This window comes from Argopecten irradians, chromosome 16, assembly GCF_041381155.1.
Source record: "Argopecten irradians isolate NY chromosome 16, Ai_NY, whole genome shotgun sequence".
Lineage (NCBI taxonomy): Eukaryota > Metazoa > Mollusca > Bivalvia > Pectinida > Pectinidae > Argopecten > Argopecten irradians.
The window spans coordinates 16650465-16722246 of NC_091149.1; the positions used below are offsets into that span (position 1 = coordinate 16650465).

Sequence of the window (71782 nt, forward strand, 5' to 3'; positions counted from 1 at the left end):
ATCTTCAAAAACATGCACAATGTCCTGATCTAATATTATACTGAATAATTATATTTTTTATATAAACATAGTAGTAACATTTTTATTCTTTGTTATCTAAACTCCAAATACCGAACCATTGCCTTGGGGTAAGGTCATCTAGTAAGAAAGAGACCGAATTAGATCAACTAAAGTACATGTACTTGTAGTACCGCAAATATAAAACATTCTGAATATAAAACTGTCGGCGAAACGTGTTATAAATATTTCTTCAGTTCGACGTTGAGCACGAATCAACGCTACAAGTACGATCCGTGACAAAGGAACGCATAATCGGTCAGTGGTTCATAGACAATAATAATCGCATAAGGGTATCATTATTGTTATCCTTAACAATAATAATCGCATAAGGGTATCATTATTGTTATCCTTAACCCGGCTAAGTCAATTTTTTTTATAATATTTTCTTTGAATAACCAAAAACACGTCGGAACCATAATTTCCTTTACGTGATATACTGTATATGTGGACATACTGTATGGCACAAATCTTTACTTAACTCCAACAACAACTGACACACTGCTATATAGGACGCACGATAATCTTGGTGCTCAGCAATGGTTTAACCGTTATGACGTTTAATGTGGCCTATGGAATGTGATATTACATTGTAGATTAGATTGCCAATTTTATATTCAGGTCAATTTCAACGTTTTAAAGATGCTCCACCGCTGACAAATGGTATTTTTTCACTATCAAAAATAGGAGCAGACGATTTAGTATTTTTCTTCAGTTATAAAAGTTACTTACTTTACACCATTACCACCATTGAAAAGTTTGAGCTTCTAATTTTACCTCAAGTTTAAAATATGAAAAATAATTAATTGCATCCCGAAAAAATTCAGTGGCACTATATTTTATATGGAATGAAGTAATGATTGCGCATGCACCATAGGCGAAATAAATTATTTGATGTTATTTTTTTTGTTAATTAGGCATACATATACACGATTAAACCCCAATTATTGTTCAAATGATGAAAATCATTTATGCTCTGTCGGCGGTGGAGCATCTTTAAGGAAAAGGTAAACGTTTTAAGTGGTTACTTGTTCACGCGCATGTTTTGGGAGGCTGTATATAATTTAGGAATGAGAGGGGGCAGGGCAAGAGTTTTCATGCAATGATAAGATAGTGTTTCTCTGTCCCAAATTGAAGGATAATAATACTATCCTGCCATACCATGAATCATCAACAAAAATCAAAGAAGAGAATATGACAATATCACAAGAGAGACTTTGCAGTAAAATCAAAACGTATCACTTCCAACTGATAAATAGATGAAATCACGATATCTCAGAAGATCTACGTTTCTGTTCGCGCATTGAATATGATATAAGTACCTCTTAATTATACCTTATTATGGTCCCGTCTTATCTAATTGAGGACACTTCAAGATTTGCATTTATGGTTATAAATCTAGGTGTATGACTAATGCATGATTAATTACCATCATAATTAGCGTAAATACAAAAACGTATTGTTTGTTACTACCTGTTTATACAGTAAGATACTGTTGTTGAATTACTACGATGTTAATGAAGGTCGGTATAATAACAATTGTAGCATTATAAATATAACAATTGTTATGGCTATTGTGTGCTTGTTTGGTATCTCTGGTAGCATGCTTTAGTGAAAAAAGGACAAAATTTTCATTGTTACAAGAAGTCACAATACAAACATACCACAACCTCCCAAAACACCCCCGCACTCCGTGTCATTCAACACTTTGTTTAAGCGTGCGTCCCTGTGAGATAGGCTCTTGGTTCTGTCCCCTGGTCGAGCCACACCAGTCTATAAAGTAGTAGCTTTTACTGCTTAGCGTTCAGCAGTGGAGTGGGACGACTGGTTCGCCCGTTGTCAGTATAATATAATCGGACGGGGTTTTTTTGTTTGGTGTCTTCGGCAGCATGCTTCAGTGATGTAGCACTATATTAAAAGGATACCTAACACAAAGATACCGCATCAACTGAACAAATAGTCACCCACACAGGATTCTGACAGTTATAAGGGCGTTATCAAAAGTTCTTTTTTCGTATTGTTTTTTTTTCTATTTTAGTTTGTTTAAAGGATATATTTATAAGGTAACTGAGAGAAAAAAATAACATTTTTGAAATTTTTCGAACATCAGGCTCAACTGCCGCAATAAAAGAAGAACAGGAATAACACAGCACCCTGGTGAAAAACATTTCACGAAATAAAATACAATTTTGAATAAAAAATATGTTGATGTGAAAAACGGTGTCGTGCACGGTGTTCTTTTGACCCATATTTAATTTGATGCTAACTGGTCCTTTTGTGGTCTCCATGTTACATAAAGTTGATTTGGGGATTTAACAATGATACAATTACATCTGTATTTATTTGTATTTAGATAATCCGTGTTTTAATCTAAGAACAACTTTCTTACGTAACACTATAATAAGGACAAAAGTTCCTCATTTACAAGGAGACAACACGAATATAACACAGTCTCCCAAAACAGACATCCACACACCGCCACACATTGCACAAATGAGAGACCGTCCTTAATTGCCTGGCTGTTAATGGATATTTATCTAAAACACCAAATCAAACTAGGTACTGAGCAGTGGTATCTTTATTGACAATAACGGAAATGTGTAACAGTTTCTGTATCATATTTGCTATTTTTCATTTGCTTTAAACATTCCGTTTCCTAGTTTAGTATGACATATTAAAAACTATTTCATTTAACGATGAAATGCATTCACAGCAGACAGATTGTTTCACAGTTACATCGTAATTCTACCAAATACATGTTATACCGTCAGTTATGATATCACAATGATGTGTAAACGAAATATGTGAGTAATGTACATGCCATTGTATATTTCAATAGAACCGATTTTAATTTCATGATTTTGAGTAAAATACTCCCAATGTTTTGACAGTAATGATAACAAGTATATTGTAAAATATTAATGAGCATTTGAAAGGTTTAAAGATGCTATACTGCCGACAGCATACATAATATTTATCATTTGGACAAGAATTTATTTTGAATTGTGTGTATAAATATTTAGTTAACACTTGTATATAGATATAAAATATACGGTTAGTTTTACTTTTGTTTGCTGTGCAAACATTACCATATTCCATATAGGGCATAATGTCATGGATTTTTTTCGAGATGCAATTAATTATTATTAATACTTTTATATTGAAGAAATAAAAGAAACTCAATTTGTTTTCAGTGATTTAAGCATTGATGTCACTATTTTTTAACTTCATCGGGGTATGAAAGAAATTTTGTTCGCAAACTGTGAATTCTCTCAAAAGTTTGCAAACACAATTTATTTCATAACCCGATGAAGTTAAAACTTCATGACATCAATACTTATAATTAATTTTGCAGACTACTTGATTGTATAAAATATGTTTAAACGTACGATTCCCTTGATTTTCCAATGGATTATTTTTTTACTAAATCAATACGCAATATCGACGTCTCTATTGTGGCGTCAGATAACGTCGGGTTTTCGCGCCATTCTCAGATTTTTTCTTCATAGTATATTAAGAAAAAGTATCAGCCAATCAGCAAGTCGGATTTAGTATGAAAACAAATAAAAATTAGTTATAGTAATATGAAGTAACTTTTTTACTGAAAAAAAAATACTAATTCACCTACTGCTGTTTTTGATAGATACAACTTCGTCGTCGGTGTAGCATCATTAAAAGCATATTTCTAAGCATTTAACTATGAACAAAGTGATATTGAGAAACAACTTATATTAAGTAGATGAACGCAGTACTACTGCCAATGGTCAAATGGTCACTGCTGTGCACAGGTAGATGGATAGGTACGTAAAAGTTACCTGTCCGGACAATCTAACTGGACATCTGACAGGTGTGTGTAGACGATATGAGTGATGTATGTTTTAACTGTGTAACAATAGACTGTAGGTAACTATAGGTATACCATATCTCGTGTGTTCTAGCTTGTTATACAGCCCACGTCCCAGGTGACATTTCAGAAATCGCATGTCGGGTTATAAGACGTGCAGAAGGCGTTGGAGTATTAAAGCCGTGAGGGCAGTGGACAAGGTAACGTCGTTGGTGTTCGTATAAGGAGAAGAGTGCATTAGAAGTAACCAGGCATCCCTTGGGAGTACATTCTGCACGGATTTTAAATGTGAAAAGCGCACAATATTATACGGAAATTTTTCCAGACGTATTAATGATTCATTAAGCAGGATTCGTGGATATTTTGCTGAGATTTAAAAAACTAATACCTAATTGCAGAAGTTGCTTTTCCGAGCTTTGCATTGCCAGCTGAACACCTTAAATATTATCTGGAGTTAAACATTTCAATAATACGGCTCGAATCGTGGAGTATTTAGGATTCAAAACGGTTGAGATTTATCTTCCGACTACTGTGATTTCGAATTTACTGTTTGGAAGTCTCTAAAACATGAATTATTAATTGTATGTTGCGTTGTTGACACAACTTTCAAGTGAACGTTTTATACATAGCTAAAGACGTCATATGACGAATCTAATGGATCACGTATTATAACCAAACACCTTCCATATACTGATTTAATATAAACATATTCTTGTATCTGGCTACCATATAAGGCTTTATCGATGTTAGCGACAATGTCAGTGATTGTAGCCAAGCCGATGTCAAGGTCATATGCCTTAGCTTCAGCGGCAGGGATAACCGAGTCTGAACTTAACACCAGAGACGCTAACGGGCGGACTGTTTTATTTTATGCTTCAAGGAATGGCAAAACGCAGGTTGTGAAAAATTTACTTAATGCTGGAAGTGATCCGAACATTCCCGATGTAGAAGGCAGCACCCCGTTACACGAGGCAACAGAAAGATGCCATCTTGACATCGTAAAAATTCTTCTGAAAAATGGTAGGTTACAGAAGTCTTCTTGTTATTATTATATGCATTATAGAAATAAAGTATCTTTCTGGTGTAGGTTCTATCGAATAATTAAGTTGAGTAGGGTATCGATATTTGGAATGGACCGCCGCGAAACGGTTCATTCGCGTGACATACTCAGTCTATCGAGAAATAAAGTTGATAAGCCTTTGCTTGACATCAACGGGGTTTATACATCAATTCACCACTAACTGTAGATTTATACTTTATAATGTAACAAAACACTTTTGTTTATAAATACACATATTTGCTATATTGGTATACAGTAAGAGTTGTTGGTCATCACAGATCTGGTTAACCTAAGAATTAAGAGCACCTCACTATGAAGACCACTTTTACTCAGACCTCTGGGTGGTCTAAATATAGAGGTTTTACTGTTAAGTATTAGTAGTAAGTCGTCATTGTACTTTGAATAATGGTTGCCCTCTAGCATTGCGCTGTAGGCAATGTGTCGATGTGTAATCACTTTATTCTTCTGTAATATTTCAATCTAGCGATCATCTTCAAGGCCCCGATTTCTCGAAACAAACGTGCAGACTTAAGTCAAAACTTAACTTTTTCTCCTTATGTAACTTATATGGAAATTTATGACAATTTGCTTTTTGACTTCAGTTTGTTTCGAGAAATCGGGGCCTGGTCTCTATTGCATGTAGTTTGGACTGTGTTAGTCCCACCTTGGATTTGATTACTGTTTTTAATGTAAAGAGTCTGTTCTGTATATTGACATGGTTCAATGTATGCTCGTGTTCTCAGATGTTCACGAATCTCATTGATGTTTGAAGAGTCAATGTTTGAAATTGCACAAATGTGATCGCGTGAAACACAATAAGACTATTGGGTATTTTGCTTCTAGTTTGTTTTTATTTTTTTATAATCGACCGATTTTGTTTTTGGTACCGGTTCCGTAATTTGATCCATAGCCTCACTGGTAATATTTCGAAGGATAGCAATGTAAGTTTTTTACTTTCGTCCAAGCTTTTCCAAACGTCAATATTTTTTAAAAGTCTGCCCGACCACAATGAGCTTTCGGAGATATCCTCGAAAGCCAATAGGGCATTGTTTCAAAACTGCGTATGATAATAGCTAAAATATATCTTATATATTCTTCTCTATTTATAGATCGAATCGTAAGATAAAGTTTTTACAGCATATAATGTACTGGTTACGTAAATGTTTTGTTGATTCAATGTCGAATGCATTCCTTGTTTTTGTTAATCTATAAGCAAATATTTCTGTCATTGAATATTCTTGTTGCTAGGACTAAATCTAATCCAAATTTATTATTACTTTGACCATAAACATATCTTTTGTCTGTGCAAAAACAATGGAATTATTAATGGAACCTTCTCCATTTAAAATGTTATTTTTTACAAGTTACGACATAGATAAATATAGTGAAATCGACTTTAAGAGGGGTCTTGACCAGGAGCCAGAACCCAAAGCCTTCCTGTGAGGTCAGGAATGCTTTTGAGTTCTGTCAACTGGCCGAGACACATCAAGGGGTATAAAAGTGCTTATGCTCCTGCTTAGTGCTCAGCATACAGGGAGTAGGATGACAGCTGGTTCGCCCGTTGTCAGTATAATGTGACCGAGTGGGATGTGTTGCTTGGTGTCTTTGGCGGCATGCTTCAGTGATATAGCACTATAAAAGGGCAACAGTTCCACTATACAAGAAGACACAACACGAACATACCGCAGTCTCCCAAAACACGCACCTCGCACTACATACACGCTACACACAGCAAACATGGGAGGCCGTCCGTACATGACCCTGGCTGTTAATAGGACGTTAATTTAATCAAACAATCAAATAAAGATGGGCAGGGGCTGAAAAATTCAATCTTATATTACTGAGTTAGAATTGGGAATAGAATACTGCAAGTCCTCCCTGCAAGATGAAGCAACGAATCCACTTGAGTTGGATTTGTTTACATGTGTATATACTATTAATACAGATATTAGATTAATAATTACAACAGTGAGACGGTGTATCTCTCTCTATCCTTTTTTTCAGAAACGTGTTTCAACTAAGTATGATATTTGCTAACTCAGCTTTTATCATGTTGTGTATCTCGACTTTCAATTAAAACTAGACTTAAATTATTCCATTATGCCTTTACTTCCTTAAAATCTAAGCAATTTAAAGCCTATTCTGAATATATTATTAGATAATTTGAACACAGAAACAACAACATGACAATTTATCAAATTGCCAATGAAATGAATCAATTACCCCAATTATTAATTAATATTACATTTTCCTCAATATCAGATATTTATTAATAATAGACAATACATTAATCTTTTCCTTAATTAAATTTTGGCATTTGCTAATGGTTTAATTTCATTTTAACCAAACAGCATCCAACAAATAAATATGAATGTATTACGCAATTAAATTTGAGGGAAAAAATCCAGCAATTTCGTGAAAACATCAAACGAAGAATGTGATTATATGCGACAGTTGTAACATTCATTTCAACAGGCGGAAATGTTGCTTGTGAAATAGGTAAACACGGCTGTCAATTAAAGCATAACAATGCAGTTTAATACATTTACGTACACTGTCCAAGGTCGTAATATTCATCACAATACTGTTATGATTCTCCTCAATGTCAAAATAAAATTTCATAATCAGCGATTTACAGAATTTCAATACCTTAATTGATGATTTCGTAATTTCAATAAATCATTTCATATAAAAAGTGCAAAAAGTGAATTCTGGATAAAAATTAACTCGTTATGTTTTGGATGAATAACACCTGTTAATCGGACGTTAATTCCAAACATGCCTCCCCCACCCCAACCCCCGCTCTATTTAATCTGTACATTTTTTACAATTAGCATTTATTGTATGGTAAAAACGTACTTGGACATTTTGGATGAGATTTTCTTTTTACCAAAGGTGTTTGTTATTCGAATATATATGATTTCATGCCGAAAGGAAACTCGACCTGCAAAATTAATGTAATTAATGAAACAACTTATCTACAAGATTATAACATATGTCTTAATAGTGTATTGGAAACACAAAAAAATACATTGTACGTTCGCTTTTATTCGTTGTCATATTTCGTAAAACTATGAAAATAAATTTTACCCTGTTTCCCTTATATTCATACATATCATGACATACGTGTTACACTTTCCAACACTTTGTCTCATGTCATCTAATTATGAATGAATCACTCGTATATGCAATAAACACAAGTTTGTTGACAGTTTCTATGACCTAAATTTAATTAAAATGTCATATTAAAAAAACCTTCTGACACCTTGAATGGCGCATTTTACCTGCCAAATATATTAATTAAATTGTTTGCTTCGTGTCAAGTGCATATCATGTCCAAACAAGTCACGTGCTCTCACAGCCTTGGTAAATTATCATTTTGCATTCATCAATCATCAGACTACGTCATCAACAATGGGACAGTGTGTTTACAAACAGATGGATGGTATAATAATCACCTGTCCGTTCCCGGTAATTTATTTCCGGAATTATGTGCAGAAGTTATCAATCTCTTGTCTGTTTGAAGTGGCCGGCCAAGCAATTACATATGTAGTATATAATTTTCCTGTGGATGTACACATGTTTAAACACATCTCACAGTATATAGAGGAAGGATGAATTAGAGTTGTTTTTTGTCTTTCTGTGCATTAAGATTTTAGGATATTTATAAAGTTTATAGAAAGTGAATATTGCAATTATCGCTGCTAAAAGTATACATGTTCAATATATGGCGTTCTATTATTATTATCATTTTAGTCATTTAGAATTGTTAACTAAGATACTGCACCAATGCTTTGGTTACACAGTGATTGCCCCCTATATAATCCTGCATTGTCTAAAAGGTTCTGTATAACGCCATGTTGTCAAACTGAAACTTGAAACTTTAATTGATAATAACTAGAAAATTACGGTGTTGTCATTTTTTTTTCTTATTTCCTTTCAGATAAAACTGAAATTAATGCCAAAAACAGAAACGGACAGACAGCACTGATGAAATCTGTTCTATATGATGACGTAGAGGCACTCAAAATCTTACACAAAGCTGGTAAGTACACGACAAACAGTGGTGTAGAACGGTCAAACAGCTTGCGAGTACACAGCAACTTATGACGTAGAACACATAAGACATATTATTCAAGCCTAGTCAATGCACGACATATAATTCCCATCAAATGATGATGGAATCTCCCTTTTACTGCCAAAGAACCGTTGATTTAATTACATCAAAATAGAATGTATGTACGTTTTTGTGTTCGACCCTTTATGACGTCGTTTTGTCGAGTTGATATTGATTAACGTCCTATTAACAGGCAGGGTTATTTAGGGACTTATCAGTTTTAGGGGTAAAAGAGGCGGAGAACCCGGAGAAAAGACCACCGACTTACAGGCAGTATATATGGCAACTCTCCCATTGTGGTTTTCGAAATTCTAGCCAAGAGTTTGGGGGAGGGTGGTAATATGTTGGAACACCGCCACTACACTCGGCCTTACGGATTGCGTGTGACCCTATTCCGTCTTTGCATATTATAGAGTTGTCTGCCCTTGTAGGTATGTATACATTCTGGCGTCATCCCTATGTGAACGAAGTTTACGTCGTTTTATCTGACAAAAATGTGACATTACTCTCACAATCAAACAATACGGAACAACTACCTTCACGCAAAGGCAGATAACTCTGTAATTTGCAAATGTAGAATCTACAATAATTGAAACAAGACGTGACCTGAAAGTTTATGTCAGCGTAAGGTCAAAGTTCAGCCTGTGATGTAATTAACCTGACGACAAGAAGCCATTATCTCTTAATTATTGCTGACAGAAATATAATTAAGTTAATGTTCATTTAGCCTTTAATAAACAAAACTGTTTATCATTGCTCATTTCACTGGAAATGTAAACCATTTCAGAGACAGATAATACGTATTATTTTTTGTTTTTATATTCTCTAATGTCGCTGAGGGTAAATATGATAGATGGTGATTTTCTTCGGGAGAAGTGTAATACACATTTTGTTACTCGTAAAAACAAAAGGTACATGTACATTGTACACTGACTTGTCCGACAATGACACTTCCCCGTACTTACAGGCCCAACGCTTCGTGACATGAAAGTCTATTTTTATCTCCTCTGTTCGGACCTTTGTCGTATAAAACCGTTACATCATAAGTTACTGAAATAGAGGCGGTAGCACGTGTTACTATCTATAGGACAATGATAGAATGCATTTGTACATGTTAGTGATAATATTATCTCTGCGCCCAGAAACATTATGCTGATTTTACCACCATAAATTTTGCTTTTGAAGATTCAATAAAAGAACTTTCTGTGCGCCGAGGTATCACAATTATGATGATTCTATTGTTCCATTTCTGGTTCATCTATAGGAAATTTTAATTTACTTACAACGTACTCAAATATTCCTTACATCTTGCAGCATTGTGTCGATTTGTATTTTAACCTTTTTTTTAAAGATGCTCAACCGCCGACAGAGCATAAATGATACTCATCATTTTACCAATAATTGGTGTTTAATCGTGTGTATATATGTCTAATTAAAACAAAAAAATAATATAATATACATAATTTATTATGCTTTTGGTGCATACGCAATCAGTGCTTCTTTCCATATAGGACATAGTGCCAAGGCATTTTTTCGGGATGGAATTTTTTTTTAATATTTTTATCTTGAAGTAAAATTAGAAGCTCAAACTTTTCAATGGGTGGTGGTAATGGTGTAAAGTAATAAACGTTTGAACTGAATATAAATACTAAATCGTCTGCTCCAGTTATTGATAGCGGCGGAGCATCTTAAAGAAAATATACATGTACCGCGAAACAATCGGTGTTCTGTTTATAAAATGCAAAATGCATATATTTGATTTCTCTCTTATTTCTTAATTAGTACTAATAACTAAATGCATAACTATATGCATTTGCATAAATAATTGCCCTTCACATCACAAGGTAAATATTTGTTTGTTCTTGAAATATATTTTAAAAATGAAACATCTAGCCGCAAATAAGGCTCGATTTAATGTTAAAATGATTTATCAATTTTCACGTTATTATCACATTTCACACATATTTCTGTGAGTCACGGCACGCGTCGATGACGTTATAACACACGTGGCACAATCTCGTGACCATGACAGGCAAACAGATCTCAGGTAAACCTGATCAGGTCGACCATAAAGAGTTAAAATGCACACGGGTCCTGCTAGGATGATACATACATTCATGTTGCTCAAGGTCAGATCGAGACAACAAAGTATATATGTTATATAATTAATTGACCTTGTACTTTGCGATGACGTTGAGACGATCGCCGAGGGCGTTAGTCTTCGCGACGCCTGTATGATGTCCCTGTCCAAAATCCTTATTAAAGGTATAATCTGGGGTCATATAATTGCATTAAGGAAGGATACCGGGGGCACGTGAGGTCAGGGATACTGAAGTTTGAATTTATGAATAAATTATTTTATTAGTTTAAAAAAGAACAATTCTAATTATCCCATTAACCTTATATTGCTATTTTATGATATATATATATTGATAAAACATTGTTATTCATTTTAAAACTAAAAGTATTGACATCTAGATTATATTGCCACACGTGCATTTAAGGAAAAAATGAAGGTTTTATGGTGCTAAAAATGCTCTATTTGGAAACATTGTGGTTCAATTTTCTTGAAAATTGACTGAATAAAAGCAACTATGTCACTTTTTAGTCTATTACTTTTCTAAAAAAATTGAACTTCAAAAATTTTGACCTATTCTTATTTTTGTGAGAATGTTTTAGGTAATTTACATGCATCTTTTTTACCTAATTTTCCACCAAAAATTATCACTAAAAATTAATTATGACGAGAAGTAAAGCATTTTTTCTTGAAAAAGCATTGAGATATATCATATCAATTAAGCAATACATATATCATAGAAACATTTTGTTAAAGATTTCTATTTGCGGGGCGGATTTAGTGCAGACTAATGCTGTTATTTCATGTTTAGAAACTACTCAAAAAAGACAAATTTGAATATTGATTTAGAAAAAAATGGATGGTTCAATTTCTTCGAAACTTTGACAGAAGATGCATAACAACATATTTACTTTCATAAAACAAATATAAAAAATATTGAACTACGGGAAAATTTTGGGGGGTTGTGAGACTACCACCTTAAAAGGTGTGTTTTTTTAAATGCTACGACATAATCCAGGGGCGGACACGTGATGTATATATCACAGGGTTCTGAAAATTAATTACAGTTATGTTAAATATATTTAGACACACCAGAGATATCATGCAACAGTTTAGATTTTAGTAATCTAGATAAAAGATCGGCTGATTTCATATTCTGCGTGGTAAAGTTGAGAAATGTTGCAAAAGAAAATAAAACGATCCCAGAAAAATCATTAAATGCAAACAATGCAACCTTGACACTTGACAAAAAACTCACGTGATTCAATGTATTATTAAAATTATTCACAAACGCATTCCTTTTAACCCGAGGCTAGTAAATTGTGAAAAAAATGTTAAACTCATGAAATAAATCTTAAATATGACATGCAAACACAGTGTTATGTCACCTATTCTTTAAAAAAAATATTTGACCCCGTGGGCAATGAACATGATACATTCACAGTATGTAGGAAATTTAGGTATTTACATCACTGTCTCGCCTAAATCGACGTCCTCGGTATGAATAATTCACGAAGACTCATTTGTATATGGTGACTTTAATGTGATCATTAATTTTAATCATCGTTAACCTTTGACTCTCACTGTATAATTCTAAATGCTTAATGGTACTTATGGTCACTTCGCGAGATTTATTTTGTTACTTTCTAATGTATTTCAAAAAAGATGGATTTCAAATTATTATTCTATGCTTGACGGATTTCCAACCATCCGTTCCTAATTGAATAAAAAAAAATCATGAATATTATTCATCAATTGTAAAATGATTACAATAACGTATATTTTTTATAAATAAAATGTTGGTTTCGCTATAGTTGATGTATTAAGGAGAAGAAGAGTTTTCAGCAAATTTTAACGAAAAATTCCACTTCCTGTGACACTTGACTACAGTAGCTTTATCAAATGTTTCATGATTAAACTTATATTTGTTTTTAGTTATTAAGGAGAAGAAATGTTTTAAGCAAATTTCTGGCATAAATGTGTCCACTTTTTTGGATCCCTCCGTCCGGCGGACGACGTTTTAATAGATAAGTACATAAACAAAGGATGATGGTCTCTGGTAGTGTTATATAAAGATCTATAGTTCAAAGATGAAAATTATTCTATATCAATATAACTGTCTAGTGAAACCTTCCTAGAATTAGTCTCCCTTTGTTTTCTCCTGGGATTGGTTTTTTCCCGGAAACATTGCAATCTTTTGTTATGTTTTATAGGACCATCATGTACATTCATTTGTCACAAATGTTTTACCATGCCTGTGGTATATATAGTATGCCACATGACACATCTTTGTACCGAATTTTGTCTTCACGACGGCCGTGGGGGATGGGCTTGTTTTGTTTTCTGTGGCTACTGTATATGTAGTTACATGGGGAAGGATCCCATTTTTTAGGTTAGGTTTGTACAATACACAAGCATTTCCCCCACACAAACAAGGCAATAAACACAGCAGAATGCTAATTTATAGATATCATTTATCGACTTTTATTAGCCTGATCAATCAATGTCGAGTCTTGACGGCATTCTGTCCGGCGAGCCCGTTTGTCATTTACATACTACCATTACACTCTGTAAACATCGATAATGTTATCAATATCTATATACATCTTAACAAACAGGTAATGATAGTCTTCCCGTTATCTCAAAACGTCTATTATCAAAAATTTACTCCTAAAATGTGCAGTAATTGTGTGTACCACATACAGATGCCACAACCATTTTTCAATATGTTGAATGTTACGGTAGACCCTGAAGGGTGAGTTTCATTTTCTTTTATTTTCAAAAGGATTTTAAAGTTTTTTTATCGCGTAGTGCAAAAACGTTTTTCAAATGGGTCATTTCAAAAGAAGTTTTTGATTAATTAGTTCTCAATAAAACATGATATTCAGAAACAACCATCGTTGATGGAGAAATGTGACATACATATTGCATGTACGATAAGCTCTGAATTTCAAACTTTTGTCATTGCATTGGCTATAAGGCACATAGTGACACGAAAGTGTATGTGGTTTTTTAGCAAATCTGTTTTCCATTTTTCCTTCGAGATAAAATTACTAATATAGTGGACGTCACAACCTGGTTGATATTATGCGTGTGAACTGCTCAAATTACCACGATGATTTCCCCAGGTGACGCTCATCAGGTCAGCGTATTTCTAGTTATTGATTTTCGTATCAAGACTTGATTCAAGTGAGGAGCGGTTATATCAAACAAATGTCGTGTCAATATTTGTAAAATATTGACGTTGAAGTAATTACGTTACATTGTCGTGTTTTATGAAGTGACGTCGTTTTCATTGTGACGTCATAAGCAAGTTACGCTCGGAACTGCATTTCATGCATCAGTGATTAATTTCAGTGGTAATATGCAATCAAAAGAGCGTTCGTGGGTGTACAATCAGCATTGCATTGAGAGCATAAGAAATACGCTACATGAATTTAAAACAAGTTCGCCTATCTATGGTTGGGATGGAGGGGGGGGGGGGTGGACCGAGTCGATTAAGATGTATCTCCATCATTCATTAACACCGAGGCCCTCCTATCTCTCGGCTCGCGAGTTCGATAATTACCTGTTAGGCATGTTGCCAGGTACTGACCGTTTTGCCCGGGGTTTTCTCGCTCGGATATTACTGACGCTCTCCTCCAAGGCATGACATGAACCTTGGCACCCAAAAAAAACGTCCTTTACATGACCCGGGTTGGTAGAGTCAGGCTGTTATAACTAATATAAACCCATAACCCACTTGGTTTAGGGACAGGAAAGTAACAGAATTGGAAGTGTTATAATTAATTCGCGGTCGGCCTATGCAGAATTGTTGTCCTATATGTCCTTTTACTTTGTGTATTACTTTTCATGGATGAGACAGTAACCCATTCGCGGCGTATTTATGATACAATTAGTGGGTAAAGTTAAGGTAAATGTTGCTTTGTTAAGCATGAAAACAACAGCCCGGCTAGCTCAGTCGGTAGAGCACGAGACTCTTAATCTCGGGGTCGTGGGTTCGAGCCCCACGTTGGGCGTTTATTTTTGCCCCCTGTAAACGTGTTACTTCTGATGTTCTACTGTGTTGTTCACATCTTACAACAAATCCTTCTATATTATATTCAACAACTGTGCGACTTTAATCCACAATCTTCAACTTAAAGAATTTGTTTATTATCAATTTTTTTTATACCAATTCCTTTATGTTATGTGTTTATTATGTTTATTATGTTTTCTTAGCCCGAAACAAAAAAAACAAATATTTGTGTTCTTTTCATTAGACGAGTTAGGTACTAATAATTGGTGCTTAAAATGTCTAATTTAAAATAGAAAATGTTGAGAAAATAAAACAATCCCGCGAGCCGGAGTCGAACCAGCGACCTAAGGACTAGCTCTGAGTTTAACCACTACAGTCCTCCGCTCTCTACCAACTGAGCTACACGGGTTATGTTTTGTTTCGTCAATACCAACGATATCTATTACCGTTCTTCGTCGTCTCCAAGATGCCTCGGGAACGAACTGTAACTGTTGCGAATCAGGAAGTTTCAATTTGGACGTCTTCCTTTGGAAATCAGTTTACATAACTCTTTTCTGGCAGAGTAAATGAATATAATGTGAACATTTACACTAATTGTTATCTAATTAACAAATGAGATCATGTATTTGATAACATATCACAATGATGCTGGTTGTTGATATGCATATCAACTTCGGTGTTTTCAATGTTCATTCGTTTCCAGTTTTAGAGTCATTATTGTAATTGTGACGTAACCACTGGACTAATACTCCGCTTTGTAAACTCATATTTGTCCGAACGTTTGGGTTCATCAGGGTGGTGCCTATGGTCATTGCGTTTTTCTTGTAAATAACATGCATGTCAAATGGATGCTAATGTCATCTTTTTCCTCACGTCAAACTTATAAATATTTAGATTTTTTTGTTCGGTATTAACCGGAACAAAGAATCAGTTGATACGTATATATTTCACCATCATGAACGTTTTTCTATTTCATGTGAATAACAGCGTCGTGGTGTAACGGTTAGCATGGTTGCCTTCCAAGCAGTCGATCCGGTTCGACTCCCGGCCGACGCACCTTATTTTTTTTCGTGGTAATCAATTAAGTAAAATGAATCTTCGAGTAGCTTACGCTGAATTCCCTTCTGAGTTTGATATTGATATTTAGTTACATTTTGTTAGCAACTTTAAGTTAAATATTAAAGATGGCGCCGCCGCTGACAAATGGTAATTTTTTCACTATCAAAAACAAGGAGCAGACGATTTAGTATTTGTCTTCACTTACTTACATACACCATTACCACCACTGAAAAGTTAAAGCTTCTAATTTAACTTCAGTTAAAAATATATAACAAAAATAATTTATTGCATCCCGAACAAATTCCGTGGCTCTATATCCTATCTGGAATGAAGTACTGATTGCGCATGGACCAACGTGTAAAGAAATCATTTTATATTATTTTTGTGCTAATTAGACATATATATATATATATATACGATTAAACACCTTTTATTGTTCAAAATGATGAATATCATTTATGCTCGGTCGGCGGTGGAGCATCTTTAAACAAAATTAAAGTCGATCATTTTACAACTAGATTACATTGAGAAACGTTTTTAATAACGTAATACGGTACGAGATATAGACCATCTTCAATCTGTTTTTGATTTAAAAATACCTTTGCACAACCGGAAGTGCAGATGCGTCTGATTGAGTAATTAGGACATACAATTTGACACTCTTTCAAACGCATACCTGAACTTCTCAGCTTTGATGTTAACGCATGCGTTAATTGGTTGCATCTAATGAATACATTTCGTCTCATTCCGAGTTGAAATGCCAAAGGCATTTTCTTTAAACAAATGTACGTTTACTAATTTTACTACCACAGGATCGAAATGTCCCAGGGGCATGTATTTTACTTCGTTTCAACAGGTTTTAAAACACTTTCTATTGCGAGACAGTCTCCAGATAAACAATAAAATAATCAACCTCTAAGAGAACAGTTTTTGATATCAACGGTTAAATGAAATGGGTATACATGCAAAATATCGCGACATCAACCTTCTCATTATTCAAAAGTACATAGCAGAAAATAGCAAATTATTGACATTTCATCATAATTATGAAATAGATAACGGTTTCCAATTTCCAATTGAACTTGATACAAATTTACTCAAATGACTAAACTGTTTTCGGCGCCAACAAATGCTTCCAACTATATTCATATTAAATCGACTAGGTTCTACGTTTAGTGTTAAAAGTTTTCGAAGTAGAAATCCTATTGAAATATCAGAACAAATCTATTCATTTTCATAGAGTATCATGTTTAAATTGACCACTATTCAGCTTAGATGGGAGTTTCCACACCAGTCCGTTAACTCAAACTTTAAATTCAGGACGTCATATTAAACTCTGAATAAAAGGAATTTTTAAAATTAGACAAAATAAACTAATCTCTTTTTGACTGACACAAATCATTTACTTTCTTTCGATTTCGACTATTCGAAGGGAAAGAGCACCAAATCTATTTTAGACTTTTGTATAACAATGGGTTATATGTTTATAGTTTATAAACACGTTTGTTATTTGATCATTTCATTTCAAAATGTAGAATATTTCACAAGAAGTCAAAATAAGTGAACAACTTTAGTTTGTCTTTTTAGCTGATTCTGACACTGTGTCATGTTGCTTTGTTAGGAACTCGACAGTTATGTAATGAAAACAACAGCCCGGCTAGCTCAGTCGGTAGAGCACGAGACTCTTAATCTCGGGGTCGTGGGTTCGAGCCCCACGTTGGGCGTTTATTTTTGCCCCCTGTAAACGTGTTACTTCTGATGTTCTACTGTGTTGTTCACATCTTACAACAAATCCTTCTATATTATATTCAACAACTGTGGCGACTTTAATCCACAATCTTCAACTTAAAGAATTTGTTTATTATCTTTTTTTTTTATACCAATTCCTTTATGTTATGTGTTTATTATGTTTATTATGTTTTCTTAGCCCGAAACAAAAAAAACAAATATTTGTGTTCTTTTCATTAGACGAGTTAGGTACTAATAATTGGTGCTTAAAATGTCTAATTTAAAATAGAAAATGTTGAGAAAATAAAACAATCCCGCGAGCCGGAGTCGAACCAGCGACCTAAGGATAGCTCTGAGTTTAACCACTACAGTCCTCCGCTCTACCAACTGAGCTATCACGGGTTATGTTTATCGTCAATGCAACGATATCTATACGTTCTTCGTCGTCTCCAAGATGCCTCGGGAACGAACTGTACTGTGCGAATCAGGAAGTTTCAATTTGGACGTCTTCCTTTGGAAATCAGTTTACATAACTCTTTTCTGGCAGAGTAAATGAATATAATGTGAACATTTACACTAATTGTTATCTAATTAACAAATGAGATCATGTATTTGATAACATATCACAATGATGCTGGTTGTTGATATGCATATCAACTTCGGTGTTTCAATGTCATTTTTTCCATTTTGTAGAGTCATTATTGTAATTGTGACGTAACCACTGGACTAATACTCCGCTTGTTAACTCATATTTGTCCGAACGTTGGGTTCATCAGGGTGGTGTCCTATGGTCATCGTTTTTCTTGTAAATAACATGCATGTCAAATGATGCTATTGCCATCTTTTCTTCACGTCAAACTTATAAATATTTAGATTTTTTGGTTCGGTATTAACCAGAACAAAGAATCAGTTGATACGTATTATTTCACCATCATGAACGTTTTCTATTTTACGCGAATAACAGCGTCGGTGGTGTAACGGTTAGCATGGTTGCCTTCCAAGCAGTCGATCCGGGTTCGACTCCCGGCCGACGCACCTTATTTTTTTCGTGGTAATCAATTAAGTAAAGTGAATCTTCGAGTAGCTTACTGAATTCCCTTCTGTGTTTGATATTGATATTTAGTTACATTTTGTTAGCAACTTTAAGTTAAATATTAAAGATGCGCCGCCGCTGACAAATGGTAATTTTTCACTATCAAAAACAGGAGCAGACGATTTAGTATTTGTCTTCACTTACTTACATACACCATTACCACCACTGAAAAGTTAAAGCTTCTAATTTAACTTCAAGTTAAAAATATATAACAAAAATAATTAATTGCATCCCGAACAAATTCCGTGGCTCTATATCCTATCTGGAATGAAGTACTGATTGCGCATGGACCAACGGGTAAAGAAATCATTTTATATTATTTTTGTGCTAATTAGACATATATATATATATATACGATTAAACACCTTTTATTGTTCAAATGATGAATATCATTTATGCTCGGTCGGCGGTGGAGCATCTTTAAACAAAATTAAAGTCGATCATTTTACAACTAGATTACATTGAGAAACGTTTTAATAACGTAATACGGTACGAGATATAGACCATCTTCAATCTGTTTTGATTTAAAAATACCTTTGCACAACCGGAAGTGCAGATGCGTCTGATTGAGTAATTAGGACATACATTTTGACACTCTTTCAAACGCATACCTGAACTTCTCAGCTTTGATGTTAACGCATGCGTTAATTGGTTGCATCTAATGAATACATTTCGTCTCATTCCGAGTTGAAATGCCAAAGGCATTTTCTTTAAACAAATGTACGTTTACTAATTTTACTACCACAGGATCGAAATGTCCCAGGGGCATGTATTTTACTTCGTTCAACAGGTTTTAAAACACTTTCTATTGCGAGACAGTCTCCAGATAAACAATAAAATAATCAACCCTTAAGAGAACAGTTTTTGATATCAACGGTTAAATGAAATGGGTATACATGCAAAATATCGCGACATCAACCTTCTCATTATTCTAAAGTACATAGCAGAAAATAGCAAATTATTGACATTTCATCATAATTATGAAATAGATACGGAAATGAACTTGATACAAATTTACTCAAATGACTAAACTGTTTTCGGCGCCAACAAATGCTTCCAACTATATTCATATTAAATCGACTAGGTTCTACGTTTAGTGTTAAAGTTTTCGAAGTAGAAATCCTATTGAAATATCAGAACAAATCTATTCATTTTCATAGAGTATCATGTTTAAATTGACCACTATTCAGCTTAGATGGGAGTTTCCACACCAGTCCGTTAACTCAAACTTTAAATTCAGGACGTCATATTAAACTCTGAATAAAAGGAATTTTTAAAATTAGACAAAATAACTAATCTCTTTTTGACTGACACAAATCATTTACTTTCTTTCGATTCGACTATTCGAAGGGAAAGAGCACCAAATCTATTTTAGACTTTTGTATAACAATGGGTTATATGTTTATAGTTTATAAACACGTTTGTTATTTGATCATTTCATTTCAAAATGTAGAATATTTCACAAGAAGTCAAAATAAGTGAACAACTTTAGTTTGTCTTTTTAGCTGATTCTGACACTGTGTCATGTTGCTTTGTTAGGAACTCGACAGTTATGTAATGAAAACAACAGCCCGGCTAGCTCAGTCGGTAGAGCACGAGACTCTTAATCTCGGGGTCGTGGGTTCGAGCCCCACGTTGGGCGTTTATTTTTGCCCCCTGTAAACGTGTTACTTCTGATGTTCTACTGTGTTGTTTACATCTTACAACAAATCCTTCTATATTATATTCAACAACTGTGCGACTTTAATCCACAATCTTCAACTTAAAGAATTTGTTTATTATCAATCTTTTATACCAATTCCTTTATGTTATGTGTATATTATGTTTATTATGTTTTCTTAGCCCGAAACAAAAATCAAATATTTGTGTTCTTTTCATTAGACGAGTTAGGTACTAATAATTGGTGCTTAAAATGTCTAATTTAAAATAGAAAATGTTGAGAAAATAAAACAATCCCGCGAGCCGGAGTCGAACCAGCGACCTAAGGATAGCTCTGAGTTTAACCACTACAGTCCTCCGCTCTACCAACTGAGCTATCACGGGTTATGTTTATCGTCAATGCAACGATATCTATACGTTCTTCGTCGTCTCCAAGATGCCTCGGGAACGAACTGTACTGTGCGAATCAGGAAGTTTCAATTTGGACGTCTTCCTTTGGAAATCAGTTTACATAACTCTTTTCTGGCAGAGTAAATGAATATAATGTAAACATTTACACTAATTGTTATCTAATTAACAAATGAGATCATGTATTTGATAACATATCACAATGATGCTGGTTGTTGATATGCATATCAACTTCGGTGTTTCAATGTCATTTTTTCCATTTGTAGAGTCATTATTGTAATTGTGACGTAACCACTGGACTAATACTCCGCTTGTAAACTCATATTTGTCCGAACGTTGGGTTCATCAGGGTGGTGCCCTATGGTCATCGTTTTTCTTGTAAATAACATGCATGTCAAATGATGCTATTGTCATCTTTTCCTCACGTCAAACTTATAAATATTTAGATTTTTTGGTTCGGTATTAACCGGAACAAAGAATCAGTTGATACGTATTATTTCACCATCATGAACGTTTTCTATTTCATGTGAATAACAGCGTCGGTGGTGTAACGGTTAGCATGGTTGCCTTCCAAGCAGTCGATCCGGGTTCGACTCCCGGCCGACGCACCTTATTTTTTTCGTGGTAATCAATTAAGTAAAATGAATCTTCGAGTAGCTTACTGAATTCCCTTCTGAGTTTGATATTGATATTTAGTTACATTTTGTTAGCAACTTTAAGTTAAATATTAAAGATGCGCCGCCGCTGACAAATGGTAATTTTTCACTATCAAAAACAGGAGCAGACGATTTAGTATTTGTCTTCACTTACTTACATACACCATTACCACCACTGAAAAGTTAAAGCTTCTAATTTAACTTCAAGTTAAAAATATATATAACAAAAATAATTAATTGCATCCCGAACAAATTCCGTGGCTCTATATCCTATCTGGAATGAAGTACTGATTGCGCATGGACCAACGTGTAAAGAAATCATTTTATATTATTTTTGTGCTAATTAGACATATATATATATATATATATACGATTAAACACCTTTTATTGTTCAAAATGATGAATATCATTTATGCTCGGTCGGCGGTGGAGCATCTTTAAACAAAATTAAAGTCGATCATTTTACAACTAGATTACATTGAGAAACGTTTTAATAACGTAATACGGTACGAGATATAGACCATCTTCAATCTGTTTTGATTTAAAAATACCTTTGCACAACCGGAAGTGCAGATGCGTCTGATTGAGTAATTAGGACATACAATTTGACACTCTTTCAAACGCATACCTGAACTTCTCAGCTTTGATGTTAACGCATGCGTTAATTGGTTGCATCTAATGAATACATTTCGTCTCATTCCGAGTTGAAATGCCAAAGGCATTTTCTTTAAACAAATGTACGTTTACTAATTTTACTACCACAGGATCGAAATGTCCCAGGGGCATGTATTTTACTTCGTTCAACAGGTTTTAAAACACTTTCTATTGCGAGACAGTCTCCAGATAAACAATAAAATAATCAACCTCTAAGAGAACAGTTTTTTGATATCAACGGTTAAATGAAATGGGTATACATGCAAAATATCGCGACATCAACCTTCTCATTATTCAAAAGTACATAGCAGAAAATAGCAAATTATTGACATTTCATCATAATTATGAAATAGATACGGTTTCCAATTTCCAATTGAACTTGATACAAATTTACTCAAATGACTAAACTGCGCCAACAAATGCTTCCAACTATATTCATATTAAATCGACTAGGTTCTACGTTTAGTGTTAAAGTTTTCGAAGTAGAAATCCTATTGAAATATCAGAACAAATCTATTCATTTTCATAGAGTATCATGTTTAAATTGACCACTATTCAGCTTAGATGGGAGTTTTCCACACCAGTCCGTTAACTCAAACTTTAAATTCAGGACGTCATATTAAACTCTGAATAAAAGGAATTTTTAAAAATTAGACAAAATAACTAATCACTTTTTGACTGACACAAATCATTTACTTTCTTTCGATTCGACTATTCGAAGGGAAAGAGCACCAAATCTATTTTAGACTTTTGTATAACAATGGGTTATATGTTTATAGTTTATAAACACGTTTGTTATTTGATCATTTCATTTCAAAATGTAGAATATTTCACAAGAAGTCAAAATAAGTGAACAACTTTAGTTTGTCTTTTTAGCTGATTCTGACACTGTGTCATGTTGCTTTGTTAGGAACTCGACAGTTATGTAATGAAAACAACAGCCCGGCTAGCTCAGTCGGTAGAGCACGAGACTCTTAATCTCGGGGTCGTGGGTTCGAGCCCCACGTTGGGCGTTTATTTTTGCCCCCCTGTAAACGTGTTACTTCTGATGTTTCTACTGTGTTGTTTACATCTTACAACAAATCCTTCTATATATTATATTCAACAACTGTGCGACTTTAATCCACAATCTTCAACTTAAAGAATTTGTTTATTATCAATCTTTTATACCAATTCCTTTATGTTATGTGTATATTATGTTTATTATGTTTTCTTAACCCGAAACAAAAATCAAATATTTGTGTTCTTTTCATTAGACGAGTTAGGTACTAATAATTGGTGCTTAAAATGTCTAATTTAAAATAGAAAATGTTGAGAAAATAAAACAATCCCGCGAGCCGGAGTCGAACCAGCGACCTAAGGATAGCTCTGAGTTTAACCACTACAGTCCTCCGCTCTACCAACTGAGCTATCACGGGTTATGTTTTTCGTCAATACAACGATATCTATACGTTCTTCGTCGTCTCCAAGATGCTTCGGGAACGAACTGTACTGTGCGAATCAGGAAGTTTCAATTTGGACGTCTTCCTTTGGAAATCAGTTTACATAACTCTTTTCTGGCAGAGTAAATGAATATAATGTGAACATTTACACTAATTGTTATCTAATTAACAAATGAGATCATGTATTTGATAACATATCACAATGATGCTGGTTGTTGATATGCATATCAACTTCGGTGTTTCAATGTCATTCTTTCCATTTTTAGAGTCATTATTGTAATTGTGACGTAACCACTGGACTAATACTCCGCTTGTTAACTCATATTTGTCCGAACGTTGGGTTCATCAGGGTGGTGTCCTATGGTCATCGTTTTTCTTGTAAATAACATGCATGTCAAATGATGCTATTGCCATCTTTTCTTCACGTCAAACTTATAAATATTTAGATTTTTTGGTTCGGTATTAACCAGAACAAAGAATCAGTTGATACGTATTATTTCACCATCATGAACGTTTTCTATTTTATGCGAATAACAGCGTCGGTGGTGTAACGGTTAGCATGGTTGCCTTCCAAGCAGTCGATCCGGGTTCGACTCCCGGCCGACGCACCTTATTTTTTTTCGTGGTAATCAATTAAGTAAAATGAATCTTCGAGTAGCTTACTGAATTCCCTTCTGAGTTTGATATTGATATTTAGTTACATTTTGTTAGCAACTTTAAGTTAAATATTAAAGATGCGCCGCCGCTGACAAATGGTAATTTTTCACTATCAAAAACAGGAGCAGACGATTTAGTATTTGTCTTCACTTACTTACATACACCATTACCACCACTGAAAAGTTAAAGCTTCTAATTTAACTTCAAGTTAAAAATATATAACAAAAATAATTTATTGCATCCCGAACAAATTCCGTGGCTCTATATCCTATCTGGAATGAAGTACTGATTGCGCATGGACCAACGTGTAAAGAAATCATTTTATATTATTTTTGTGCTAATTAGACATATATATATATATATATATATATACGATTAAACACCTTTTATTGTTCAAATGATGAATATCATTTATGCTCGGTCGGCGGTGGAGCATCTTTAAACAAAATTAAAGTCGATCATTTTACAACTAGATTACATTGAGAAACGTTTTAATAACGTAATACGGTACGAGATATAGACCATCTTCAATCTGTTTTGATTTAAAAATACCTTTGCACAACCGGAAGTGCAGATGCGTCTGATTGAGTAATTAGGACATACAATTTGACACTCTTTCAAACGCATACCTGAACTTCTCAGCTTTGATGTTAACGCATGCGTTAATTGGTTGCATCTAATGAATACATTTCGTCTCATTCCGAGTTGAAATGCCAAAGGCATTTTCTTTAAACAAATGTACGTTTACTAATTTTACTACCACAGGATCGAAATGTCCCAGGGGCATGTATTTTACTTCGTTCAACAGGTTTTAAAACACTTTCTATTGCGAGACAGTCTCCAGATAAACAATAAAATAATCAACCTCTAAGAGAACAGTTTTTGATATCAACGGTTAAATGAAATGGGTATACATGCAAAATATCGCGACATCAACCTTCTCATTATTCTAAAGTACATAGCAGAAAATAGCAAATTATTGACATTTCATCATAATTATGAAATAGATACTTGATTCAAAATTATGAAATGAACTTGATACAAATTTACTCAAATGACTAAACTGCGCCAACAAATGCTTCCAACTATATTCATATTAAATCGACTAGGTTCTACGTTTAGTGTTAAAGTTTTCGAAGTAGAAATCCTATTGAAATATCAGAACAAATCTATTCATTTTCATAGAGTATCATGTTTAAATTGACCACTATTCAGCTTAGATGGGAGTTTCCACACCAGTCCGTTAACTCAAACTTTAAATTCAGGACGTCATATTAAACTCTGAATAAAAGGAATTTTTAAAATTAGACAAAATAACTAATCTCTTTTTGACTGACACAAATCATTTACTTTCTTTCTATTCGACTATTCGAAGGGAAAGAGCACCAAATCTATTTTAGACTTTTGTATAACAATGGGTTATATGTTAATAGTTTATAAACACGTTTGTTATTTGATCATTTCATTTCAAAATGTAGAATATTTCACAAGAAGTCAAAATAAGTGAACAACTTTAGTTTGTCGTTTTAGCTGATTCTGACACTGTGTCATGTTGCTTTGTTAGGAACTCGACAGTTATGTAATGAAAACAACAGCCCGGCTAGCTCAGTCGGTAGAGCACGAGACTCTTAATCTCGGGGTCGTGGGTTCGAGCCCCACGTTGGGCGTTTATTTTTGCCCCCTGTAAACGTGTTGCTTCTGATGTTCTACTGTGTTGTTTACATCTTACAACAAATCCTTCTATATTATATTCAACAACTGTGCGACTTTAATCCACAATCTTCAACTTAAAGAATTTGTTTATTATCAATCTTTTATACCAATTCCTTTATGTTATGTGTATATTATGTTTATTATGTTTTCTTAGCCCGAAACAAAAATCAAATATTTGTGTTCTTTTCATCAGACGAGTTAGGTACTAATAATTGGTGCTTAAAATGTCTAATTTAAAATAGAAAATGTTGAGAAAATAAAACAATCCCGCGAGCCGGAGTCGAACCAGCGACCTAAGGATAGCTCTGAGTTTAACCACTACAGTCCTCCGCTCTACCAACTGAGCTATCACGGGTTATGTTTTTCGTCAATACAACGATATCTATACGTTCTTCGTCGTCTCCAAGATGCTTCGGGAACGAACTGTACTGTGCGAATCAGGAAGTTTCAATTTGGACGTCTTCCTTTGGAAATCAGTTTACATAACTCTTTTCTGGCAGAGTAAATGAATATAATGTGAACATTTACACTAATTGTTATCTAATTAACAAATGAGATCATGTATTTGATAACATATCACAATGATGCTGGTTGTTGATATGCATATCAACTTCGGTGTTTCAATGTCATTCTTTCCATTTTTTAGAGTCATTATTGTAATTGTGACGTAACCACTGGACTAATACTCCGCTTGTAAACTCATATTTGTCCGAACGTTGGGTTCATCAGGGTGGTGTCCTATGGTCATCGTTTTTCTAGTAAATAACATGCATGTCAGATGATGCTATTGTCATCTTTTCCTCACGTCAAACTTATAAATATTTAGATTTTTTGGTTCGGTATTAACCGGAACAAAGAATCAGTTGATACGTATTATTTCACCATCATGAACGTTTTCTATTTCATGTGAATAACAGCGTCGGTGGTGTAACGGTTAGCATGGTTGCCTTCCAAGCAGTCGATCCGGGTTCGACTCCCGGCCGACGCACCTTATTTTTTTCGTGGTAATCAATTAAGTAAAATGAATCTTCGAGTAGCTTACTGAATTCCCTTCTGAGTTTGATATTGATATTTAGTTACATTTTGTTAGCAACTTTAAGTTAAATATTAAAGATGCGCCGCCGCTGACAAATGGTAATTTTTCACAATCAAAAACAGGAGCAGACGATTTAGTATTTGTCTTCACTTACTTACATACACCATTACCACCACTGAAAAGTTAAAGCTTCTAATTTAACTTCAAGTTAAAAATATATAACAAAAATAATTAATTGCATCCCGAACAAATTCCGTGGCTCTATATCCTATCTGGAATGAAGTACTGATTGCGCATGGACCAACGGGTAAAGAAATCATTTTATATTATTTTTGTGCTAATTAGACATATATATATATATATATACGATTAAACACCTTTTATTGTTCAAATGATGAATATCATTTATGCTCGGTCGGCGGTGGAGCATCTTTAAACAAAATTAAAGTCGATCATTTTACAACTAGATTACATTGAGAAACGTTTTAATAACGTAATACGGTACGAGATATAGACCATCTTCAATCTGTTTTGATTTAAAAATACCTTTGCACAACCGGAAGTGCAGATGCGTCTGATTGAGTAATTAGGACATACAATTTGACACTCTTTCAAACGCATACCTGAACTTCTCAGCTTTGATGTTAACGCATGCGTTAATTGGTTGCATCTAATGAATACATTTCGTCTCATTCCGAGTTGAAATGCCAAAGGCATTTTCTTTAAACAAATGTACGTTTACTAATTTTACTACCACAGGATCGAAATGTCCCAGGGGCATGTATTTTACTTCGTTCAACAGGTTTTAAAACACTTTCTATTGCGAGACAGTCTCCAGATAAACAATAAAATAATCAACCTCTAAGAGAACAGTTTTTGATATCAACGGTTAAATGAAATGGGTATACATGCAAAATATCGCGACATCAACCTTCTCATTATTCAAAAGTACATAGCAGAAAATAGCAAATTATTGACATTTCATCATAATTATGAAATAGATACGGTTTCCAATTTCCAATTGAACTTGATACAAATTTACTCAAATGACTAAACTGTTTTCGGCGCCAACAAATGCTTCCAACTATATTCATATTAAATCGACTAGGTTCTACGTTTAGTGTTAAAGTTTTCGAAGTAGAAATCCTATTGAAATATCAGAACAAATCTATTCATTTTCATAGAGTATCATGTTTAAATTGACCACTATTCAGCTTAGATGGGAGTTTCCACACCAGTCCGTTAACTCAAACTTTAAATTCAGGACGTCATATTAAACTCTGAATAAAAGGAATTTTTAAAATTAGACAAAATAACTAATCTCTTTTTGACTGACACAAATCATTTACTTTCTTTCGATTCGACTATTCGAAGGGAAAGAGCACCAAATCTATTTTAGACTTTTGTATAACAATGGGTTATATGTTTATAGTTTATAAACACGTTTGTTATTTGATCATTTCATTTCAAAATGTAGAATATTTCACAAGAAGTCAAAATAAGTGAACAACTTTAGTTTGTCTTTTTAGCTGATTCTGACACTGTGTCATGTTGCTTTGTTAGGAACTCGACAGTTATGTAATGAAAACAACAGCCCGGCTAGCTCAGTCGGTAGAGCACGAGACTCTTAATCTCGGGGTCGTGGGTTCGAGCCCCACGTTGGGCGTTTATTTTTGCCCCCTGTAAACGTGTTACTTCTGATGTTCTACTGTGTTGTTCACATCTTACAACAAATCCTTCTATATTATATTCAACAACTGTGCGACTTTAATCCACAATCTTCAACTTAAAGAATTTGTTTATTATCAATTTTTTTTATACCAATTCCTTTATGTTATGTGTTTATTATGTTTATTATGTTTTCTTAACCCGAAACAAAAAACAAATATTTGTGTTCTTTTCATTAGACGAGTTAGGTACTAATAATTGGTGCTTAAAATGTCTAATTTAAAATAGAAAATGTTGAGAAAATAAAACAATCCCGCGAGCCGGAGTCGAACCAGCGACCTAAGGATAGCTCTGAGTTTAACCACTACAGTCCTCCGCTCTACCAACTGAGCTATCACGGGTTATGTTTATCGTCAATGCAACGATATCTATACGTTCTTCGTCGTCTCCAAGATGCCTCGGGAACGAACTGTACTGTGCGAATCAGGAAGTTTCAATTTGGACGTCTTCCTTTGGAAATCAGTTTACATAACTCTTTTCTGGCAGAGTAAATGAATATAATGTAAACATTTACACTAATTGTTATCTAATTAACAAATGAGATCATGTATTTGATAACATATCACAATGATGCTGGTTGTTGATATGCATATCAACTTCGGTGTTTCAATGTCATTCTTTCCATTTTTAGAGTCATTATTGTAATTGTGACGTAACCACTGGACTAATACTCCGCTTGTAAACTCATATTTGTCCGAACGTTGGGTTCATCAGGGTGGTGTCCTATGGTCATCGTTTTTCTTGTAAATAACATGCATGTCAGATGATGCTATTGTCATCTTTTCCTCACGTCAAACTTATAAATATTTAGATTTTTTGGTTCGGTATTAACCGGAACAAAGAATCAGTTGATACGTATTATTTCACCATCATGAACGTTTTCTATTTCATGTGAATAACAGCGTCGGTGGTGTAACGGTTAGCATGGTTGCCTTCCAAGCAGTCGATCCGGGTTCGACTCCCGGCCGACGCACCTTATTTTTTTCGTGGTAATCAATTAAGTAAAATGAATCTTCGAGTAGCTTACTGAATTCCCTTCTGAGTTTGATATTGATATTTAGTTACATTTTGTTAGCAACTTTAAGTTAAATATTAAAGATGCGCCGCCGCTGACAAATGGTAATTTTTTCACAATCAAAAACAGGAGCAGACGATTTAGTATTTGTCTTCACTTACTTACATACACCATTACCACCACTGAAAAGTTAAAGCTTCTAATTTAACTTCAAGTTAAAAATATATAACAAAAATAATTTATTGCATCCCGAACAAATTCCGTGGCTCTATATCCTATCTGGAATGAAGTACTGATTGCGCATGGACCAACGTGTAAAGAAATCATTTTATATTATTTTTGTGCTAATTAGACATATATATATATATATATATATACGATTAAACACCTTTTATTGTTCAAATGATGAATATCATTTATGCTCGGTCGGCGGTGGAGCATCTTTAAACAAAATTAAAGTCGATCATTTTACAACTAGATTACATTGAGAAACGTTTTAATAACGTAATACGGTACGAGATATAGACCATCTTCAATCTGTTTTGATTTAAAAATACCTTTGCACAACCGGAAGTGCAGATGCGTCTGATTGAGTAATTAGGACATACAATTTGACACTCTTTCAAACGCATACCTGAACTTCTCAGCTTTGATGTTAACGCATGCGTTAATTGGTTGCATCTAATGAATACATTTCGTCTCATTCCGAGTTGAAATGCCAAAGGCATTTTCTTTAAACAAATGTACGTTTACTAATTTTACTACCACAGGATCGAAATGTCCCAGGGGCATGTATTTTACTTCGTTCAACAGGTTTTAAAACACTTTCTATTGCGAGACAGTCTCCAGATAAACAATAAAATAATCAACCTCTAAGAGAACAGTTTTTGATATCAACGGTTAAATGAAATGGGTATACATGCAAAATATCGCGACATCAACCTTCTCATTATTCAAAAGTACATAGCAGAAAATAGCAAATTATTGACATTTCATCATAATTATGAAATAGATACGGTTTCCAATTTCCAATTGAACTTGATACAAATTTACTCAAATGACTAAACTGTTTTCGGCGCCAACAAATGCTTCCAACTATATTCATATTAAATCGACTAGGTTCTACGTTTAGTGTTAAAGTTTTCGAAGTAGAAATCCTATTGAAATATCAGAACAAATCTATTCATTTTCATAGAGTATCATGTTTAAATTGACCACTATTCAGCTTAGATGGGAGTTTCCACACCAGTCCGTTAACTCAAACTTTAAATTCAGGACGTCATATTAAACTCTGAATAAAAGGAATTTTTAAAATTAGACAAAATAACTAATCTCTTTTTGACTGACACAAATCATTTACTTTCTTTCGATTCGACTATTCGAAGGGAAAGAGCACCAAATCTATTTTAGACTTTTGTATAACAATGGGTTATATGTTAATAGTTTATAAACACGTTTGTTATTTGATCATTTCATTTCAAAATGTAGAATATTTCACAAGAAGTCAAAATAAGTGAACAACTTTAGTTTGTCTTTTTAGCTGATTCTGACACTGTGTCATGTTGCTTTGTTAGGAACTCGACAGTTATGTAATGAAAACAACAGCCCGGCTAGCTCAGTCGGTAGAGCACGAGACTCTTAATCTCGGGGTCGTGGGTTCGAGCCCCACGTTGGGCGTTTATTTTTGCCCCCTGTAAACGTGTTACTTCTGATGTTCTACTGTGTTGTTTACATCTTACAACAAATCCTTCTATATTATATTCAACAACTGTGCGACTTTAATCCACAATCTTCAACTTAAAGAATTTGTTTATTATCAATCTTTTATACCAATTCCTTTATGTTATGTGTATATTATGTTTATTATGTTTTCTTAACCCGAAACAAAAATCAAATATTTGTGTTCTTTTCATCAGACGAGTTAGGTACTAATAATTGGTGCTTAAAATGTCTAATTTAAAATAGAAAATGTTGAGAAAATAAAACAATCCCGCGAGCCGGAGTCGAACCAGCGACCTAAGGATAGCTCTGAGTTTAACCACTACAGTCCTCCGCTCTACCAACTGAGCTATCACGGGTTATGTTTTTCGTCAATACAACGATATCTATACGTTCTTCGTCGTCTCCAAGATGCCTCGGGAACGAACTGTACTGTGCGAATCAGGAAGTTTCAATTTGGACGTCTTCCTTTGGAAATCAGTTTACATAACTCTTTTCTGGCAGAGTAAATGAATATAATGTGAACATTTACACTAATTGTTATCTAATTAACAAATGAGATCATGTATTTGATAACATATCACAATGATGCTGGTTGTTGATATGCATATCAACTTCGGTGTTTCAATGTCATTCTTTCCATTTTTAGAGTCATTATTGTAATTGTGACGTAACCACTGGACTAATACTCCGCTTGTAAACTCATATTTGTCCGAACGTTGGGTTCATCAGGGTGGTGCCCTATGGTCATCGTTTTTCTTGTAAATAACATGCATGTCAAATGATGCTATTGTCATCTTTTCCTCACGTCAGACTTATAAATATTTAGATTTTTTGGTTCGGTATTAACCGGAACAAAAAATCAGTTGATACGTATTATTTCACCATCATGAACGTTTTCTATTTTATGCGAATAACAGCGTCGGTGGTGTAACGGTTAGCATGGTTGCCTTCCAAGCAGTCGATCCGGGTTCGACTCCCGGCCGACGCACCTTATTTTTTTCGTGGTAATCAATTAAGTAAAGTGAATCTTCGAGTAGCTTACCGAATTCCCTTCTGAGTTTGATATTGATATTTAGTTACATTTTGTTAGCAACTTTAAGTTAAATATTAAAGATGCGCCGCCGCTGACAAATGGTAATTTTTCACAATCAAAAACAGGAGCAGACGATTTAGTATTTGTCTTCACTTACTTACATACACCATTACCACCACTGAAAAGTTAAAGCTTCTAATTTAACTTCAAGTTAAAAATATATAACAAAAATAATTTATTGCATCCCGAACAAATTCCGTGGCTCTATATCCTATCTGGAATGAAGTACTGATTGCGCATGGACCAACGGGTAAAGAAATCATTTTATATTATTTTTGTGCTAATTAGACATATATATATATATATATATACGATTAAACACCTTTTATTGTTCAAATGATGAATATCATTTATGCTCGGTCGGCGGTGGAGCATCTTTAAACAAAATTAAAGTCGATCATTTTACAACTAGATTACATTGAGAAACGTTTTAATAACGTAATACGGTACGAGATATAGACCATCTTCAATCTGTTTTGATTTAAAAATACCTTTGCACAACCGGAAGTGCAGATGCGTCTGATTGAGTAATTAGGACATACAATTTGACACTCTTTCAAACGCATACCTGAACTTCTCAGCTTTGATGTTAACGCATGCGTTAATTGGTTGCATCTAATGAATACATTTCGTCTCATTCCGAGTTGAAATGCCAAAGGCATTTTTCTTTAAACAAATGTACGTTTACTAATTTTACTACCACAGGATCGAAATGTCCCAGGGGCATGTATTTTACTTCGTTCAACAGGTTTTAAAACACTTTCTATTGCGAGACAGTCTCCAGATAAACAATAAAATAATCAACCTCTAAGAGAACAGTTTTTGATATCAACGGTTAAATGAAATGGGTATACATGCAAAATATCGCGACATCAACCTTCTCATTATTCAAAAGTACATAGCAGAAAATAGCAAATTATTGACATTTCATCATAATTATGAAATAGATACGGTTTCCAATTTCCAATTGAACTTGATACAAATTTACTCAAATGACTAAACTGTTTTCGGCGCCAACAAATGCTTCCAACTATATTCATATTAAATCGACTAGGTTCTACGTTTAGTGTTAAAGTTTTCGAAGTAGAAATCCTATTGAAATATCAGAACAAAATCTATTCATTTTCATAGAGTATCATGTTTAAATTGACCACTATTCAGCTTAGATGGGAGTTTCCACACCAGTCCGTTAACTCAAACTTTAAATTCAGGACGTCATATTAAACTCTGAATAAAAGGAATTTTTAAAATTAGACAAAATAACTAATCTCTTTTTGACTGACACAAATCATTTACTTTCTTTCGATTCGACTATTCGAAGGGAAAGAGCACCAAATCTATTTTAGACTTTTGTATAACAATGGGTTATATGTTTATAGTTTATAAACACGTTTGTTATTTGATCATTTCATTTCAAAATGTAGAATATTTCACAAGAAGTCAAAATAAGTGAACAACTTTAGTTTGTCTTTTTAGCTGATTCTGACACTGTGTCATGTTGCTTTGTTAGGAACTCGACAGTTATGTAATGAAAACAACAGCCCGGCTAGCTCAGTCGGTAGAGCACGAGACTCTTAATCTCGGGGTCGTGGGTTCGAGCCCCACGTTGGGCGTTTATTTTTGCCCCCTGTAAACGTGTTACTTCTGATGTTCTACTGTGTTGTTTACATCTTACAACAAATCCTTCTATATTATATTCAACAACTGTGCGACTTTAATCCACAATCTTCAACTTAAAGAATTTGTTTATTATCAATCTTTTATACCAATTCCTTTATGTTATGTGTATATTATGTTTATTATGTTTTCTTAACCCGAAACAAAAATCAAATATTTGTGTTCTTTTCATCAGACGAGTTAGGTACTAATAATTGGTGCTTAAAATGTCTAATTTAAAATAGAAAATGTTGAGAAAATAAAACAATCCCGCGAGCCGGAGTCGAACCAGCGACCTAAGGATAGCTCTGAGTTTAACCACTACAGTCCTCCGCTCTACCAACTGAGCTATCACGGGTTATGTTTTTTCGTCAATACAACGATATCTATACGTTCTTCGTCGTCTCCAAGATGCCTCGGGAACGAACTGTACTGTGCGAATCAGGAAGTTTCAATTTGGACGTCTTCCTTTGGAAATCAGTTTACATAACTCTTTTCTGGCAGAGTAAATGAATATCATGTGAACATTTACACTAATTGTTATCTAATTAACAAATGAGATCATGTATTTGATAACATATCACAATGATGCTGGTTGTTGATATGCATATCAACTTCGGTGTTTCAATGTCATTCTTTCCATTTTTAGAGTCATTATTGTAATTGTGACGTAACCACTGGACTAATACTCCGCTTGTAAACTCATATTTGTCCGAACGTTGGGTTCATCAGGGTGGTGCCCTATGGTCATCGTTTTTCTTGTAAATAACATGCATGTCAAATGATGCTATTTGTCATCTTTTCCTCACGTCAAACTTATAAATATTTAGATGTTTTGGTTCGGTATTAACCGGAACAAAGAATCAGTTGATACGTATTATTTCACCATCATGAACGTTTTCTATTTCATGTGAATAACAGCGTCGGTGGTGTAACGGTTAGCATGGTTGCCTTCCAAGCAGTCGATCCGGGTTCGACTCCCGGCCGACGCACCTTATTTTTTTCGTGGTAATCAATTAAGTAAAATGAATCTTCGAGTAGCTTACTGAATTCCCTTCTGAGTTTGATATTGATATTTAGTTACATTTTGTTAGCAACTTTAAGTTAAATATTAAAGATGCGCCGCCGCTGACAAATGGTAATTTTTCACTATCAAAAACAGGAGCAGACGATTTAGTATTTGTCTTCACTTACTTACATACACCATTACCACCACTGAAAAGTTAAAGCTTCTAATTTAACTTCAAGTTAAAGATATATAACAAAAATAATTTATTGCATCCCGAACAAATTCCGTGGCTCTATATCCTATCTGGAATGAAGTACTGATTGCGCATGGACCAACGTGTAAAGAAATCATTTTATATTATTTTTGTGCTAATTAGACATATATATATATATATATATACGATTAAACACCTTTTATTGTTCAAATGATGAATATCATTTATGCTCGGTCGGCGGTGGAGCATCTTTAAACAAAATTAAAGTCGATCATTTTACAACTAGATTACATTGAGAAACGTTTTAATAACGTAATACGGTACGAGATATAGACCATCTTCAATCTGTTTTGATTTAAAAATACCTTTGCACAACCGGAAGTGCAGATGCGTCTGATTGAGTAATTAGGACATACAATTTGACACTCTTTCAAACGCATACCTGAACTTCTAAGCTTTGATGTTAACGCATGCGTTAATTGGTTGCATCAAATGAATACATTTCGTCTCATTCCGAGTTGAAATGCCAAAGGCATTTTCTTTAAACAAATGTACGTTTACTAATTTTACTACCACAGGATCGAAATGTCCCAGGGGCATGTATTTTACTTCGTTCAACAGGTTTTAAAACACTTTCTATTGCGAGACAGTCTCCAGATAAACAATAAAATAATCAACCTCTAAGAGAACAGTTTTTGATATCAACGGTTAAATGAAATGGGTATACATGCAAAATATCGCGACATCAACCTTCTCATTATTCTAAAGTACATAGCAGAAAATAGCAAATTATTGACATTTCATCATAATTATGAAATAGATACGGTTTCCAATTTCCAATTGAATTTGATTTCTTAACCCGAAACAAAAATCAAATATTTGTGTTCTTTTCATTAGACGAGTTAGGTACTAATAATTGGTGCTTAAAATGTCTAATTTAAAATAGAAAATGTTTGAGAAAATAAAACAATCCCGCGAGCCGGAGTCGAACCAGCGACCTAAGGATAGCTCTGAGTTTAACCACTACAGTCCTCCGCTCTACCAACTGAGCTATCACGGGTTATGTTTTTCGTCAATACAACGATATCTATACGTTCTTCGTCGTCTCCAAGATGCCTCGGGAACGAACTGTACTGTGCGAATCAGGAAGTTTCAATTTGGACGTCTTCCTTTGGAAATCAGTTTACATAACTCTTTTCTGGCAGAGTAAATGAATATAATGTGAACATTTTACACTAATTGTTATCTAATTAACAAATGAGATCATGTATTTGATAACATATCACAATGATGCTGGTTGTTGATATGCATATCAACTTCGGTGTTTCAATGTCATTCTTTCCATTTTTAGAGTCATTATTGTAATTGTGACGTAACCACTGGACTAATACAATCTCTCCCAGAGTGCATTGCGGTTACCCTTCATTTATCTCTGTAAACGGCTCACGCACTACCAATCTAGTGACCTCGAGGTCAAGTTATTTTTACATGTTCCAACATGGCGGCCCCCATACACACTCCGAAGAAAGAAACAATTATTGGTTGTTTCATTTGCCATAGGTCGGCTCTGACTATCACTTTTTCACTTTCGGGTAGAAAATGTGCTTCTTTATTTGGAAATTTATCCTCGCTTATTTCAAATGAGACAGTGTACAACTGCATTTCACAGGCCTCCGTATGTAGAAGCTGCTTCACACGTTTAGAAAAGACGTTAGAATTCGTAAAAGAGGTAAAGGAAGGAGCAGAGCGTTATGCCAGGGGTAACATATCATCTAAACGTCTGGCATTAACCCCGATCACCCCGAAATCAAATCCTAACAACTCTGACGTGAGCGTGACAACAAACCGTTCAAGGTAATTAGTTTATATATACAGCCTATATACAGCATCTATAGTACAGTATCCTTGATAATCGGGTGCAGATTCATTACTTTGATGACCTATTCTAGCTACATCATTATGTATTGGATAACACTGAACCGTATGAAATAATGTGATAAGTTTTAGATACAGGTAACTCAGTTTAGAGTGCTCATTATATATTTAAGTCTGTATTTAAATGTTTAATAACATATGCTGATTTTTTTCTTATCTCATCATAGAAAATTCAAGAAACTGAATTTCGCACAGACAGATGACTCAGGATCTGCTAAAGAACACAGGTATGTAATTTATATACATGTATGTATGTAAACATATCGAGTTTATAAATCCAATTGGACAAATACTTGTTAGTTCCTATTCATCCTCGATACTCCAGGGCTTCCGATCACTTACGATCTCTACACCCCTGGACTATCTCGTAGTGAAATTGAAGGCAGCTCAGCGGAAAACATTTGACCAATCACAGGCTAGCAAAGATTTCCTTTGAAGACTACAGAGAGAGCGACGCCTACCATCAAAGTCACACAGTCAACCACAGTGTACCGTTATACGGCTCTTTTGATGTACACCAAATGACTAAATTACCTGTTCTATTCTGTTGCCTCCAGTTTTACTATGAGATAGTCCAGGGGTGTAGAGATCGTAAGTGATCGGAAGCCCTGGAGTATCGAGGATGGTTCCTATTATGCTATATACATAAATATATATATACACAATGTACACGTGTATATATAAGGTCAAATAGTAATAGCAACAGTACAGACAAGAAGATTGTCGAATTTTCGAGATATATGTATACCAACACTGCACCATTGAAACATTCCTTTTTAGGGATGCTGATATGTGCTGCAGTGGTATAACTGGCTAGCTGAAAGTATTTCGGGCAAGCCGATTGTATGTCGTACATTGTAGATGATATGAGTTTGAGTCCCTGTCAGGGCACGAGTACTAAAATTGTCTTCCTTCAATATTTGTGTTACTGCGTGGACTGGTATATACGGTATATATAGATTGTATGTCATAAATAACTACATGGATAGTTTATTCATGAATGTCTTTTAAAAAACTATTTATTGTTGTATTAAACCTATAAAAGGGTTGCAATAATTTCTTTCCCTTATATTGCAGGACATTCCAAAGCCTGGAACACAATGTACCTGACAAAATACAGGATCCTATTTCTCTCACTAGTACTGCCAATGAACATGGGTATGTGTTTCAGTCAGGAATTGGTTATTAAAAATCACTGTCTGGGCAGGGATCACATAGTGTGAAATTTATAGGTGACACTAAACATGGTGTGTTCAATAAATATAATATAGTATTTTCAAAATCAATGTATTAGCAAAGCCCATAAACTTCTGAAGGAAAATTTGGTGCAGACTGCATACATTGCATGTATATTTTCATGGAGATAGTAGTCACAGGTGTATGTTACCTGTTATTGCACGAATAATTACCTGGTAATTAACAAAATCACATTATTACATGGCCTTAACAACAGATATCATACAAAATTAACGTCTTAAAAATTCCTTTGACAGTGAATGTATAATATAAGGTAATATAAAATGAATGTGTAATTAAAATACCATGCTTATATAACTTGTACTTGCAGGGCTTGAACACTTTTACATATTAATGTGTATAACTGATTTACTTTATTAGTTATGCTGCCTGTTCAACATCATTGGAAGAAGACACGACAAGTGATATTCTGTCCCATGTCAAAGAAAGTTTTGAAAATCTGTGTTGTTCTGAAGTTGACCCCGCTATCGGAAAACTGAGACACCAGGCCTCTTCGCTTACATCAAGGACAACTCTGTTTTCCTCTGTGTTATACAAATACAGGAACATAGTGGACTTTCACAACAATGCGAACAGGTTGTTGTGTTTGATAGTAGAAGAGATGAGAAACAGGTATATTAATTATGTGTGTATGATGTATCAACTGAAATCTCCTGAGTTACATAAGGACAGATAATGTAGAATTTATTGAATGATACAAAAAAAATCAATTACAAAATCTTGATGATTAAGTTGTTTTTCAGTGAAAGTATTGAAAGTAGAACCAGTCATTGATGGAAACGTTTCATTCTTATCTTGTTCAATTTAGGCCATACAAAAAAATATTTGTGTTTCCGGTAACCTAACCGACCCTGTAAAATCAGTGCCTACTCAAAAACTTTTTATCAGTTTTGTCCTCAAGCAAACAAATAACAACCTAAATTTTGTTTGGTTTTGCACAAAATCAGGAATTTTGGTACAAATTCCCTTAGAATGAAATCCATGGTTTATATAAGGTTATATAAAGTCTATTTCAGTTTTTCACTACAAGAAAACTGGGATGAAGAGAAAAAAAATTTCAAACAAAAAAGAAAAAAAAATCTCTTCCTACCGACCCTTCATTTTCAAAGGGTGTTACCGGAAGCAAAAATGTTTTTTTATTTGGCCTTACAACACACATAACTTCTATTAAAGGGTACCCCATCTGTTTGATGCCATGCTCTGCGTGACAATTCCTGACAGTGGTGTGGTAGATAAAGATGTGATTCCATGTCTTGCTGCTGCGTACTCAATTCTATTGAAGCACAAGTATAACAATCTAAGTGCTTTTCATCGCCTCTCAACAGCAATTACTATAAAGGGTGGTATTAATGAAAGGGTAATTGAGCATTTTATAAGCTTGTGTTTGTTGGTGAAAACACATTTCTTATAACTCTAGGACATGGCTGCATTTCTATTTCACCAAATGACCAGTGACCTTTTGCAATGGCATTTGTCCGAGAGAATTTCACTGTAATTAAGGATATAACATGAAAATGAAATATCATTATAAATCCTTCCTTTTTATCTCCATTTTTTTTCAACAAAATCATTCCATAACCACATTTACCCATGTCCAGAAAAATATGAAAGTGTTTAAACACCCGAAGAGTTTTGTTCTAAGTTTCAAGTTAAATCTAGATAGTTGAATAGATAGTTACTGTAGATAGTTTAGATAGTTGAATGCTGTTATCCAAGTTATGTTGTTGTTATTTTTTGTTAAGTGTTGCTGTTTGGTTTCAGTTGTTGCTGTTTGCTTTGTTACTGGAGGAAATAACAAATGGTATGTGAATAGAATATTGAAAATGTAGGTACTTTTGATATGTATACATTATATACATTTTATGTTTATTTGTCATGAATAATGACAATTTAAATGAAACTAAACTAATTTTTATATACATTCGTAACGATACAAATACATATATAATAGGTTTGAAATCTATTTATAAAGTAACAATATACATAACTTTATGATTTTAATCATGATTAAAATTAAAGGGGAAAAAATCCAATAGATAAACATGCAAAAATAAGACAAACAGAAAGTACAAATTGGTAGTACATCTAACTATATTTGTAATACAGTATAACTTGTCTAAACCGGATGTGAACGGGACCAGTCTATTTGTTCGGTTTATACAGGTGTCCGGTTTATAAAGGATAGAACCTTATCACAATATGTTCACTGAGGTGTACATGTACGATCCATTTCTCTGTGTGTGCTACATTCAAATGAACTCTCAGAAGTTATGTGTATGTTTTATTGTTAGAATTGGTCACCCTGAAAAGTATTCACGAATACAATGTACATGTAACAAAACCGTTGAATGAAAAGTGAAAAGTTGTCACTATCTAGCCCTTAGTATACCGGTACAGGTAAATCCCCTAAGCCACCTCATGATCAGTCCCATGTTGTGAAAACATTGCTGTCGGTTTGCCCAAGTTAATTTTAAAAAGAAAGAGATATAGTAACATTACCTAGACAGTTCCGGTTTTCAGAGTAGACAGGTTCCGGATTATGCAGGTTTTGAGTAAAATAGTTTATTAAGAAATTTGCCGGGACCAAACAAATTAATAGGTATAGACAAGCTTCCAGTTTATACAGGGTGCGGTTTAGACAAGTTATACTGTAGGACAAAGAAAAACAAATTCCAAATGAATGTGAAATGATTTGATAATAAAATAATAACATTAAATGCTCCTTGCTTTACTAATGTCAATTTTCCTTCTTTGAAATGTTTTATGTAGGGTCAAACAAGACTCAATCAAATGGGGTTGGTACTATCTCATGAGAGGAGATTGAAATTCCAAGACAGTGTGAACGAATCATCAAACAAACTACTTGTGGACCATCTTAAGAAGAATCCGTTGATCAAGATCACAGGTAAATAGTCTTTTATTTATATGTGAATTGTATGGTCCAGGGGAAAGTTTTCTGTTAGTCTGTAGTCTACATAAAGAATAAACGTTTGACAACTTCACTAAAAAAAAAAAAAAAAACTTCCTTCTCAAGATCCCAGTCAGGTAAAACCAAATACTCTTCATAGATGGCCTGAAGAGGTATCAGAAAGTGTCAGCTTGACAACTTGAAATATTTCAAGACATAGTTGACTGCTTAGGGCAATTGAACTCTTATTAATTTAATATTATTTGCAGGTGACAACTTGGATATATACGTGAAGACATCACAGATAAACACGGAAAGGAGGAACCAAGATCTGCATCTGTTCACATCCAACATTATCTTCAGCCGTCTTGCTAGAATCGATATGGACAACAAGCCTCCACGTACTGATGTCAACAATATTGGTGCAGAAAAAATTTTACTATCGGATGATCAGAAGGATCAGCTGTTAGATGCCTATGGAATTTTGGTGGGTCGGATAATGTGTCGTCTCCCAGCATTAACTTTCATGAAGCCCCACATCCCATCCCACATACCTCATCAGAATGCTAAAAAGATGTCAGAAAAGTCCACAGTACTGCCATTGCCAATACAGTTCAAGAATGAATCAAAGCATGAAGACTGTCTTGGAATTATGGACAGCTATGAAAACACCCTAGTCAAGTTGTATACAGATGCTTTTGGTAAGTAAATTAGGTGATGACAGTGTACAAGAATATATCAAACATGAATCCTGTTAATTATGATATCATTTTTCTGACTGGAATTATTTCTGTATGCTTTACAGAAATAAAAGTTCACATCATATGGGCATACAGGTCAATAACCAATATCGTTATCTGAACATTTCCTTATTAAATGTGGTTTCTATTGTGTAGACTGGCGAAACAAGTGCATAATTTGTACCTCTAAAAGTCTTTCCTTTATTAGTTTCATTCAATATAATGAATATATGAAAATCAATTTCAGGTTTCAGTTAAGATTTTGATTTCTTCTTACAGGAAATACAGACATTCTGAGACAAGTAAAAGTTCCTATTGGAGGAGACCAATTGACCCGAGTTCGTTTGCAAGAATCTAAAAATCTTAGAACACTCTCAGTTAGCCCAGAACGAAGATTTGATGACCTTCATCCCATTGTGTTTGAAATGTGGCACAACAAACAAGATTTCTTAGAGGTAAAACAAATGCTTTCTTATTCAGAGAATACAAATCTGTAGATCTATGTTTCAGCAAACGTTTAAAGTCAGTTTAAGTCTGATCAACAATTATGTTTAATTCACCGTCATTAAGAAAATCAATCATTGTAGCTAATGTATTTTCTTGTATCTCTCAGTAATGGTAATCGTGTCCCACCAACCCCCATTCTACAACCAATTAGAATATATATCATAATCCCTCACATAATGAAATCCTCATTTTTCTATTTTTACAGAAATGCTTCAAAACACTGTACAAACCAGAAAACTCCCCAGGAACACTTCATCATTTTAAGACCATTTTACACCGCTCTGATGTGAATGGAAAAGTGAAAGGAAGATTCGAACCACACCACAATCTTCTCATCGCTGTTGGAGAAGGCCTCCTCACAGAACAGATATTGGAATTTTTCAATATGGAAGATGGACACTGTGATCCGCAGCATAGCCTTTTAGGTGACTTTGCAAAGCAAAAACTTCCAGAAAAGAAGAACATTGTCAACAAAATCTTAAGGGAATTCCTTTGCCATTATGGGTATGGAAATGTAGGGGATTGTAAAGGTGCATCTCCAGTTAAACACTACAAAGTATCCAGCGTCACTGCAGACGGAAAATTCATATTACAGGAGGTTCAGGATCCAGAGGATGAGCTTCAAAACTACAGCCAGAATTTATGCCACTGGGCCCTACACTTGATGGAGTTAGACCTTTCTTTTATTCCCATTCACCATTGAGTAAATATCTGGTCGAAAACATTGATTATCTTCTCAAAACTGAATACCTGCTCTCGCCTCTTCAGCGTTGTAGAGTGCTTGAAGGCTCATTTGTGAATATACATGGAGGGGTTGGACGAAATGTTGAAAGCGATTTAGTACAAGAACATTCAGTATGTAACCAGAAAAGTTTAATCAAAACTCTGTGTGCCAACAAAAGTAAGGCAGCGATACGTCGTGTCACTGGGGCTGCAGATATGATTGCAGATCTTTGCGAGCAATTTGACAAAAGTGTTGGTGTAAAGTCCAAGTCTAGTAGACATTCAAAGTGTGTGTCTCCTAAAGATTTGGAAACCATTGAGAAAACCCTCAGGAAACTTCGTCCATTCAAACACACTCCAGGGAGAAAGTGTCCAGGATTTAAGAACATTAAACCATCACCCCTTCTTCCAGAAAAAGTGCCATTAATGAAGGCAAAAATTAACACAACTATTAAAAGACTTACAAGAGGACTAACAGTTAACGTTCCAGCAGAAGAGTTCGATGACAATCTCATTCGGGAATTCGATGAAGAATTTCTTCCTGCAGTATAAGTCAATACCTGTGATTGACAATGCTTTAGAATTTATCTGTATTAGAACATTTATTTTCATTTCTTGAATACATGTACACTTCCAGAATTATTTAAGACTGGTGGTTCTAATAAATGAACATCTGATGGTAAATAATGTCACACTGGAATTGATTAAGAAATCATGACAAAATTGTGATGTAGATGGATGGAGATAAAGAAGGATGAAGGCATATGGAGATAGATAGACGAATGGATGATGTCATAATGTATATGTTAAAAAAAAAACCCAGATTTGACAGTGCAAAAAGTATGCAAGACTTTCATTTCCATGTGCAGATTTTGCATCAATTGGGTCTCCCATTTTTGCATACATGTAAATATTTATAAACAATATTCTTTTCCTTACTCTCATTATTGCTACTTGACCACATCTACTTATATACATTTTCAAAAAGGTTAACTTGTCATTGTCTTGTAATTTTTATTAGCCCACCATCATCAGATTCAAATGGCTTTTCGTCTGTGGTCCGTCCTTCTGATAACATTTCTTGTTACCTCTATTTCTTAGAAAGGACTGAAGGGATCTTTCTCAAATTTCATATGTAGGTTTACCTAGGGCCTTATATTTAGTTGTGCATATTGTATTTTGGGACCAATCAGTCAACAAGATGGCCGCCAGGCCACCATCTTGGATTTTGAGTTAAAGTTTGTTACAGCTATTTCTCAGAAAGTACTGAAGGGATCTTTCTCAAATTTCATATGTAGGTTCACCTAGGGCCCTAGTTGTGCATATTGTATTTTGGGACCAATCAGTCAACAAGATGGCCGCCAGGCCACCATCTTGGATTTTGAGTTAAAGTTTGTTACAGCTATTTCTCAGAAAGTACTGAAGGGATCTTTCTCAAATTTCATATGTAGGTTCACCTAGGGCCCTAGTTGTGCATATTGTATTTTGGGACCAATCAGTCAACAAGATGGCCGCCAGGCCACCATCTTGGATTTTGATAGTTAAAGTTTGTTATATATCTTAGAAAGTATGTATACTGAAATGATCTTTCTCAAATTTTATATGTAAAAATATGAAGTTAACTTTGAAAAGCAGAGAAAAGATCCCTCTTTCCATTGTGAGACTTAGATCATTCATTGGACTGGTGGGTGCCAAGATCCCTCTGGGATCTCTTGTTGAAAACTTATGTACCTAATGCACAACACCGGTTTACATTTAGTGTCATTATAAATGCATGGTGATCATAATAAGAACAACTTGTAAACTAATATGTTGGAAGTATTTTTTTTATATTATGTAATGACAATCCAGTACTGAAAATGTAGTTACCAGTTTCTGAAACATCAACTGTGCCACTCTTTCCTTGAATTCACTTATACAAGGTAATTACTTCCTGTACTATGATCTACAGCAAGAACAAATTTAAATTTCAAAATTTTCATATAGTTCAGCAATCTCTTTTTTTAAAGTCCATCCTTTCTGGTAATCAATTTTCACATAGGTGTGACTGTCAATGAAATGAAGTCTGTAATCATCAGAACACCTGTACATTCATAAGTTGATCATGATAGAATTAATATTGATTACCAGGGAAATATTGTTCTACTGTAAAACTGTAGTAATTTATAAAGATCTTTGGCATTTCAGAAATACAAGAAATGGAATATGTAATACATATATGTGAATGCTTTATTAATGTAATCCTATTAAAGGAACACATGAAAAGATATATGGTTTAGTTTGATTTTTCCCGGGAGTGAGATTTACAGTTAGAACAACATTCTGTAGCAGTAATCGACTGATCCTTCTCAAATCCAAAAACATTTAAGATTGCATTTCTTAAACATGTTGTGTCATTCTTGCAGTAAACGATAATATCTTCTGTGATTCCTGGAAGATTCTTGGCGATGTCATGATTATTGAAATACAAAACAGCCCTTGCAGGTTGACCCTGGCGCCCTGCACGCCCAATCTCTTGCATATACTGTGAAATGTTCCTTGGTGGGCAAGTATGAATAACTTGTGTCACATTCCTTGGGTCAAATCCCATCCCTGCTATGGACGTTGTTAATACCAATCGTATTCTAGGATTTTCAACTTTCAACTCCTTTATTGTTCTCGAAATCACGTAGTCATCAAAGAGTTCTTGGCAAATTGGATATATACAATTTTCTCATACTCTCCCAGCCTATCTTCACTTGATTCCTTCCTGCATTTTTCAAAGAAAATGTTCCTCTTGTCTGGGCTATGTTCAATCAATTTACAGTTCTCCAGATGGAGTAAAGCTGGAATCTCCTTCTTCTGCTTAACAGTCAAGGTCCCACTTAATGCTATGAATGGCACTGAAGGAAAGAACACTTTCAAACTTGACATCTTTCCAAAGGCAGTCCGAAATTCTTCACCCCTGCGAATGATAATGTACAGATAAATGCAAAGTTCTTAAATAAGATTCTCCTGTGTATATATTTTTTATACATCTGAGGTCATATTTTCTTAATCTGTCCTTCAATGTCCCCTTTTTCAATTTCTATATATATTTTTTCTTCTTTTTAGAAACGCAATAAACTCATTTCAGTGATCTATATGTTGCAGTTACAATTGCTAGATTTGCCATAAAAATGTTTATTTTATGGTTCCCTCTCCAAGGGGGACTGATGAACATGACAAAGAATATTTCTAACCTCAGGTGACACGTTGTTATGTGTGAAATGTTTATTCCAATATTAATTTTACCTGTATTGACTTTGTCCACAAGAGATTACAGTGATAGAGATTGATATTATCCGACTCCCATGGACTGATAGGTGGTGGCGAACAGGGTCAAATTACACCTGAAATTCTTCAGAACTTAGATTTCCGCTGCGGCCCAGTTTTTCATTTCAGTTGAAAAAGCTAAATTGTGGTGACATTCACTACACATGGTCCTCTAATAAAATCAAGTAACATAAAAACAGTTTTGAGTGAAAGACTTACCCTGGTATCATCCATTTGGGCTTTAAGTTAGTATAAAGTATATAAAATGATCTAATACTAACCATTTCTGGATAATGTGGCATTCATCAATGACAACAGCTTTGACATTATGGGTAAATCTCTCGTTGGACAGTAATCCTTTCCCTTCAGTAGTATTGAGAAGAGCCTCTGGATGACACAGAATAATTGAATATTCCCCGTTGATCACAGTTGTAAGAGGGACATCACATTTAACATCATACTTTTCAAGATCAACATCATCTAGTGTATCCGTAGTTTCATCAACTTTAGTTTTTATGTCCAGTTTGCAAGCTGAAATTCCACGCTTTTTCATCGATTCCAATTGGTCTTTTTGAATGATATTCAGTGGTGAAACAACGACAATGATAGGGTTTGAACATGTGGTGTCAATGAATAGTTTTGGCAGTAGGTGAAAGATTATACTTTTACCATAACCAACAGGTAAATTAACCAGTAAGTCGCACCTTTCATTACATAAACACTCTAGTGCCTCACTTTGTTTTTCTTTTAAAACCAGGCCAGGTTCATAATCACTTACTATTTTGTTCAGAATATCTTTGGTGGCCATCTCGCTGAACTCACAATTATATATATATACGTTTTAGGTGAAATAAACGGTTATCTCGCAGCTTCGGTGACTGGTGGGTGACGAACGAAAAGTACAACACGTGTACATCAGCGACAACTCGAGCCAAGAATGTTTACAAACAAGACTATTTACTCACAAATACTCCTCCGCAATGTAATCCATACTAATAATAATTTTCTAAATTGATATGAATACTTCTCAAAGTAAATTATTATCAAATGAAGGTAACTGACACAGGAGGAAATTTATACATAGCAAAAAAAAATTATTACATGCCACATATACGTTTTTCAAGAATCTTGAAATGGCGCGAGCCGTTTACAGAGGTAATGAAGGGTAACCGCAATGCACTCTGGGAGAGATTGCATCCCAAGATGGCGACTGAGGCTCGCACGCTTCGCACGTGTCTTTTCATGCGAATTCTGCATTAGAGGGTGACAGTGCCTATCGTTACACTAATTGTTACTATCACTGTCGTTATAACAACTGGAATGTCGGGTATTATTGTCCGGGTCAACCGAGAAGTGGCTATTATAGTGCGAGTGCAGGTAAACATAATAGCATTAGCTATAGCCTTAAAGCCGCATAATCCGTATCTTTCAGGGTCCGTAAATCAACAAAAGAAAATTAGGATGCATATATTATAAAAAGTTATCAATTTTCCCCTAATTAATTTCCAGACCAAACGAAATGGCGTGCCCAGTCAAAAGTGTGTCGTTCATGTTAGCAGGAACTTCTACGGAAGAACTTGTTACTTATCATTAACAAGTGAATGTTTTGTTGTATAATGAAGTTAAAGAGTCCACCAGAACAATATATATACATTATCGTCGTGTACACAATACTTCCATTCTGTCATTTTGAGCGTTTACAATACGGCGATCGGTTGACTGTATGCTTTGCCAAATTTCCGGGGGCCACCGGAGGGATTTTTGTGGGAACGGCATTTAAACTTCGTTTAAAATACGTGTTTCAATACCATACATCGTACTAGACTAGATAATAAATTGTACGAAAATGTACCAGATATATAAATAATGGTATTGATAAATAATAAAATAGACAAGATACATCATACTAGATAGAGACAAAAAATCTACATGTAAATCCCTGGTGATACTTTTTTCAATAAATATCTCAGACGATATTTAACTTGCCTTGGATAACCATTTGTTTTAAAAAGGTCCAAATGGAAATATAATAATAAAGCAAGTAAAATAAGCACGGTGAGAAAACTTGACATAATATGCATTTTTGTTCAAAGTCATACATGTATATGTTTACATATCAATTAGTGATAAAAAATCACCATGTACCGCCAAAAACGAGTATAAAACTTTATACATGTATGTATGCTTCTGATATTTATGTTGGAAAAGCTCCATGCTCGTTAAAAATTGATGATAAATTTCTGGTGAAACTATAAACATTTCGTTATATTATGACTTCAAGGATTACAGGAAATAAAAAAAAATAAAAAAGAAAGAAAGGGATTGAAGTTGAAATAAGGCGGTTTAATGTGTGTTAAAAGTTCTGAATGTCTTAAATGCAGTTATGTATATATGTATATATTTTCTGTGTAGATAATGAAGACAGCTCTCTTGGTTAAATTTGTGATATACATGTACATATAGCAACCATATTATATGATGTCCAGAATTTGCCTCTGAAATCAAATGAATCAGACCTTTTTTTATTACACATAGGGATATCTATATAATTTGAGATTGAAAGACATTGATCTAGCCCAGTCTTGTTTCTTTTTTTTATTTGAACACACATGAACACTACATAATTCAACAACTCAGACAAACGACATTATTTTAATTGGTTTATTGTTCATAAATTATTCAAAAGTTATACATACTAGGTATTTAAACATGCAATAATCATTGCTATTCTTTTTTTTTATTTGTGTGAAGAAGAAATAAATTATTTAAAAATATCCTGGTGATAATCGTAAAGAATTATGCTAGGTTTGTACTACAAGTCTGAATCTGTCCTTCCTTCTTGAAAATCATTTCTTTCTGGTTCATAATGGGTACATTACAAACAGACTTTTCTTTTTACTGTCAGTTTTGATCTCAGAGATACATGTAGTTGTTTTTCCCTTTTATTTTTGGACGAGCTGCCATCACATCTTGCACTTCTGTCATCTGGTTGAAGGTCCCATACATTCTATAAAAAAATATGGAGTAAATGTCAGTTATGTAGTATGTACAGAGATTAAATACTGTATACATGTATATACATAATCTTCTAGTGACTGTGTAAGCCAACATGTAAAACAAACTAGTTCCAATTGTTTTCTGTCAAACACAAATTTATAACAATCACACATCTTTTGAACACAAGTTTATCAAAATCAAACCTCACTAGATACTGATGAGTCATTTCTTGAATTGCAGGGGTCTAGGCATTTTCATGTGAAGAATTATGGTACTAATAGTACTAATGCCAGAAATTATTTAGCCTAAATGTATTGGACATAATATATAATACATATTGTAAAAAATCAATTACTATTCCTTACACCACTTGTGATGCATTGGTGTGAATTTTATATAATTAAGACCAGCAGATAGGATAATGAGTACGTGACTAAGTGACTGTAAATCTAAAAAAAAATACAATCTTACACACACGGGCACTGATGAAGTAAGTTTGAAAGTGGCTTCTTTAATACAGTTAATATCCATAGCATATAGTAAAAGGATGTATATCACTGCATATACATGTATCAGAGTTTTCGACTTGTTAAGATATTTTATTACTGTAACAACCGTAGCAGCTCATATAAACATTTTTATATGATGAATAAAAAAGAGTTTGGGACTTGTTAAGGTAGTTGACAACCATAGCAGCTCATATGAACTTGCATCCATTGATTACTGTATCATGTTTACAGTTACTGTCAATGTTTGTAAGGGTCATTATCTAGTACTATCTTCTCTGTATATCAAACCTCAGTAAACAGACACCCACTGTTCTCTATCTCTAACTGTGGCTTTATCATCAATAAATATTGTAATCTTTCTCTTACTGTATTTAAATCAAGTATAGGTAATCACCATATCAAAATCAAGTTATATTTGTGTGTGATACACTTAATGGCCAACATATTGATAATTAATGACAGAAACATACCAGCACATTATATATACACTTGAATCAATAACATAGAAGTACATGTAAGGTCAATCTTTCTTTATTAAGATACAAAAGATAACGAAAACATTCGGATTATCATTTCCAAGAAATAAAGAATGAACTCGTGCATTTGCATACAGTCAATGGTAGTTTTATTAAATCAGATATTATGTGTAAGAACCATACCATCACAGTATACCTTTTAGGTAGTTTATATACTAAATGGTCATAGCAAATATTCACCGCGCTAACATGATATGACTAAGCTATAAAACTGTATTCACTACCCAAATATTACTGTAAACTTACTTATTTTAGCGTAGGTAAATATTAGCGGAAACTGTTAAATATGATTTATTAAAGCGGATATAAATAAGCGCCGTTTGGCGGTTCAATACAACAAGTACCCTTTTAGAAAAGTACGCACTGTACCTGAATTTACAAAGACAACCCAGGAAGCTGTAAATTCTATATCGGGTTAGGTAAACAGTCTCGATAAACAGTCGATGATAAAGAAATCTGTGATTGTTAGATATCGGCCTCCATCGTAACATTTCGGGAAAGTTTCCGTGTATTGTCGTGATTTCCGGAAATCCCCGACATGTTGTGATTCTGCCTCGGCACACAATTCGCCTCCCCGTGTAAATCTATGTGGTAAGTACACGAGTTAAAGCTTGTTTTATTTAGATATCAATTTTATTTTTCTTATCGTAAAGGAAAGATAGTTATACATTATATATAAGTTGTATTATCTGGGTTTATTGTAGAAAGAAACACAGCAAATATTAACAGATTCAGAGTACAGTAGTGAGACTATACAAACCGAAAGTAGGGATATATTTCGTATATTGTTGGTGTAAAATATAGATTCTTACATCGACAATATGCACAACGTAAAGTCTATCATCGCCAAATACCATACTAATAAAGTACTGTACCAGTAAACATTTGTGTATATGATATATCTTGCTGTTTGATCGTGACATTGTAATGTTGGTCAACCTGCAGGTGTTGCCTCCCTTCGCATACTAAAGTATACCCATATGCCCATGAGGGCTGAAAACGTTAGCTGTGTCATAATGAAGTTTTTTTAGCCCACCATCATCAGATGGTGGGCTATTCAAATCGCTTTTTGTCCGTGGTCCGTTCGTCCGTTAAAAATTCTTGTTACTGCTATTTCTCAGAAAGTACTAAAGGGATCTTTTTCAAATTTCACAATTTCGGTCAACAAAATGGCCGACCGGCGGCCATCTTGGATTTTGATAGTTAATGGTTGTTATTGCTATTTCTCAGAAAGTACTGAAGGGATCTCTCTCAAATTTCAAATGTTGGTTCCCCTAGGTCCCTAGTTGTGCATATTGCATTTTGGGACCAATCGGTCAACAAAATGGCTGACCGGCGGCCATTTTGGATTTTGATAGTTAGAGTTTGTTGCCGCTATTTCTCATAAAGTACTGAAGGGATCTGTCTCAAATTTCATATGTAGGTTCCCTTAGGGCCCTAGTTTTGTATTTTGGATTTTGTAACTGATGATTAGTCAACAAGATGGCCGACCGGCTGCCATCTTGGATTTTGATAGTTATTGCTATTTATCAGAAATTACTGAAGGGATATCTCTCAAATTCCATGCGTAGGTTCCCCTTGGGCCCTAGTTGTGCATAGTATCTTTGGGACTGATCGGTCAACAAGATGGTCAGCCGGCCGCTATCTTGGATTTCACCAATGTTTCTCAGAAAGTAATGAAGCGATCTGTCTTAAATTTCGTTTGTAGTATGTTTGAAAAAGTTTGAAAAGCAGGGAAAAGATCCCTCTTTCCATTGTCAGACATAGATCATTCTTTGGTGGGCGCCAAGATCCCTCTGGAGGACTATCCAAATCACCATTTGTCCTTCCGTTATCGCTATTTCTCTGAAAGTACATTATGGACCCTTTCTCAAATTTCATATAGAATCTTAGTAAGTTATGTATATTGCATTTTAGGACTGATCGTTAAGAATGTGGCCGACATGCCGCCATCTTGATTTCTGATGGTCAATGTTTGTTATCGCTTTTTCTTCAGAAGTACTGAAGGCATCTGCCGCAAATTTCATAGTTAGGCTCCACTAGTTGTGCATATTGAATATTGGAACAGATTGCGATTTGGCTGAAACGTGTCTCATATGTTCCTGAGATGGTCCCGACAAAGTGTTGTTATATTTTGGGTCGATTCGAAATCCAAGATGGCCGCTATCCTGAAAAAAACATCTTGAACATCTTCTCATGTTCGACCGGTGCAATGTGGCTGAAACTTGCCTCAAATGATCCTGACATGGTCCTGAAAGAGTGCTGTCATTTATAGGGTCGATCGGAATTCCAAGATTGCCGCTACAGCCGCCATCTTGAAACTCATTTTGAATTTCTCGAGGTCTAATTGTGCGATTTGACTGAAACCTGCCTCAAGTGATACTGACATTGTCCCGACCAAGTGTTGTTATTTTTCGGGTTGATCCTAAATCTAAGATGGCCACCACAGCCACCATCTTGAAAACACTTCTTCTCAAGTTCTATTGGTACTTTTTCGACTTCTTCTCCAAAACCACTGAACCAAATTTGTTGAAATTTTGCAGAAACCTTCCATAGCCAAATGTCAAGCAAAGCTGTGAATTATATGGACCCAGCCCCTCAGGGGCCTGAGGGGTGGGGCCTAAAGTGGTCAAATAGGCTAAAACTTCAAAAATCTTCTTCTGATATTCCAGACATGGCAGAATCAAATACTCTTCATAGATTGAAAGGTCTTGAGGTCCTTTACAAAAATTGTGAATTATATGACCCTGGGGTCTCACGTTCCCTCTTTGGGAGGGGGTTAAGTTTACTGTGGTTAATATAGTGAAAACACATTTTTGAGCATTATCTGATCATTTGTAATAGGAAATAAGTCAAATGTTGTCAGAATTATCAGTATGAGATGGCCATTGAATCCTATTAACAATTTTTCCACGACTGACCCCCAGGAGCCTGAGAGGTGGGGCCAAAAGGGGTCAAATAAGCTGAAACTTCAAAAATCTTCTTCTGAAATTCGTGAAATGGCAGAATCAAATACTCTTCATAAATTAAAACGTCTTGAGGTCCTTTACAAAAAATGTGAATTATATGAACCTGGGGTCTCGTGTTTCCCCCTGGGGAGGGGGTCAAGTTTACTATAGTTTATATAGGAAAAGCACATTTATGAACGCTATTTTCTTATTTTTCATAGGAAATTAGTCAAACTTGTTTAGAATATTTAGCCTGAGATAGCATTTTATTGTCATATCCATATTTGTCCTGGCCGACCCCCGGGGGCCTTAGGGACAGGGCCAAAAAGGGTCAAATAGGCTAAAACTTCAAAAGTCTTCTTAATTCACAGATTAGATGGAACCAGATACTCTTCATAGATTGGAAGGTCTTGAGGCCCTTTACAAAAATTGTGAATTTAATGGCCCTGGGATCTCAGATTTTCCCCTGGGGAGGGGTCAAATTTACTATAGTTTATATAGGAAAAACAAAAATATGAACATTATTTGCTTTGTTTTCATATGAAATTAGTCAAACTGGGTTAGAATTATTAGCCTAAGAAAGCATTTTAACATCATATCCATATTGGTCCTGGCCGACCCCCAGGGGCCAGAGGGGCGGGGCCAAAAGGGGTCAAATTAGCAAACTTTTAAAAAATCTTCTGAATTCACAGATCGATGGAGCCAAATAATCTTCATAGATTAAAAAGTGAAACTTATAAAATCACTGACACTGACTGACTTCTAGTTTGGTTTTGTTGTTTAACGTTGGCAAAGCAAATTGGAATTTTAAGCATAAGGTTTGGTAACATAATAAATTAACTATCAAAATGAAAAACAAAACAAAAATAAAAAAATCTAATACGAAGGTTCAAACATTAATGTTTATTCTAATACGTATATACTTTTTACAGATTTCAACCAACTCTCAGGTGCCCGTCAAGGCGTCTTGTTATTTTCAGTGTAGTTTTTGTACTTTTCTGAAGCCAATTCACATATATTTAAAGCCTTAGCCAATTAAGGTCATACAATGTTTTTGGATAGTCTTCAATAAATTTTGGTTTTTGGAAATTTAAGGCTTCAATTGGGAAAAATTAAAAGGATTTGTCATGGGGAATGGGGCCAAAATTTTGCCCCAAATCCTGAAAAAGCCCTGCCGAAAAAGGGTTGTTACATTTCTAATTTATCTCAAATCAAAGATGGCTACCATGACACCATATCTGATTAATTTCCTTTAGGATTATTGCCAAGGTAGTCAGATGACCGTTACGGCCCCTGGGCCCGTTGTCTTAAAAGGTGCTGAAGGGATCTCGCTGAAATTCCATTTGCAGGTTTCTCTTTTTCTGTATAGGTAGTAATTGCATTTTGTAAATGAAAAGGGAAAAAACATGACTGATAAGCAGTCATCTTGGATTTTGTCACTCTAAAAAAAGGTCTTGGTTCCTAAAATTAAACTTGTTCGTCCTGAATTCTGCAACAAATTAAAGTACAACACGGTACAATGACTATATTATTTTTCATAGTTGAGGTGCATAATTATACATTCAATGTTTGAAGGAAGAGGGAAATAGAAGAGAAAAGCAGAGAAAAAATCCCTTCTTTTTCTTGTCAGATATACATGTAGATTATTCTTTAAAGGAAGTCAAAATCCCTCTGGGATCTCTTTTGTTATCAAATTAATAATTGTGGTCAACTATTTGTGGAATTGTGATTTCTAAAATCTTTGTGACTACATCATATTTCTGTGATACAAAACTGAACTACATGTACTAATCAAAAATTAACCATGCATAATAACTGTTATTTTTAACTGTGATTTTAATTTTATTTCAGGTGAGCTTGACTAGTTCTCAACTAATCGCCACAATGGCTGAAGGTGGACGCCCTCCAGAGCTCGACCTACACTTACTTGAGTGTCCAATCTGCCTCGACAGACTCCATCAACCCAAGTCTCTACCTTGTCTTCATAGCTTCTGTCAAGAATGTCTGGGGACCTACATCACCAAGGAACTGTCTGGGAGAAGGGTGTCAGGAACAGCATTCCCTTGTCCGATCTGTCGGAAGATGACCTCTCCTATCAATCACTCAGAATCAACGGGAAAATGGGTAAAACAATTCCCGACTAATGGCGTGATCCAGGAACTTATCCAGCTCAGGGAACGCTCGTCTGAGATTCCGTACTGCACACCCTGCCAGACCAGAGGTACCCCTACTAACCCAGCCAAATTCTGGTGTAAAATGATGAACCTGAATTTGTGTGGGGACTGCAAGCTACAATATCATGATATGCTCCACAGTAATTGTGATATCTTAGATATTAGTGGGGACAATATCAGTAACAGACGACAAGAAGAATCGACCCCAAATTGCGAAAAGCACAAAGAATTGGTGACTTGGTATTGCGAAGACCACACACAGCTCGGATGTCACGAATGTATTATTGAATATCACAGGCAGTGTGAGGAGGTGAAGAAAGCTAAGAATTATTTAGAGGAGCTTACAAAAGCGAAAAAACTGGAAGATATGGTTAAAATAATAAAACAGGGAACTGAGGCCATGAAGTCGTTAGTCAAAGATTTTGATGAACAGATTCAATCTTTGAAACAAAATCAAGAAGTTGCGTTGAAGAGTATCGCAGATCTTCGTCAAAGGATAGAAGAACAACTTAATGAGCTCCAAAAAGATGTTACGGATAGATTGGTTGCAAGATACAAAAAGGAGAAAATGACTATCGAGGCCTCGCTACGTCAATGTGAACGTCTTATGAATGGGATGCTGAATACCGCAAAGTCATCCGTCAAAGCTGTAGAGGACAACAACCACATCGAGGCAATAGTATCATACCTGAGAGGTCAATCCGAGGTCGAGTCGTGTAAGGACCTGATCAAGGAGATGAAGGAGTCATTTACGTCAGTAAGTATTCGTCATCAAGTTCCTGATCCTGGTACTCAAAGCGATGACATGTTGGGAAGGATCGTCATCGAGAAACAGGCTCGACTTTTCCCTGATGTTCATGAATTCCTACCTGTACCTCTGATAGAACGTCAGGTGAAGGAGATTGGAAAGTTCAACGTAAGACTTCCGGGAGATGAAGAACATTGCTGGATACGTGGAATTGTGTACCTTCCGGAAAACAAACTGGTACTTAGTGATCACACGAACAGTAAACTAAAGCTGTTTACAGATGAAGGACATAACCTGGATCAGTTAATCCTGCCTGGGTTAACTCGCGATATGTGTTCGGTTACATACGATACTGTAGTAGTCACTGGTAATAGTGTTGTCGGTGTACGTGTCGTAAAAGTGGAGGACTCAAAACTCTCTCTGTTACGTGTCATCAACGCAAACAAAGATTTGTACGGTATACACACACTGACGGCAGGTTTGTTGTGAGTGAGCTAGGGGGAAAGGTATACAGTCTGACACAGGACGGAGCCACTGACCTGATACACAACTATAAGGGGACCTGTTGGTACCTGACACATGACGCTGTGACGGGAGACACTATCGTCAGTGTTGATACTAACACCACTGGAGACGCTGTAGTGTCCAGACTGTCGGCTGACAAACGCCACACGGACGTGATGAAGGTCGGTGGTGTTGTGAGAGTTGCTATGGGAATAGACGTAGATAGGGAGGGGAACATCTACGTGTGTGGTGAGGATTCACACAACGTCGTACAAATGTCTGGGGACGGGACACGTGTCAGGGAACTGTTGACATCAGCTGACGGAATACGGTATCCAAGAGCAATAGCTGTACGTGGTGACACGATTGTTGTCTCTAACATCAATGATAATCGAGATGACCGAAATAACATCCATATCTTTCATCTGCAGTGACGGTGTTGGAATTGCTGATCCCGAGATGAGTGAACATTTGAAACTAGTTGTAAAATTGTATTGTATCGATAAGTATTGTGACAGCGCTTAAACTCTTGTTACCTCTGAATGGTTGACAACTTAACTGTTATTGTGGTAGCTAAAGAAGTCGTGCTTCATTTTAGCGAATTTAGTGTTTATTATAAATGACAGAAAAATAATGTATCTTTGATATAAAGCCTTTTGTCGTGATCTATTTTCGCGAATTTCACGTTCAAATTACATTGTCAAAAATTTAATTATATTATGAATATTTTCCTTAATGATTATAAGGTACTTGAGTATTATTTACAATTAAATGTTTAGGTTTTTTCCAAATATTAATTTTGGTCCACATTTTATACACTTTAGCAGCTGCGAAAGAAGGTTTAGTTTACGGCATTCAATATTATTAGATAGATTATCATTTAATTGGTTAATTATCATTCCCATGAACATCACCGGACTGTAGCACATTAGGATGGAAACTTCTAATTTGTACATACCATTATATTGCACTCCTTTTTAAATTTTCAGTTTTTTCATCTAAATTCTGTTATACAAAATTACCAAACCAAATCCCATCTTTACTTTTGTATGCTTAGAATGGGAATTATGTCACTATTCGATAAATGCATACAAAAACATGAGGTCTGATAGGATTACACCTCCATCTGACTATTGATACAATGTAACATAGTGGAAAACATTTTTAAAAGACATTTTTTAAATAAAATACAAAATACAAGGCGGCTAAAAATTAGAACATTTGATACCTAAGAATACTCCAATAATAAAAAATAGTTTCTGATGTATTTGACTAAGTAGGATTCGGTCATTTAAGAAAAATAAATTTTGTGTTTAAAAAAAAATAAAGAGTTGCATCCAACATACTTCATAACCAATATTTGAATAAATTTTAGTTTTAGAAGTTGTGATATTCAATGGAGGTCAAGATTATACATTTAAACAAACGCAATAGCAAACGCCAACTATTTATTGACAGGAAGTAATATATTTGCCAATTTGACACACGTGACCATAAATGGATATCGATGTCATTCATTTTAAAATAAGTTGGAAAATATTCATCACAGCATGCGATTTATCCAACATCGGTTCTTTAGGTCTATTACGGTATAGTTACTTTTTATTCGCGTGGGACAAGTTAATTTTTCTGAAGTGTTATACAGGTTAATAACAAGTAACATATAATATTAACGCTAAAATTCGTCACATTCACGAATATTTCTCCCCATGAATAAGTATCAAAGAACAAATCGCGAAAATAAACAAAAATATACAGTAGTTATTCACAAGAAGACGTTTGAAAAAACAAACTAGCCTGTTTGAATTCATTTCCATTGACTTGTAACAGGATCTTGAATTTTCTAAATATATGCAGGAAATTAAATTTATATTTTCCTAATTTATTTTGGTTTTATTTTGTTTGTTGTGAATATCTTATATCGTACATTGTTCAATGTAGTCTTTGAATAGCTACATGATCTTTGCACGGTAATCATGTGTGCCTGACTGAACGTGAATACCACCGCAAAGGAACGAAATTGTACGCTAGTGATTAGTGTGGTTCGTTGGACCGAACATTATGAGGGTTGATTTTGTTCATGTCACATTATATCGCATTGGCGACCCACCATGCGACAATGCGCCAAGCAAAGAGCGACAATGCGTTATGCGACAATGCGCGAAGCTAATGGCGACGTCAAACGACATTGAGCGACGTCAAACGACATAGCGAGCGACGTCAAACGACATTGCGAAATGTGACAAACAGTATCGCATCGCGTATTGTCGTATGGCGCATTCTCGTTCTCCGCTTGACGCACTGTCGTATGGCACATTGTTGCCAGTCGCGACCCCTTCATGCAACAGTTCGACAATGCGCCTTGCGACGTTTCGACAACGCCCCAAGCAAAGTGTGACAATACAACAGTGCACCAAGCAAAAATGACAGCGCGACGATTCGCCAAGCGATAAGCGACATTGCGCCAACCGAAGAGGCGACAGTGCAATAATGCGTCATGCAACAGAGCGACAATGCACCATGCACTGCTGCCTGACGCCTTGTCGCACTGTCGCCGAAATAAACTCATACGAACAACCTGTGCACATTTTTATTCCATATAAAGAGAACCAGCGTACGATTATGATCAATCGGGAAAGCCTTTTGAGACCATATAAATTACCAAGACATCCACATAATCGTTCAATATATTTGCATGTAAAATTTACTATTTTAGACGCGAAGATATATCTGCAATACATAATAAATAACGATTGTTCCACTTCAAATACGTATCTGTATACGTATGCATAAACGTATATTGCTTTTTGTAAATAACCCTAATACTAATGGAAAGAATATCAAGTAATATATGGTATAACTACCAGAAAAAGACGAATGCACGACTATTTCTCCGCGCGAATAAGTATCAAAGACGACATCGCGAAAACAAACAAATATATACAGTAGTGATTCACAAGACGTCTTTTGAAACAAACTATTCAAGCGAGGTAACTCCTAATGATTTAATTATGGATGAAACACTTTTAATTTAAATATAAAAAAAGATAAAACTCAACAAATCAAATATATCTCTATTTTGTGAGATTGGTTCTTCATTCCCATCAGTGGATGCCTAATTTGTTATACACATATGGACTTTATATTCTCTTACCCCAGACAGGACGAGATCTTTGCACATGCTCAACAATTGTATGACGTCACAACAACAGTATCATGACGTCGCGTTAATAGTATTATAATGTCACCACAACAATGAAATGGCATCACAAAGACGACGAAGACGACGATTCATTGAGGTTACATCATCCTTGTTTGCATAAGTGACACGTTTATTTAAGACACAAAGTGGTGCACGGGGTAAGAGAAAAAGAATAATTCACCCTCTTTGGGGAGAGGCAGGAGGTAAGATTCTTAAGCTGTCAAACAGTGTTTACCCCTGGGATTGCGATTCTCCTGTCTCACCCCAAACGGGTGAAAGATTCTATTAGTCTGTATCTGTTGTGGTGAATAGAATCAATATCACCAAATAGACATACTATCATTAAGTACATTTAGTATCATATCATAATTATTTCGATTATGCCATTAAAAATGAAATTTAAATGCTTATTTATAGAGTTACAAATTATATCTATGGTTAACAATTATATCTTTCTTCATCAAGGAGTTACCTCCCCTTATTTGTATAAACCTCACCATGTATATAATTGTTTGTTTGTACCACAAATATAAGGAGAAGACTAAGATATGCTATGCCTGATGTCTAATCCTATTGACACTTAACATTTCTTTGTCAATAAAATATTTGGAAATTGGTTTAAAAAAACTAGCCTATTTGAACCGTATGATCTTGAATGAAGAGTCAATCAAACCGGGTCTATAAAGACCAGCAAGGAACAGAGGTATATGGTCCTTATAGTCTGATTGTCTGTATACACAGGTTGAATTGTAATGAAATTGGACATTTGAGACGCTAGTCATCTTATCAAGATGACAGTCTCCCTTCTTTGCCATTCCATTGTCGATAATTTTAATTGTTTCTTAAAACGATGGAAATCAAAGGACAGCAATTCGTATTAATCGCACGTTACTGTTTGCAAATTTTCAATTTGGAACGAAACAAACATCGATTATCTATCAATCATCATACAAACCACATGAAAAGAAATATTTAACCTATTGGTGTCCAACGTTAAAACAGGGTAAATCGTAGTTTGTCCAACTCCATCAACTCAGGCACTGTAAATGTACTGTAAACAACCGCCTAATCTATCTCCATGGTAATATCTGACCCATCTGTCCTCTGTCGGTAAACCTCACTTTGACAGATATAAAATATTCCTTAATAATTGGTCTGGAGCGTTAACTGACCTCATAGATATATTGTAACTGTCTATGTGATAAATAATAAAGTCGTTTTGCTGCATTTTAAATGTCTATACACTGTACAATACTAACGTGTGCATTATATGTAACGTGTGCATTCCTTGTTGAATATGTTTAATGAAGTCAAAAAAATATCATTAAACAACAGTGAAAGCATACATGCAGTAAAGTATCCCATAACTAGCTCACGATCAAATTCCTTGTTGAATGATGTTAATGAAGTCAGCGCATTTTCTTTTAAATAGCATTGTATTTACTATATCAGTATAAAACAGTAGAATATTGGCTCTCTATTTAACTGTATTTTATGGGGAAAGATAAATGTATAGAATGAAGATGTAATCACAGTATAACTATAGATACTAAAGTTATGGGAAGTTCCCAACGCGTCACTGTTTTTATATGTTTATCTAAACTCTCGTAATTAATTTTCAAATTACATGCTAAAGCTTGTCTTTTCAAAATTTTAACTAACTGAGGAATACAGTCAATGTTACTATTTAAATTTATTTCCTGAGAATAAGGAATTTACAATACTAGATATACAAGATAAACGTAAAATTGCTATGATTTAAAAATACACCTTGTTTGAAAATATAGAACCAGAACTGCCGATATCTAGTACTATTTACATTTAACATGATCTATTTGTCAGTATGATTGTTTGTACGTTAACCACTATTTTTTGTGGATTAATTTTAATCGTTTCTAATATCGGTCAATATATACATAACCGTCCTTAGATTATAATAAGACGAGTTTATTTAAAACCCAGAATAGTTATATAGTATAGACGTAACAAGTAGACTGTAGTTACTATGGACACGTATCGCCTTAGGTAAACATTTAAACAAACAGACGATAAGTATCCAATGTCGGTATTAATCATAACATCTCGGGAAAGTTTCCGTGAACATTCGGGAAAACCGGAAATCCCTGAAATATTGCTATTGACGTCTGCCTGGGCTTACCTTAGCCTCCTGTTTCTATGTGGTGAGTACACGAGTTGTAATTCGTTATTATTGGTAATATCCATCATTAACATATGTTAATTCCTCCTGAAATTAAATCTGATGATATATGTTGATATTGGAAAAAAAGAATAACAATATTGACAGATTATGATGACTGTGTAGTTAGACTATATAAACCGAAAGTAGGAATGTAATTTCGTACATTTTGATGTAAATATATGTCTTGTAACACCTATATAGATATATAAAATATGAGTATATTATCTCCTATCATAGCAAAATACTACCACACTGATTAAGTACTTTCATTTTACATTTTTGCACATTTTATATTCTGCTGTATGATAGTATTGCTGTTAAACAAGGAGTTGATTCCCTTTACCATCGTAATAGTTATGTATGTGCTCATTTACAAACATTTCATAGTTTTCTACGTGCAATACCAAACTTTGTCATTCTACAGTAGTTTCCTGTCGTCGAGTTCAAGTCTGTTAACCTGTCGCTTTTATGAAATGTAGTCACTGTCGTTTGGCTATACAAACCGAAAGTAGAATATCTTATCGACGTAAACAATGGGTTGTCTCCCTTCTCCTACAAATGTTTATTAAAATATAATTCACCTCGCTAAACCCAATAAACCCATCGTTATATCCCGCTAGATACGGTTTATAATATCATTTAAACATGTCAATTTTATCTAAATATGATGGTAAGAGTAATGTAACAAAAACGAATAAAATCTGTCCTTAACTTCTCTAAACTACTGAATATAGCATTTGCATTCTGTGTATTTACATCGTAAAAGAAATATCTTAAATGTAAATAACAAATTTAAACTGGATATGAATAGTAATTATATCATGTGAATTACATCTTAAATTAAATATCTTAATTACGAATAACAAACTGATCTGGGCAATTTATAACGCGTCCCATAGAATATATTCTTAAATGAATTTTGTCTTCATACAAGCATGGTTAAAGGCTCACTACCTTTCCGAAACAGTTTTTGATTTTTTTAAATGGGAATGTAAAACGAGATTGATTATTTTGTAAAGTTGTAAAAGTTATTAACTTAACATTAATACTACACTTATTATCACCTCCTAAACAATTTAATTAAAATAAATAAAATATTAATTTTCATAACGCGGGTCGTCTTATGTTTTCCCCCGTCGTCCTAAATACCGCGCGCGGTAGACGGTAAAACAGCGAAATGACTCTCCATTGTTATTATTTATTACGCAGGAAATTTTGCATATGTTTGGTGTTGTAGCCTCATCTGAGGCCATCGGTATATATTTTCTGAGGTTATTAATGTTTTTAAGAAATCTCATATTTTGCTCCGGAAAGGTAGTGGGCCTTTAACATAAAAGTGAAATCCAATCCCTTTATGATAAACAGATAATTCGACCAGGCAATGTAAAAGTAAAAGTCCATCTATTGCTATTATTATTCACTCGTATTGTCATAGCATGCAAGTCTTCTTTCTGTTCCTATCAATTATCAATATCATAACGTACATGATATTTGACAATGCAATTATGATATTATTATTAATTCATTTATTATTATCAATATAATTACATTGTATACTAGCTAAATATTAATATCATAAAGCTACATGTAACTATAAAAAAATTGATAAAAGTTGTAAATGTCAATACTCTGACTTGCTGATTTAAAAACGAACAATTTTAAAGTTCATCATCCGAAATATTAGAAATGATTATTAATTATAACTAATTCCATTCTTGTATTATATTTTAGGTGAGTCTAGATCCATTCATATCGCTACAATGGCTGAAGGTGGACGCCCTTCAGAGCTCGACCTACACTTACTTGAGTGTCCAATCTGCCTTGAAAGACTCCATCAACCCAAGTCTCTACCTTGTCTTCATAGCTTCTGTCAAGAATGTCTCGGGACCTACATCACCAAGGAACAGTCTGGGAAGAGGGTGTCAGAAACATCGTTTCCTTGTCCGATCTGTCGCAAGATAACCTCTCCTGTCACTCACTCAGAATCAAAGGAGAAATGGGCAGAACAGTTCCCGACTTATGTCGTGATCCAGGACCTTATCCAGCTAAAGGAACGGTCATCTGAGATTCCGTATTGTACACCCTGTCAGTCCAAAGGTACTTCTACTAACCCAGCCAAATTTTGGTGTAAGACGCTGAACCTAGAATTTGTGTGGGGAATGTAAGGTAAAATATCATGATATTCTTCACAGTAATTGTGATATCTTAGATATCAGTGGGAGTGACATCAGCCGAAGGCAAAATGAAGAATCAAGGCCGAAATGCGAAAAAACACAAAGAATTGTTGACTTGGTATTGCGAAGACCACACACAGGTCGGATGTCGTGAATGTATTATTGAATATCACAGGCAGTGTGAAGATGTGAAAAAAGCTAAAGATTATATAGAAACACTAAGAAATGGGACACAACTAGAAGACCTGGAAAACATGCTGAAAAAGGGAACAGAGGCCATGAAGTCGTTCGTGAAGTACTTTGATGAACAGATTGAATCTTTGAAACAAAATCAAGAAGTTGCGTTGAAGAGTATTGCAGATCTTCGTCAAAGGATAGAAGAACAACTTAATGAGCTCCAAAAAGATGTTACGGATAGATTGGTTGCAAGATACAAAGGGGAGAAAATGGCCATCGAGTCCTCGCTACGTCAATGTGAACGTCTGATGAATGGGATGTTGAATACCGCAAAGTCATCCGTCAAAGCTGTAGAGGCCAACAACCACATCGAGGCAATAGTATCGTACCTGAGAGGTCAAGCCGAGGTCGAGTCGTGTAAGGACCTGATCAAGGAGATGAAGGAGTCCTTTACGTCAGTCAGTATTCATCACCAAGTTCCTGATCCTGGTACACAAGGTGATGACATGTTGGGAAGGATCGTCATTGAGAAACAGGATCGAAGTTTTCCGGATGATCTTGGATTCCTACCTGTACCTCTGATAGAACGTCAGGTGAAGGAGATTGGAAAGTTCAACGTAAAGATTCCAGGGGATCAAAGCGAGTGTTGGATACGTGGAATTGTGTATCTTCCTGATAACAATATTGTAGTCAGCGACTGCTGGAACAATAAACTGAAATTGTTTACAGATGAAGGACAGTACCTGGATCAGTTAACCTTTCCTGGGTCTCCACGAGATATGTGTTTGATTACATACGATACTGTTGCAGTCGCTGGCAATAGTGATGCCGGTGTATATGTCGTAAAGGTGGAGGACTCAAAACTCTCTCTGTTACGTGTCATTAAAGCAAACAAATATTTGTACAGTATTACATACACTGACGGGAGGTTTGCTGTCAGTGAAGATGGAGGAAATGTATACAGTATGACACAGGACGGAGCCACTGACCTGATACACAACTATAAGGGGACCTGTTGGTACCTGACACATGACGCTGTGACGGGAGACACTATCGTCAGTGTTGATACTAACACCACTGGAGACGCTGTAGTGTCCAGACTGTCGGCTGACAAACGCCACACGGACGTGATGAAGGTCGGTGGTGTTGTGAGAGTTGCTATGGGAATAGACGTAGATAGGGAGGGGAACATCTACGTGTGTGGTGAGGATTCACACAACGTCGTACAGATGTCTGGGGACGGGACGCGTGTCAGGGAACTGTTGACATCAGCTGACGGAATACGGAAACCAATGGCAATAGCTGTACGTGGTGACAAGTTTGTAGTCTCTAACTTCTATGGTGATCATAGAGAATGCAATTACATTCGTATCTTCCAACTCCAGTAATGGTGTTAGAGTTACAGTCTACACAAAGCTTATCCAGAGATGTCGTCTGCCGTCTGTGGACATGTAAAACTAGTTGTTAGATTGTATTGTATCGATGCTGACAGAGCTTTTGCTGTATTCCATCTGAACTGTTTCGTTTATGTGATGGCTAAAAAGACCCGTAGTCGTGATTTATTTTGCGGAATTTCGTTTTCAAATCACATTTGAACTGTTTTCGTTTATGTGACGGCTAAAAAGACCCGTAGTCGTGATTTATTTTGCGGAATTTCGTTTTGAACAAATCACTTGGTTTTCAAAATGGTTTTAATTTGTGAATAAATAATATTCACACTATTATTGAAACAAGATTTTTTTATTTCTTCACACTTACTCTCCACAAATTTGTTTTGCATTATCCGAATGTTTTGAATTTAGGAGTATCTTAGCATGTATATTTGTTAATTATCGCCACCAATCACATCGCCTTATTGAAGTTCTTAGAATGGAAACCTTTGCACGTACATTGTATCATTTTATTGCACTTTAATTTAAACAACTCTGATATTGTAAGTTACCAAAACCATATCCCATCTTTACTTTTTTGTGGTATACTTAGATGGAGAACAATATCACTATGGACTAAAATATATACTCAAACGAGATGCCCATGGGTCTTAACGGTTATCTGACTTTTGATATGAAACAATATACATGTAGTAGTACACAGTATTATGAAAATATTTGGATAAAATACCAAAGACATTTATGACAGAAAATGATCACCTTTCAACTAACAATTAAAATAGTGATTAGTAAGGAACTAATAAATGTGTATGGTATATTTGACCTAGAAATTCAAGGTCATTCAAGGTCAATTAAGAAAATAAACATAAAATGCCTATCCAGCACCCTTCATAAATATTTTAATAATTTAGTACACTTTTAACTTATCGGGAAGTTGTGATAGAGATTTTCACCTATTTCACTCCTTGAAAAAGAGCGTTTCAGTCCAGAATGCTGCATATAGAGATTGAACAGTGTTTTGATTGCGTTAAAGGTGGTATGAACGCAATGGGATACAGACATATTCAATGTAGCGCGTTAGCGCTACATGTAGTGTTATGTATGACACTAAATACATGTAGTTATGAATAAGGGAGATAACTCCTATAGCAATTTTTTTTATCAATACATCCTAGAGCAAGGACAAATCATAGATTATAGGTGTTAAAGAACCATTCCAAGAAATATACTCAAGTTTAAACAAAATAATTTATAAGTAAACCAAGTAGATTTTAAGTAGAGATCTAAGAATTAACTATATTCCATGAAAGTGCATGTGTGTTTACTTATTGGTTACTGTTTGTTAGTTAGGAAATATCAAGACGTAGAAGTTACTCCCAATATTCTAGTATTACGGATTTATCTAATATATACACCAGCTGTCCAAGGCTAAATCAGAAACTGACATGAGACCTGTAATAACGACATAACAAGTAAATTGAACAGCGCCAAATAAGATTCTATATGGGGTGAGCTAATGTTGACTTTATCTGTGGCTTATTACAACACTTTGTGTGTTGATATATTCAAAGTGCCAGTAACTTTATACAAATCAATCTGTGGACATTCAATTTTCCTTGTGGATTTGTGATTATTGTTAATATTGAAACCTGGGAAGGGATCAAGGATTATACCAGGACATTCGCATACAGATAAGTAACACTTTAAATCATCGTATTAACACTTGTACCACCACCAATTACTCTAGATAATTGTAAACCATCTCTGTATAATATTGTATATATAATTAAATTGAAGTTTTGAATTTAGCTGCTGGTTTCTCCTTTCTGTTAATCGTTCATGTAACAAGAATTGGGGGCTCGTGTCCGGGATCGATATTCAATTTGTGAAATCTAACTTTGAAAAATTAATAAGAAATTTTCAAATTTGTGTGTACAAACTTTGAGTTTACATTTGAAACCAACAGCTAGATAAATATGACTACTAATGCAGGTAGGAACTAAACGTTTAGTTAAAGCGCCATCCCTGGAAGTTTCTTTTGCAAGTTAGTAAGAAGAATTACTGTGAATTGGGTAAACATTTAGGCCTTACTATCAAAACTAATTTATGAGGAAAGCTGAAATTTAGGAATGTAATTATAAGATTTTTTGTTTGACAATGGCAAATTTGACTCAAGTGCATTAGATAGTGATATAGAGGAAACAGTCAGCTCAGAAATCCAAATTAGACAAATGGAACTTGAACATGAAATGAAAATGAAACAAATAGAGAATGAAATGAAAAAGAAACAAATAGAGAAAGAAATGAGGAGAAAGAGAAATAGAAAAAGGAGTTAAGGGAAAAAGAAATAGACAAAAGAAAGAGAGTTAAGAGAAAAAGAAATGGAAAGATAAAATTAAAAGAAAAAGTAGATCGAGAGAGATCAGATGTTAGGAACTAGAGTGAAGCAGAAAATTCAAGCTGAAACAGAACATAGAATTAAAGAATTAGAGCTAGCTTCTCAAGACGGTTCAAGTAATCCAACTTGTTTTAGGGGTTTACAAGGAAACAGATGTTTATGATGTCAGTAGAAATATTAGGTTAGTTCCTCCTTTTCAAGAGAAAGAAGTTGACAAGTATTATTTCTACATTTTGAGAAAATAGCTGATAGTATGAAATATGGCCTGAAGATAAGCTTACAGATGCTTCTTCAGAGTGTCTTGATTGGTAAAGCTAGAGACATTTATTCTTCTTTATCTGTTGATGATATTTCAAATTTACCAAGAAGTCAAGAAAGCTATTTTGAAAGCTTATGAGTTAGTTCCTGAGGACTATACGGTGCCAGAAAATATTTCGAAACTCCGAGAAAGCGAGATGAAACAAAACTCATGTATAATTTGCCATAGAAAAAGGAACCAATATGAAGTAAAAGTGTGGTGGTGATATGCAAAAGAAATGATTAGAGAATTTCGGAAAATTGGAGCAATTTATTTGTTTGATAGAGGAGTTTAAACGTTGTGGTCCAACACAAACATAAAAACTCAATTGAGATGAGAGAAAAGGATGAAACACTTAGATGAAAGCAGCTACACATGGCCTGATTATTAACGCTCTCGACCCACAAAGGCTCAATTGATTAAAAACAGTTCTCAATGACAAAAACGTACCACATGTATTATTTTTTTTCGTAGTCAATTTGGAGTCAAGCCCAAGGATCCCGAACCTTTGTTTGCCCTTCTAACGACAAACCTAAATTAAGGAGTGATAAGACTAAGTCTGATTCTAAAACAGATTCATAGGGCAGTGTGTGGGTCTCCTACAGGTCCCTGTTTGTAATACTGCATAGAAAGTAAGGGCATACTATGTCCTGATGATTTTATTCCTGCTCCGGGGAGCGTAAGGAGCACAGGCGGTAAACAGTCAGTTCCTTCTGTGTTAGCTATGTCAAAAGCCTAGTCAGAAACTTAGCCCTGAATAATGTGGAAGAATCTAAAGTGTCTGTTTGAGATTAAGAGCTCAGAGTCTGATAGTGTCTTGGAGAAGGTAACACTCCCTTCATTTTTTCCTGAAGGTTTTGTTTTCACTTGACTATGTGGATATTACCAACTTGAAACCTGTGAAGATTTTGCGAAGAATACAGTGGCTTCTCATTCTTTGATATTAGATGGCGTAGTTGCCATAAGTCAGAGGAGATACACATGTGGTAGTAGTTAGGGGTTTATTTTGCTATCAAGGTGTAGATTTAGGTGTTAGTTAATTTGCCATCTCCATTGTTGTTTTTATTAAAGTCCAGATTTGTAACTGGGCCCTGTCCACCCAATGTGGAGTTAGACCGGAAACTTCCCATAGAGGGCGTGGCGCTCGTCATTAGGCAATTACTATTGGCTGGAGTAGAAATTTATGGTTATATCCCGCTAAGTGTCCCAGAATACCACGAGATAAAAACATATGTATGCCTGATACAATATACAACAGGCAATTTTCCTGGTATTTTCCCGTCATTGTTGCGTGGTAAACTCGTTCATATGAGTAAGAAGGTTTCTGATGATCGCAGTATATGAGGATCATTATAGTCCAGGGTAAGGTGACACATTCTTGGCTCATGAAATAGAGGATGTCCGGGAGCAAAGTGTGATCTTTTGAGCAATCCTGTAGACTCTTGATAGTGATAGAGTTGTTCCTAACAAGGGTACATCTTTGTCTGACATGATGAGTAAATCATCTTTGTCTAGAGAGGAGCTTATAGTAGAACAGGAGAAAGATCCTGAAATCTCCTTGTTGTGTACATCGGGCTTTGAGTGTAGGAAGAGGCTGAGAAAGTCCCGGTTTATGGGTTACTTCCGTCATGTCAGGTGTGGTTGATGCGCAAGTGGCGCCCCCCTGATGTGTCTCCCGAGGAAGACTGGAAGGTTTCAATCAAATAGTTGTCCCAACCGAGGTAATAGGCAAGATATTCTAAGTTTGTCTCATGACGAACCTAAGGCAGGGCATCTAGGTGTGACCAAGACTTATAACAGGATCTATAGATCACTTCTTTTGGCCCCAAGTTGAAACGGGATGTGGCTGATTTTTTGTATGTCTTGTCATACTTAGTCAGGTTGGTAGGGAAACCTAATCAGAAAATCCCTGTTGCATCCTTTGCACCCCATTTTCCAGCATTTGAGTAACCATTTAGTATAGTCAATATAGACTGTGTAGGTCCTCTACCCAAAACTCAGTCTGGGAATGAGTATCTTATTAACTATTTATGTGAGCTTCCACACGCTTATACCTGAAGCCATTCCACTCAGAAATATTAAGGCCCCTAACATAGTCAAGGCTTTGGTTAAATTCTTTACATTGGTTGGTCTTCCAAAAGCTGTCCAATCGGACCAAGGTTCGAATTTCATGTCTGGTATTTTTCAACAAGTCATGTACCAGCTCCAGATCAAGCAGTATAAGTCTAGTGCTTATCATCCAGAGTCTCAGGGTGCTTTAGAACGTTTTCATCAGACATTGAAGAATATGATGAGATCTTATTGTTTTGAAAACAAAAGAGATTGGGACGAAGGTATACACATGTTGTTGTTTGGCGTTAGAGAATCTGTACAAGAATCTCTTGGCTTTAGTCCCTTTGAACTTGTGTTTGGACACACTGTACGTGGTCCTTTGAAAATTTTGAAAG

At 35.0% G+C, this 71782-nt stretch overlaps 2 protein-coding genes, 23 non-coding genes and 2 pseudogenes across 25 annotated transcripts; 18 read left to right on the forward strand and 9 right to left on the reverse strand.

Moving 5' to 3' along the window:
- Window positions 1-15101: 15101 nt before the first annotated feature.
- Trnak-cuu (transfer RNA lysine (anticodon CUU)) lies at window positions 15102-15174 on the forward strand. Its single transcript has one exon. It is a non-coding gene; the product is annotated as a tRNA-Lys (tRNA).
- Window positions 15175-17883: 2709 nt separating this feature from the next.
- Trnak-cuu (transfer RNA lysine (anticodon CUU)) lies at window positions 17884-17956 on the forward strand. Its single transcript has one exon. It is a non-coding gene; the product is annotated as a tRNA-Lys (tRNA).
- Window positions 17957-18272: 316 nt separating this feature from the next.
- Trnay-gua (transfer RNA tyrosine (anticodon GUA)) lies at window positions 18273-18362 on the reverse strand. The gene is given in 2 exon segments: window positions 18273-18308; window positions 18326-18362. It is a non-coding gene; the product is annotated as a tRNA-Tyr (tRNA).
- A 561-nt stretch (window positions 18363-18923) lies between these two features.
- On the forward strand, window positions 18924-18995 carry Trnag-ucc (transfer RNA glycine (anticodon UCC)). Its single transcript has one exon. It is a non-coding gene; the product is annotated as a tRNA-Gly (tRNA).
- A 1627-nt stretch (window positions 18996-20622) lies between these two features.
- On the forward strand, window positions 20623-20695 carry Trnak-cuu (transfer RNA lysine (anticodon CUU)). The gene has a single exon. It is a non-coding gene; the product is annotated as a tRNA-Lys (tRNA).
- Window positions 20696-21006: 311 nt separating this feature from the next.
- Window positions 21007-21096, reverse strand: Trnay-gua (transfer RNA tyrosine (anticodon GUA)). The gene is given in 2 exon segments: window positions 21007-21042; window positions 21060-21096. It is a non-coding gene; the product is annotated as a tRNA-Tyr (tRNA).
- Window positions 21097-21656: 560 nt separating this feature from the next.
- Window positions 21657-21728, forward strand: Trnag-ucc (transfer RNA glycine (anticodon UCC)). The gene has a single exon. It is a non-coding gene; the product is annotated as a tRNA-Gly (tRNA).
- A 1642-nt stretch (window positions 21729-23370) lies between these two features.
- Window positions 23371-23443, forward strand: Trnak-cuu (transfer RNA lysine (anticodon CUU)). Its single transcript has one exon. It is a non-coding gene; the product is annotated as a tRNA-Lys (tRNA).
- A 315-nt stretch (window positions 23444-23758) lies between these two features.
- Trnay-gua (transfer RNA tyrosine (anticodon GUA)) lies at window positions 23759-23848 on the reverse strand. The gene is given in 2 exon segments: window positions 23759-23794; window positions 23812-23848. It is a non-coding gene; the product is annotated as a tRNA-Tyr (tRNA).
- A 560-nt stretch (window positions 23849-24408) lies between these two features.
- Trnag-ucc (transfer RNA glycine (anticodon UCC)) lies at window positions 24409-24480 on the forward strand. The gene has a single exon. It is a non-coding gene; the product is annotated as a tRNA-Gly (tRNA).
- A 1643-nt stretch (window positions 24481-26123) lies between these two features.
- Trnak-cuu (transfer RNA lysine (anticodon CUU)) lies at window positions 26124-26196 on the forward strand. The gene has a single exon. It is a non-coding gene; the product is annotated as a tRNA-Lys (tRNA).
- Window positions 26197-26507: 311 nt separating this feature from the next.
- Window positions 26508-26597, reverse strand: Trnay-gua (transfer RNA tyrosine (anticodon GUA)). The gene is given in 2 exon segments: window positions 26508-26543; window positions 26561-26597. It is a non-coding gene; the product is annotated as a tRNA-Tyr (tRNA).
- Window positions 26598-27158: 561 nt separating this feature from the next.
- Window positions 27159-27230, forward strand: Trnag-ucc (transfer RNA glycine (anticodon UCC)). Its single transcript has one exon. It is a non-coding gene; the product is annotated as a tRNA-Gly (tRNA).
- Window positions 27231-28871: 1641 nt separating this feature from the next.
- On the forward strand, window positions 28872-28944 carry Trnak-cuu (transfer RNA lysine (anticodon CUU)). The gene has a single exon. It is a non-coding gene; the product is annotated as a tRNA-Lys (tRNA).
- A 313-nt stretch (window positions 28945-29257) lies between these two features.
- Trnay-gua (transfer RNA tyrosine (anticodon GUA)) lies at window positions 29258-29347 on the reverse strand. Its single transcript is given in 2 exon segments — window positions 29258-29293; window positions 29311-29347. It is a non-coding gene; the product is annotated as a tRNA-Tyr (tRNA).
- Window positions 29348-29907: 560 nt separating this feature from the next.
- Window positions 29908-29979, forward strand: Trnag-ucc (transfer RNA glycine (anticodon UCC)). The gene has a single exon. It is a non-coding gene; the product is annotated as a tRNA-Gly (tRNA).
- Window positions 29980-31625: 1646 nt separating this feature from the next.
- On the forward strand, window positions 31626-31698 carry Trnak-cuu (transfer RNA lysine (anticodon CUU)). The gene has a single exon. It is a non-coding gene; the product is annotated as a tRNA-Lys (tRNA).
- A 311-nt stretch (window positions 31699-32009) lies between these two features.
- On the reverse strand, window positions 32010-32099 carry Trnay-gua (transfer RNA tyrosine (anticodon GUA)). The gene is given in 2 exon segments: window positions 32010-32045; window positions 32063-32099. It is a non-coding gene; the product is annotated as a tRNA-Tyr (tRNA).
- A 560-nt stretch (window positions 32100-32659) lies between these two features.
- Window positions 32660-32731, forward strand: Trnag-ucc (transfer RNA glycine (anticodon UCC)). The gene has a single exon. It is a non-coding gene; the product is annotated as a tRNA-Gly (tRNA).
- Window positions 32732-34376: 1645 nt separating this feature from the next.
- Window positions 34377-34449, forward strand: Trnak-cuu (transfer RNA lysine (anticodon CUU)). The gene has a single exon. It is a non-coding gene; the product is annotated as a tRNA-Lys (tRNA).
- A 311-nt stretch (window positions 34450-34760) lies between these two features.
- Trnay-gua (transfer RNA tyrosine (anticodon GUA)) lies at window positions 34761-34850 on the reverse strand. The gene is given in 2 exon segments: window positions 34761-34796; window positions 34814-34850. It is a non-coding gene; the product is annotated as a tRNA-Tyr (tRNA).
- A 562-nt stretch (window positions 34851-35412) lies between these two features.
- Trnag-ucc (transfer RNA glycine (anticodon UCC)) lies at window positions 35413-35484 on the forward strand. Its single transcript has one exon. It is a non-coding gene; the product is annotated as a tRNA-Gly (tRNA).
- A 1201-nt stretch (window positions 35485-36685) lies between these two features.
- Window positions 36686-36775, reverse strand: Trnay-gua (transfer RNA tyrosine (anticodon GUA)). Its single transcript is given in 2 exon segments — window positions 36686-36721; window positions 36739-36775. It is a non-coding gene; the product is annotated as a tRNA-Tyr (tRNA).
- Window positions 36776-37158: 383 nt separating this feature from the next.
- Window positions 37159-46052, forward strand: LOC138311099 (uncharacterized; annotated as a pseudogene).
- Window positions 46046-49281, reverse strand: LOC138310042 (ATP-dependent DNA helicase RecQ-like). Its single transcript, XM_069251192.1, has 3 exons — window positions 47361-49281; window positions 46492-46729; window positions 46046-46444 (listed from the first exon to the last, which is right to left on the reverse strand). The coding sequence occupies exons 1-3, from the start codon at window positions 47885-47887 to the stop codon at window positions 46061-46063; spliced, it is 1149 nt and encodes a 382-aa protein (XP_069107293.1). The 5' UTR covers window positions 47888-49281; the 3' UTR covers window positions 46046-46060.
- A 2363-nt stretch (window positions 49282-51644) lies between these two features.
- On the forward strand, window positions 51645-58870 carry LOC138311098 (E3 ubiquitin-protein ligase TRIM56-like). The gene is given in 3 exon segments (XM_069252538.1): window positions 51645-51712; window positions 55921-57451; window positions 57454-58870. Coding segments are annotated over 2 exon segments (1974 nt in total). The 5' UTR covers window positions 51645-51712; window positions 55921-55953; the 3' UTR covers window positions 57930-58870.
- Window positions 58871-62618: 3748 nt separating this feature from the next.
- LOC138311097 (E3 ubiquitin-protein ligase TRIM56-like) lies at window positions 62619-66919 on the forward strand (annotated as a pseudogene).
- The last annotated feature ends 4863 nt before the right edge of the window (window positions 66920-71782 follow it).

Excerpts from the sequence above, each read along its gene's own strand:
- LOC138310042 (XM_069251192.1), bottom strand. The coding sequence starts at position 47,887 with ATGGCCACCAAAGATATTCTGAACAAAATAGTAAGTGATTATGAACCT. Across the intron at positions 46,730-47,360 it reads TGCCACATTATCCAGAAATG|GGGTGAAGAATTTCGGACTG; the intron begins GTTAGTATTAGA and ends TATCATTCGCAG. Across the intron at positions 46,445-46,491 it reads TGGGAGAGTATGAGAAAATT|AGAACAATAAAGGAGTTGAA; the intron begins GTATATATCCAA and ends TACGTGATTTCG.